Source organism: Gymnogyps californianus, chromosome 5 (assembly GCF_018139145.2).
Source record: "Gymnogyps californianus isolate 813 chromosome 5, ASM1813914v2, whole genome shotgun sequence".
NCBI classification, from domain to species: Eukaryota; Metazoa; Chordata; class Aves; order Accipitriformes; family Cathartidae; genus Gymnogyps; species Gymnogyps californianus.
Window position 1 is genome coordinate 19234107 of NC_059475.1, and position 68359 is coordinate 19302465.

The 68359-nt window shown below is 41.0% G+C and overlaps 1 protein-coding gene across 1 annotated transcript; it reads right to left on the reverse strand.

Moving 5' to 3' along the window:
- Positions 1-9014: 9014 nt before the first annotated feature.
- On the reverse strand, positions 9015-50839 carry LOC127016504 (mucin-5AC-like). Its single transcript, XM_050897029.1, is given in 48 exon segments — positions 9015-9141; positions 12343-12412; positions 12635-12813; positions 13793-13991; positions 14380-14563; positions 15902-16152; positions 16333-16507; positions 17380-17591; positions 17790-18267; positions 18394-20484; positions 20528-21069; positions 21072-21219; positions 21222-21762; positions 21795-21942; positions 21945-22779; positions 22782-24942; positions 24984-27021; positions 27024-27204; positions 27207-27600; positions 27693-29337; positions 30629-30835; positions 30936-30979; positions 32275-32416; positions 32782-32910; positions 33502-33658; positions 34253-34492; positions 34993-35172; positions 35501-35614; positions 35707-35845; positions 36390-36541; positions 36670-36770; positions 37332-37381; positions 37989-38244; positions 38828-38954; positions 39987-40081; positions 40830-40994; positions 41079-41216; positions 42003-42072; positions 42485-42595; positions 44364-44502; positions 45343-45460; positions 46504-46629; positions 46975-47191; positions 47691-47803; positions 48210-48300; positions 48774-48888; positions 49928-50189; positions 50827-50839. Coding segments are annotated over 48 exon segments (16410 nt in total).
- Positions 50840-68359: the final 17520 nt, after the last annotated feature.

Genomic DNA, 68359 nt, shown 5'->3' on the forward strand with positions numbered 1-68359 from the left:
GTCCTATATATACCTTTGATGGTCTTTACACACACACATACACACACACATATATATATAAATAAATATAGAATCTATAACAACGTAATATACATTTACAGTGACTAACAATGTGGTTTTTTTCTTTTATAAAAGCCCAGAGTATATTGGAAATCTGAGAATGGTTTAGGCTGAAAAATTACTTCAGATGGAATCTCAACTGAGATTGAAAGACTGTTTGTTGAAATACTGGTCATTAAAATCCTGTCTAGGATTACCGAGGGGTGGATTATATTGATCCCATAGCTTCCTTGCTAAAGGTAAAGGTTTTTTACATGTCTCTATTAGATCAAGTGTACTGTGACAACTTCTCTATTATGAATGCTATGCCACTGCACCTTGCCATGAGCTATGTGATTCAGTATTGTTTTGCATTATCCTCGGTCAACACAAATTTAGTGCAATTATAATGCTCATTTCCTGTAAAATAGCAGATATCTGAATAATGGACCTGAATTTCCATTAGAATGAGGTCACAAAGCACGAAAGCATTAATAGCAGAGCAAGTGATAGAACTGTATCAGGTAGAATAATCTCATTCTCCAGAATACAGAGCAACCACCAACTAATGTGAATAAGAAAGTTATATCTGCTGTGGCAGGATGTCATTCCATGATGGTGTTTATTATGCCTTTTCCACAGATTCTATATCACCTACTGTCATATTTTGTCTGCCAATTCTCATATTATGCCTGTGTTGCAGCTGGCAGTCATGTGCCTCAGTAGGTGTGACATTGAGCAATGCGATAAAGCTCAGTTTTGGCCTCAAATCTCCCTAGAGATCAGCTAAAGTGGAATGAGAGGTTTTGACTGAGTCCTTGCTGAGTGAGGGAACAGCTGCAGAATCCACATCTGATATTTTCCAAAACTTAGGCCAGTTCCAAATTTGCTTTGGAATCAGGCTCCCCTCAAATATTTCTGGCATTTATTTTTTTGAAGTCAGTGAAAACCAGTAACAGCCACAGGGATATCCTTCCGGTTAGCCTGGTGCAAGTGCAGAAGCAATGATTTAGTTTCAGGATTGGCTACTAGACTCATGCAGTTGTCCGCGGCATTTTGTGAGACCTAATGCATGAGTTGTCTATAACTGCTCATGTTTAATGGCTCCATTTTTGACTGCCTGGACAGCCTTTGCTTTCTTAAAACAGGGTGAGGCAAAAGTGGGATTTTTTTTGCGTGCATGGCTGTAACAGCAGGAGAGGAGTTAGCAGACAGAGTAAGTTTCTGTCTATTTAGAAGATTTTAACTATGTGAATAATTGTTAGTAAGAATAATTATTGTAACAGTGCAAACATTTGCTGGTTCCTTATAACCAAATTGTAGTTATAAATATGAGTTATAATGAATGCTGAAAAAATCTGAGACTCAAGAAGGAAGATAACTTTTGAAATAGTAAGGAGCAAAAGAAAATGTGACAATCATGAGTACTGTATCATTTGCAAAAAAGTACTTTCTGTGCATTTATAATTGTTTTATTCCATTAATAATGTTCAAATAGAACTAGTCTCCTGTTCTATTATAAAACTGTTTTAATTTAACTGGTTGCAACAGAGCTGCTCTTTTTTTGCAATGGTAGAACAAAACCTATTGAACAGGAAGAAAGCTCCCTCCTTTGGGTTGGGTTTTGCTACTATCAAGTGTGGTGTCCATTCTTGAGTTGTCTTTTATCAGCCCTGCTCCTGGGTTGTGCCACAAACAATCCTAAGTCTTTCCATAGCTGTTTTCAGAACGTGATGTGGCTTAAAAGCTGGCTGTCGTGCTTTAACAGTCAAATTAATTACTTGAAGTGGATTCCTAGGTGGTAAATCTGAATAGACATATAATTTCAGGTTATGTTTTATATGTTACTGATAATTACAAAGCATTGTCGAAAAGTGATTTTTAGTGATTTGTTATTTACACTGCAGGGTTTTAAAATGCTCTGTGGAAAAGGGGAAAAAATAAGCTGGTCATGCAGTAGTTAGGCTACGCAACAGGAGTCCTGAGTGGGGAGAAAGTGTACGAATGCCCAAGGAAGAGTGCTGACAGCCAATATTGAAATTAGACCCGAAACCTTTGAATATTTTTTGTACAGCTGGAATAAGTTCTGTCCTAAGTGAATTATTTCTCTGCTGCAATTTATTTGTGTTCTAACAATGATCAGATAAGAAAGGAAAAATAATTGTGACATATAAACAAGTCTTGGTATGTTATGTGGAATGGATGCCTCTAGATTCAAGAGTAAGAGCAGAGCAAAGTTTATCGTAATGATTTGAAAGTAAGGCAATAGTTATTATGTGGCTCACTTCCAAGTGCCTTCAAAGAAACCTTTTTGACAGAAAATCTTTTCATACAGGCTTTGTAAACCGTGAGCCTAGAGCCCTCTAGTGTTAGCGTTGGTGTAATACACATTAATTATCTACACTGGTATAGTTCCGTGTGACCTGCACAGTATTCGGACGTGTCAATAAAGAGCTACCAAGCCAATCACTTTCTTCCACCTAATTGTCTATTGACTTTATTATTCATCTACGGTTTAAAAAATTGGCGATTTATTTTTGAGACATAACTGATCTCATTCATCCCAGTTTTTAGAAAGGTTTACTTTGGAGCTATTAGTCAGTCTGTGTCAGCAATAACTCAGAGCAAAGATAGGTGCTATGCAAAGGAAAATTTAGGAAGCCTGTCTACTACATCCACTGCAGCTCTCTGTTTTTCACTTACTCTGTGCATTGTTTCAGGGAGTCCCTGCAAGTCCTTCCACTTGCTCTTTCATGCCCAAAGCATGTTGTCCACTGTTCTCCTTCTCTTGAATTGAGGGTTCCCATTTCCTCTTTCCCAGCACTGGGACTGTATCTGTGATACAGATCCATCCTTCTCCAAGGCAGGGTCTCCAGTACGTCCTCAGCCACAGGTTCTGTGTGCCTCCATGGTTTGCCTTGGCTTATGTTTCCCTTCCTTGTTTCCTTGCCTCCTTGTCTCCCCATGCTAGGACCAAAGTCTGTCCATTCGTTTGCTTCTCTTTCTTTTTTTTTTTTTTTTTTTTTTGTTATGCCACCAAACTCTAGGTTGGTTTTGGCCTCTGTCAGAGTGGTTCCAAAGAATGGTTATCAATACGGTGATAGGCACTTTATATATATAAATATAAAAATATAAATATAAATCCCTGTCATTATCACCTCTCAGTCTTCCCATGTGCCACACATTACATGTCTTTCATTCCCTTCTTCCTCATCATATTAGTTTTTCCTCTTTCAGTGAGTTGTATGAAGTGGCTGGTGGCACAGACTTAATACACACAGTTTTCCAGGGAAGAGGGTAGCTGCTGGGATGCTGAGATGCAGGCTTTGCATGGAAAAACAACTAATGATCTTGAAGCAACATGCAGGGAATCTGTTACTTCAGGGGGTTAACTGTGGACAAGGAGCTGTTGTGGACCAAAGAAGTGCATAATAATTGATTTTATATTATAGACAATCTCTTTTCCCTTCTGCAGAATGAGTGGGAGAAGAATAATTTCCTAGCTTGCCTGGGAAGGCCAGAGAGTGTCACTCACCAAACTGGTCATGAATTCAGTAGTAGTGCTGCATTGGGAAGCCTGGTGGGTTAGGTGGAAAGGAGGTAACAGAGTAGTATGCCACCTGGGGCCTCATTGGAAAGCAGAAGAGCCTAAGGACTGGAAAAAGCAGACAGTGAAGTAACAATTTGTCAAGAGGAAGCTGGGAGGAGGTAGGGATTTTTGCCAGAAGGAAGTGTGATGTTACTAGTGATCCTCAGGGAGAACTCAGTGCTCACCTCTGAGTGGGGGAGTATACAGGTTGTTATTGTTCTGTGAAAGAAAAACGGGTGAGAAAGCAGGCTAAGCTGCTGCAGGGCACCTGCGAAAAGCCTATGTTGTTACCCTGTTACTCCCTCTACTGAGCTGTCCAAACTGTAGGCTAGGAGAAAGGTCATCACCTTTAATTTTTTTACTGTTCCCCTTACTGATCCTAGAGCAGTTATTTTTAAATTGTGTAAAACATGTTGCTTGGCATTATACAATCTACAGTCAGATCTGTCATGGCTGGTTCAAAGTACAGTGTAACTAAAACTGCATTGTAACCTGTCAAAACTTGTAGATTTACAACAGTGCAATTTCAGGTTTGAGATTTATGTATGTTGTGGTGGGCTCTAAAATATGAGACTAACTGGTTTGGAATACTTCAGATAGATAGTCTCTGTCAGATAAAGAACTTTCAGAGCTACAAAATATGTACAGACTCAAAGATGTGCTTGCTTAGTGGAAGCTCACTAATTGACAGCATCTGAAGTGATGTGCTTGGAACACTTTTAGTATTTGCTTTTGAGTGCCTTTCATTCAAAGCAGTATCAAAACTCTATAGGGGGTTAGGTGCCACAGTCTAGATGATTGACTTTTGACCTGGAGCTATTGAGAAATGGCTGTACTAGGATGGGAAGCACATATTTTACGGGGCCAGCAGCTCTCATGTGAGAGATTCAATGAAAAGTCAAAGGAGACACCCTGTAAAATGCTTAAAATTTATTAATCATCGTTACTTTTTTCATAAGGAACAAAAATAAAACAATATTCCAAAACAAAATAGAAGAAAATATACCACACCCAGATAACATGACTAAGAAATGGGATAACATTAATTCTGAAAGAAATTACCCAATAAATTTACTTTCCAAAAACAAAATAAATAGCAATGGTTCAACTGTTAAAAGCTTCCTAGGAAAGAATTTACATTATTATTATTATTATTATTATTAACTTTTGTTTACAAAAATCCTTCATATGCCCCTGTTGGCAAAAGAAAAAATATATACTTCTCCTGTAAACAGTTAACCACAGACAAAAAAATTCCGTATTTTCATACAGTTACTATGCTGATGGTGTTATGTAAACAAAGAGTAGTGTGCAGCAGCTTCTCATGATAGGATTTCTTTTTTTCTCATGAGAATATATAGGGAAATATGCCCATCATAAATTGTTCAAAATATTGAAGTTTACAGTTTTGAGAAGGTATGGCTTTCTGCAGTCTAAGTTTTCCTTAATGCAAAAGGAAAAATAAAGAAACAGAGAGGTACAGTTTTCCTCGGGTTGGGTTCGTTTGTTTGTTTTCTGGACTTTAGCTTTTGATTTGTCTCAATAAACTGGAATGAAAATGTTATAAAAAAGGTCAGTCTACATCAACGGAAATATTAGATATTGTCAAGGGTCTATATTATGGCACCACAGGCAAGCTTCAGGCCAGAAAAGAATGTTGTTCTCATAACAGACTTTGTGCAAGTGTAAATCCAGCTCTCAGTCTTACGATACAGCACTTCTCAGAAGACAAACAAAGAGAAAATGTCAAAATGACCTTATGCTGTACCTCTTACGGTGTAGAAGAAAAGACATGAAAAACAATGGGATATATATTGGTAATGAAAACTGAAATAATGTAGACATATTGAGTTTGTATGCAGAAAATATCTGTTCATCCAAAATTTTAGCTGCTTTTGACACTTTTGTATTTTTTCAAAGTTTTTTTCTAGTCTTATGTTCAACCCTCGTTTGACTTCTCTCTAGTTCTAATTTTAGACATTCACTTGTTCCTGAGAGGCCTTTATCTGGTTTGTTGCCCGTTGGGTGCTGACTTGGGGAATGCACTCAGTGGTCACACAGCTGCATTTCTCCACATAGGTGTAGAAGTGATCAAGGTAGGTTCCGTCACTGCACGTCAAAGTCACGTTTCTTTGGCTGGTCTTGATTTCCTGACAACACGAGCATTTATGTTCCATTGTGTTCGCCTCTGGAGAATATCTGATTGCAAAACCAACAAAAGAGAAAGATTCAGCAGTTATGTGAGAAATACCACTGCCCCTCCCACCCATTACTAAATATAACCAGAAGTTGTGTGCTTGCATGTGGAACTATTGCTCAATATTACCATTCTTACAGTATTGTGGTGAAATATAAGTAAGTTGCTCCTCATTATAAAAATGGATGGATCTAGCTCTTCACTAAGGCATCGAAAAAGTAAATGAATTAATGAAGATCACATATTAAGCCAGTTCAAAATGAGAGAATAGTGAGAAACAACCTCACTTTTACATGGGCAAAATCAAAACTCGGGTCTATTCACTATGACACTGAACAGGCTGTTAAAACATTGTGAGTCTTGAGGTAATTAAGCTAGTACAGCATCATGTCTGTTAAAAATTCTAGTTAGCACAATGGAAACAGCTGATGACTGGGTGGATGTTCGACAGATTAGAAAATCACTTGCAATTTGCTTTATGTAACTAGTGTAAAGAGTAGAAGACAAGAGACCACAGTTATCTTTTATACCACTTACCGTGAGTAAGCATCACAGCTGCCTTCACAGTATGTCATCTCAACAGGTGCAGGAGATACACATCCATGATATCTGATGACAGTAGTAGTATTGTGCTTCATACAACCTGAGGTTGTCACAAACCAAGGGAAAATAGGTTAAAATATATGTGCATATAAATAGATATCTGTGTATGATAGACAGGCTGTAGTAGAAAACTGAGATGGATGGAGCTGAAATAGGAAATTAGGTCACAGTGCATATCTCTTCTAATTGCTAAGGGCCAAATGATGACTCTTGCTGCTTGTGTTATCAATGAATGAAAAATTCCCTTTTGCTTATGCAACTTCGGTGCACGATGCAGAAATAAAGAGCAGTACTGTGGTAACTGCTCAATGCACGCCCATCTTTCAGGATTGGCTTCCCTTTCTTCCTTAAAGAGAATGTATCTATGGAAGTTGGAGAATAGTCATAATCCTCTACCTCCCACAAAAAGGCTAACATTTAACAGTAGGGGATGGGAAAGTTCACCATATCCATGTTTTCCAAGGCCCTAATGTATGTGCTGGAAATGTTCTGTTCCTTTCTTTTTCCACCTGTTTCCTTTCTCACCCCAGTGTGAGGCAGTGGTCCCAAACTTGGTCTGTTTGCCTCTTCTGTCTATGCATCTACCATGCAAGATGGACGAATATACCTAATAAGGCACATATTATCATTACTTACTCTTCAGTTTTCCTTGGCACTCTTTACAGCAGCCATCATCAGATAGCTTGATGTCATCCTTGAATGGGAAAACAGAAAAAGATAACTCAGATTTCATGTCTTCATACTAAAGCAGAGACTTTCCCTGCTTCCTAAATTTCTCGGGCACCAGAAAGTTTTTTGTATTGACATGGAATCTAATTTCAAGCAAGCCTAAATATTAAGGGCACATAACTACTTTAATTCAATATTAATAAGAGTTTGTTGAAAGCTGACATTGAGGGGGACTGGAACTGCTTTGCTGTCACCAGAGTTCAGTAGTAAAATTTCAGAAATAAAGTTTGTAGCACATGGGGGATATTTTTAGTGACCAAAGTCAGTACAGGTGAAGGATTATGTCAGACAGGGTAACACAATTAATGAAATAACTGACTCCCCAGAGATGTGGGCCCGGTTCTAATCTACCCTGAGCTGTATTAAGTTGAATGAAGTTGTGAACTGAAGTAGCTTATTTTCCTTCACCTTCGCTCTCAATAAGTGAATTCTAAAAGACAATGTATAGTCTTAAATAATTTAGGAATAAAAATCCCATTATTTTTCACTAAGATTCTTGATTCTAGGTCACCTGACACTTTTAGGAATCCAAAACATTACGCTGTACCCTTTTCTGTAGTGCCCAATCCTCATTAAGGATTGATATATCACCCATTTTAATTTTGATTTGCTTTTCTGAAATGAAATTTGACGGGGACCAGATTCAGAGAGGATAAAATGAGAGCTACATCCTGTGTGATGCTTCTGCTAGGTATTTTCCTTGGATACCATGATCCTTCTATCGCTGGTGTTAGCCACTGCAACCTTTTCAAACATGAGAACTGGTAGAAGAGTACTTACTGGATCACAGTCACCAGGGTTAAAGGTAGGACAGTTTTTCTGTAAGACGACTTGAATGAACTGGTCATCATATTTTTCACATGTGTAAGTTGTACAGTTATCACCAGGTGGGTTCCAGAATTCTCCAACCTGAAAGTAGTTAAAATTAAAGTGAATAAAAATGTTCTTACATAAAAATGAAATGAAAAAAACCCCAGTGTCTTATTGTTGCTGCCTACTGTGATTTGATTATTTCGAACAATTTCCTTGAATTCAAGCTGATAGTTACTTGTCATATTATCATACTGCTGTAAGATTTTTTCATTAACCAAGTGAAGAGGCTGTATTATTATCTGGATATGGACATGCTTTTTGTGTGAATAGGATAAGTATGTAGACTCATTTGGAAAGATTAACTTGTGTTTCAATGGTTTTGTCATCAGAATTTATGGGTATGTCCATTCAGATACATGGCAGAATTTCTGCTGGCTTCACTGACTCATCCTGTCCTAAAGCTCTCAGCTAACTTGAGATTGGCTGTTTGGAGCAGAAAACTGCCTCTAGAGATAAAATTATCCTTTGAGCAAAATGGGTGGTATGTTTTCAGAGCTGAAGGCAAATAAGGGCCCATTGCTTTCACCTATGTATTTTTCTATGTTGATTTCTGAAAGCCATTGTTCAGTATCACAGTTGCTTCCAGAAGTCTTAGTAGGAACTGGAGTTTCATGGCTTAGGGTACTGTTCAAGCTGTGTGAGATAGTCCATTCCCTGCCTGAATAAGCATTTGTCTAACATGAGAAAAGATGCAGCAAATAAATGTGACAAAGCCAAGGAGAGGAAAGAGTGAAAAGACTAGCAGAGTTCACCAAAAGTGAACTAAAAGAGGGATAGTTACTTGGAGCACACGTGTAATGTTGTCTCCCACAGTGACTATACAAGCCGCTGCCTTGCACGTGCCACAGCACTGTCCAGGTTTCTTTGTATACTTATAACCCTGTTTTGAAAGAAATAGAGAGGAAATGACATTGAGTCAGGACACTGACCTTAACTGGATATTTGAGCTGAGTGGGGTAGGAATTACTGACAGCAAAGTAGCACTCACCGCTGGGCAGTATGTGTCACAGATAACAGGCTTGCACTTGACAGTAGCGTGGTGAGGGCTTGAGTGAGAAGATTCAGAGCAGGTGCATTCTTCACAGGGGCCTGATGGAATGACAGCTCCAGGCTAGGGGAAGTCAGAAAAAAAAGTTATGATTAGTCAGTAAAAGCAAGTTACTTTGTGTATGTACGTCACAGACAATACAAAGCTGAACTATGTATGGGCTAAACTATCTGTAAATACAATTTTGGTTGTTTTACTTAAGCAGAGTTTCTGTTGTTGGTAATATCCATTTTGGAATTAAATTCTGCTAATGCAGAAAGGAGAGCAGAAAATGCTTTTGCTTGTAGGGCAGGTGTTGATATGCTGACCTCGATTAAATAATTAATAACGTTTTATCTCAGGCCTTTCTGCAAAATATGGTCCATGATAGGAGACTCAAAAACATTTCACTGTGAACCTATGTCAAGGTGTATTTTTATAGTGAGTTACTCTGTGTACTTACTGCATAGTAGGTTTCATTGACTACACATCCGTGTCCTGTAAAGAAGGAAGAAAGATGCTGTCATAGAGATGTAAGTTTTAAGAAGCAGAAGTACGTGAAAAAACTGCTGCTTTGTTGGCCCAATATGATAACACAGGTAATCTGCATCTTTCTCTTTTAAGGTTTTTGTAGTCATAAACTTAGAAAAATATGGCTGTGAATAACACATGAAGAAGGTGCATAGTACTTACTGCATTCAAAGGTAGGACAGCATTTTCCAGGCTGCATTATTGTGACTACTTCCTGTCCTTCTGAGCACTGGGGTGTGACCTCAGGGCAGAGACTAGTGTTGCAGTCTGTTTAATGTAAAAGAATATAGAAAATAATGAACTCAGAACCTTTAAATGAAAGTAAATTTTGTTTTGCATGAACTTCAGAAGTTTCCCATGGGGCAAATATGGTGGTGTTTACACAAGCTGGTTTAATGACTAGTTCAGTATATTTGCCCAGCTATCTTTAAAGTGAATGGGCTTTTCCATAACCTTTATAAAACAAAGCATTGTCTGAGAACAACAGAGTGGTGATACCTGGAAAGAGATACTTCCAAAGAGAAATTTGTACCAATTGGGAAATCTGATGACTCTCAGAGTTTCAGGAACCTTCTTGAGCAATTTTTAAATGTTCAAGACTTTTTTTTTTTAAGACAATTTTTTTTTTTATATTGGTCTTTGAAACAGAAAATGCTTTGAATAGTTTTCGAATATTGTTTCAGGTGAGGCAGCATTAAAGGTTTTCAATGTTAAATTATAGGAGATTTCCAGTTACTTTTCTGTGTCTAACTATGTAAAATCTTTTCATCTTTAAATTTGTTCTCGTCAGGCATCTAGTAAATGCTCTGCAAGAAGGTCCTAAGAAGTGAGATGAGGGAGAAAAACATTATGAAATCAATGCAAAGTATTAAAAAAATGAGAAACTATTGCTGTGGTTCCCCAAAATGAATATAGTATATTCCCCGTGATAAAGAACTAAGACAAGTACTTACAGCACTCAGTCCTGGTACAGCATGGATCTTCTGGCATCTGTATCTGAACAGGCATGTAACCTGGTTCATCACAAAATACTTGCTGTGTCAGAGAACATTTATGTTTTGTACAGTGCACTTCAAGAGTATTTTTGTCACAGACACATTCCTGGCAATCTTTTGTCCATTTTTCTCCTGGCTATATAAAAAAGAAAAAGAAAAAAAAAAGGAAGAAAAAAATTATATAGAAATTCAAATGAAAATAATTGTATTTTTTTCTAGTTGACTTATTCATGGGTACAGTGATACCTGATTACATCAGCCTTTTTATATTTCTAGTATTTTTAGATTTTATTAGAAAGCCTCAAACTGAAGCCAATTAGGGGAAGATACTGGAGGCCACTGAAGGTTCTGAGCGTGTTCACACAGCTATCACTTTGTATTTATTAGTAGTGTTAGTATGAGGGATACAGGAGGTCTAAAGGAGAAGTGATTGAGCTTTGCATGCGTTTTTGAATACGAAATTATACGACATACTCATTTGCACATTAGGTTAGAGAGAAACTTCTATAATTTGTATGCAGCTGAGGAACTAAGAATGCAGACTATCAACATTATCAGCCACAGGTAAACTTTGTTATCCATCTGTCCCTTCATTTCTAGTAACTTTAGTGAGCCAAATTCGTGGAAATAAAAGAAGCACATATGCCAAAGTTCCACTACTACCATCTATCTCTTTTTTTTTTTTTCTTTCTCTCTTTTTTCTTTTTTTCTTCCCCCCCCCGTATGTGAGGTGGTGGTTTTTGAAAGAATATCCCATCACTTACTGTTAAATTTCTCAGGGAGTAATGTGGTTTCTGCTCTGGCACTCATAATTATTTTTAAGACTGAAAGGGAACGAACATTTGAAAAAAAACCCTAAAGTCTCCCCCAACCTAAGCAAAACTTTGTTTTTATGAAACATTAAATATCCTCTTGCTTCATTTGTCTGTGCTTGATAAACCACATTGATTCTGATACTCACCCATCTGGATATTCCATTTGGTTCCCTACAAGCTGGAAAGAAAAAAAACAAATGGAGATTTACACCACTGAAAACTGACATAAAGGAGTAAATTTATGCAGTTTCAAATACAAATACTGTGAAGATAGAACTAGCAAGAAAATGAATATGCAGACTAGTTATTCTGAAATGTAGAATTCTACCATCTTGGTAGGTCTCATGTAAGGAAGGAAGACGGAAAAAAGGTAATGTTGATGATTATTTGATTTTTAGATGGGGAGACTAAAGGAGCTTAAAGAGGCTGATTTGCCCATGATCTGACCATGTAGAAGATGGCAGCAGAACACAGGCCTCCTGACTATCGATCCTGATCTCTATTTATTCCCCAAACTAGCTACAGATTACTTACAGCATTCAGAGACACAGATGTTGCTGTCTTTACTCATGAGTGTCTTTCCTTCAGGACAGAAACATCCTTCGGTTACTCCATAGCCAGGAAGCTCAACAAAGCTAGAGTGGGAGGAATGTATGTATTTGAGTACAACATTTTTGCAGTGAAGCAGGAGAGAGAGCAGCATATGTAGAAGGTCACCATGTCAGATACAAGGGAGACAAAAGAATTTACATTTTCTGAAGTGCGACAGGAAGTGCATGTTCATAGAGCTGATTGATATTTATGAATCTTGAATAAATAATCCAAATTCACAAGACATTTCATTATGAATTAACTCCATTTTCTAAGGAAAGTAGATAGGTAAAAATACAAAAAAAGAAAAATATAAGCAGTTGTTTTGAGGTGGTTTTTTTGTCTTTCTATACCTTGGGTCACAGGTAGCAGGATTAATGGGCCCACATGGCTTGTATACCATGCTTGCTGGACAGTTGTATGCTGTATGGAAAAAGAAAAAAAAAAATAAAAAATTGACAGTAGATGCATTTTTGCAGCAAAAGTGACTACAGCTTTGCCGCCTTCATCTGCAGCTTCTGTGGGTAAGGACATCACTGTATTTTTGTAGGCAGTAGTCAAATGTTAGATGTAAGATATGTTTACTGAATAAAACTCTAATTACTATCACTTCTCACACGTATTTTTGAGTTCTGCCATACTTACGGCATGTATTGTTGGTCCTTCCTCTCCAGTCAATGCAGACACCTCTAGCAGCACACTCTGTAGCATACATCTCCAAACTGGAACACTGCATGGATTCATCAGCTATGCGACATCCATCGAAAACACAGCCTTGGAAAAATGGTTTTGGTGGTATCACGGCATGGCATTCTGCAAAAATCCTGCAGACAGAAAAGAAACCAAACCCCTTTTATGTTAACCAGTCATTATATAAAATCTGTTCATGTCAGACAGCACTTCCCAATTAATGGCACATGACTCTGCTTCAGGAAGGAACGTATTGCGAGAAACAAAATCCTAAGAATGGCCAATAATCTGGGAGATAGATTCAGGAAAGGAAAGGTTAGGAAATTTGAAGCTCCATTTTTTTTCTAAAGAGGTTAATGGTCATAGTGTTTCTGTATGTGTACACAACTTTTCATCAGTCTCACACCAGAAATTTCATGAAAAAGGGAACTGCATCAGATTGAGGAAAAAGGGATGATAAAAGTAGCCAAGAGGTAGAAAATTGCACATACAATAGCTCATAACCTATTAGACACTACAGCAAGCATGTGTAAGAGGGCCTTTGTAAGTGACCAAGCTGAAAAAAATCTTTTGTCAGAGCTCACACAAGTGTAGGAAATACTGCAGGAAACAAGCCTTTGTGCTTTTGGAGCTCCATGATCTACATAAAATGTACAAAGAATGAAGGATGCTTTTTGGCTGAGATGTTTCTGTCTGCTCTATTAACCTGGTTGGTAACCAAATTCTTTATGGTTTGTACTGAAGGCTCACTTCAAGTTTAGAGTTCAGTCTTTACTTAATAGTGTAACTAAAAGTGAGTGAGCATACCCTGGAAAGTAGGGAGGGAGGAAGATAACATAAATCTGTGTGGTTGCAGCCCAGGGAGTATGGATTTTAGTGCTTGCTGCATCCCTGATTTTCTGACTTCACCTATCCTTGCTCAGTTATCTTTGCTATGCAAGTCATTAAAGAGGAGCAGTTTCTTTTGCAAAGACCTTTTACTATATATATCCTGTCATTAAGCTGACATTTTCAGCTATTATCACATGCTAAGGCCATAGTTCTTAATCTTTTTTGTAAGATACCGAGACAGTTTTGTCTAGAAAGAGTGAATTCATTCAGTTTTTTTCTTACTTGCTCAAGATAAGCTTGCAGAGATGAGGCGTTTCACACTGAGGCTTTGGTGAAGGTGTGGTTACAATTGGTGGTATTGGTACTCCATGGCATGACTTGTTGTTATCAACGATCCAGTGATGAGCCATTTGAGGACAGGAAGAAATGATCTTACCACTTGGTAAGCGGCATTCATCTAATTTATTATTTGTACATGTTCCTGGAAGAGAGAAGCTATGTAAGTCTCATAAGCCACATCAGAGATGCACAATATGTTATTGTGCTGATATGTTTAAACGTGATGTACTCATGAAATATATAAAGTGCCTTGCTTCATAGGGAGTGCTTTCTTTACAGTTATATGATCTTTAATTTAGGTTAGGGAAAAACAAACAAACCTAAAACTCCAGCCCCAAAGTAAAAAAACAGGTTGGTGAAATATTGAGCTTTTGATCGTACAGAAGTTGAAGAGCAAAACTGTTTTCATTTCCATTTTACTGCTGTTTAAAAATTTCTGTCAATCATGAGACTGCATAGCCGAAGTGTGTGAGAATAACCACGGTAGGGTGGGGAAAGAGTCCCACGTCCAATTAGTGCATCTGTCTTACCACATTGTCCTTCGGTGTTGTTGCCAAATTTGCTGTATGGGAGTTTCACGGAGAAAATCAGCCCACTAAAGGTGATAGTTGCACCAATCTCTGGTATTTCAACAATCATGTTGATGCCAAGTGTGGAGAAAGAAATGCCATCTTTTTTGAAGCCTGGTTTGACAATCTTTTGGTTGAAGTACATCTGAATGCAGGGTTAAAAAAGCCACAACTTCAGAATAAGCACTGCTTCTGCCTCATTGTTTTAAATAATATATTTTCGAATCTTCATAATCATGCATAACTCCATATTGTTGTGCATCACATCCAATGGCCATTGGCATCGCAATAACAGCATATATATGCATTAATATCTCAGCTTGTATTGCTATATTGCTACAGTGTGATAATAATATAAGTGGCCTCTATGTATCGTGTTTGTGCAGATTGTGTGCTAATACACAGCATTCTAAATCCAAGTATTTTCTTTGTATCCCTCATCATTTTATTTATTGTAAACATTTTTCATATGAAAATGAGTGGTAGTTTTCTTTAACTACAGAAATATTCCTGCCATTATTATGTAATAACTTTGCTGCAAAATCACACTGTTCCTATACTACACGTGGCTTGGCATTGGAAGAGTTGTCTGAATTCAAAATGAAGTCAAATGTCCCTGGTGCTGATTTCATGTAGCGGTTGTATTTATTTGTTAATCTAAGCTGTTCCATTTGCAACCTGTATCTTATATGAGCTAATGAAGGTGGACATATTTGCTTACTAACTTTTTGTCAGGAATTATTCTGCAACTTTCTTCTCATTGAATTGGGATAAAGTAAGACTTAAAACTGTCAGTTACTGTTTTCTTTCACAGGGAATCACTGGACTAATTGTTTCAGCATGCCTTTCTGACTGTAGGTAAGGAGAACTTGGCATGGCTCTGTAGGGGAAGAGTGCATATTGAGACAAACTTTTCCTCCCACCTCTTCGTGTTTTCTAATCAACTAATAAATTCCCTAGTGTAACAGTGGGACTGACTTTTCATTTTTGCTGGCTTGCCAGCACTACTTTAGGATCATAAAGGTGAAGTGACACCCCCAGTCACCCCTTTTCTTCAGCTATACCTCTCTTCCCAGCAGGGAGTTTGAGGGGGAATCATGTCATGGCTCTGTTTGGTGCCTGAAGTTCCCTATGCAGAGGAAGCAGTCCCTAGTCATCCAGCTGATAAGGGGTACATATACCCATCTTCACCATGAGAGAAGAATCACACTTGTGACTTGCATTCGTGCTTCTTCGTAATGTGTTTGTTTACATAAGTGAATGGCACAATGTACTATTTTTCATGAAACCGGAATCTGTTTCTGACATTTTGTTCTTAGAAACTGGTGTAATCTTTTTTTTCCTTAATGATACCCTCTGCCCTCATCACCTCCGTGATATGATATTTCTAACAGACTGTATTTCAATCAGTAGAGAATCAGTAAGGCCTATGGACCTTATTTCTTTTTTGCAAAAATAGAGAAATAAAAAATGTGTATTTTACCACATTGGTCATCACACCATTCATGAGTTTACGGGTCAGCACCACTTCTGCAGATTTGTAGAAAATAATAATGGATTTAGGGCAGGAAAGTCCATCTTCTGCATTGCAGTAATAATTGTCAACGTAAACACGGAAGTTGTCATATTTAGGTACAATCTGTTTCACCAGGACGTAAGTGCAGTTTTCAAGGAAAGTATAGTAGGTTCCATCAAAAGTAATATAATGAGGATCACCCCATCCACTGCACACACCTGGTAGAGAGAAAGTATTTAGAAGATTAACATGAAAATTAATGTAGAAGAGAGACTTTAGAAACTGAAGTGAATATACTACAATTTATAGAGCAACCCTAAGAAAACAAAATGCCCATATAATCTGTGCAAAGTTTTGCTTTTTTCAAAAAAGGTTATTCCTTATCTACTGGTGCTTACATTGACACTCATATTGGTAACAGCAGCCATTTTCATCAGGTACCAGCATTGCCGGATATTTGTTCGCACAGGTGATTTCCTTTACAGGCGGGCAGTGCGTTGGAATTACTTCTACTTTGTGGTCTCCCTTACAGAGGACTTCTGTACAGTTGGATAATTTGTATCTTTGTCCAGGCTGCAAAATGAACAAAAATTGCTGTCACAGGAGTTTGCAAACAGATATGAACTTTACTCATATTTTTATTTTAATGGTATATTGTTTCCAGTAATGGTGATGTTGGAAAGGAAATTAATGTGTTAGTTCTCTTCAATTTGTAGTACTAATGATTTGTAATGTTGACCAGAGGTATTCATAATTCTGAACATGATATGGAGGATGACAAACTGTTTTGTTTTCCAAATCTAAAGCAAAGACTAAAATGAAAATATTCACTGATATTCACAGGTTGTCAATATTCTACACAATTAATTTTTTTATGCTAAAAGGAGGTGGGAACCTTAACTCCAGCTATTTCTTCTGCATAAGGAGCTCTTGTGAGGTTTGAGGGGATAGGTCTTAGGTTAAGGGAACTGATGTCCTTTATACTGGCTACGTATACTGTACTCCACTATCAGCACAGGTCATCACTATCAAAAAAAAAAAAAATGTACAGAAGTACAGGTAAGAGGGCAGGAGAAGAGAAACAGATACAAGCCTCCACAGTAGCTTAAATTTTTCTGTTTAGTGAAGAAACAAAATGCACAGGAAAATTTCCTCTATTGTTTCAGTAAGAAGGTTTGTTATTTATGCAATGCAGTGCATCAGAAAGTGTTTTCCGAGCACTGAAGTAATTAGAAAAGATTATTGTAGCTTGCTTTCTCAGTATGAAAAAAAATTATAAAGAAGGCATATACAAATTTTATGTCATGTACATTGCCCATCACTAACAATACTTGTTCTGGAAATCTGCACATATAAGGTTTAAAGACTGCAAACTGTTCCTTTCAGGTATCAACCTAACATTGATGTTATTTCAACAATCATAACATAACGCAGAAACTACATACGAGTAGAGGAGGGTAAGTAGCAGAAACACAGCCGGGAAAATGAGTGCTAGGCAGAGGAACTGATGTTGTTACGGTAGACCATTCAGGGGAAGTAGTGGTTAGAGGAGTAGTAACATTACAAGGTACAGTGTGTCGTTCAACTGTACATGTTGGACTACAGATGGCGTAAAATCTACATCCATCATTATCCGTTCTGTTGTAAATCAAATCACCTGAAAAAAAAAAAAATGCAGTAAGATACAAAGAAAAAAAAAGATTAAAAAAAAGTTCAAAATTTAGAGACCACCCTACAAAATTTCCAAGTAAAATTTGTGAATATATTGTACATGAAAATTAGGAAAAATGTGAAGAAAACTAAACACAAAGCATTAAATATGAGATAAATAGAATAATAAAAAAGGTAAACTAACCGGGTGAAAAAATAGCATCGCCAATTTTACAAAAACATGGTGTTGATACAGGCGTAGAAGAAGTGGAGATGCAGCATGGTTCAGGTATGGTAGTAATAGTGGTACGGCTGGTGGTGGGCAAGGGGCTGGTGGTTGGGCAGTTGTAGTTAGGGCTGCAGCAGAGGACGCGGATCTTGTAGTTGAGGCACATCTTAAATTTGCCAGTCTGGTCTTCGTTCTTGCACACCAGTCCAAAGTGGACGTCGCACTGCACGACCTGTCCGACGTATTGGATGGAAACCTCGGGGTAGTCCTCCGCCCGGCAGTCGATTTCCTTTGGATGTTGACAGACTTCCTTCCCGGCGGCGCGGATGTGCTGGTAGGTTTCGAAGTCTCCCTGGCTGGGCCCCGAGGAGGGGAAGTCGACGTCGAACCATTCGCTCCAGGAGCACAGTTCGGGTTCGCAGGCGGTAGTGGAGTGGGTGGTGGGTGGTGGAGGTCAGGCTGGTGGAGGATGGGGTAGGTGTCGGCGTGGGGCTGTGGTGCTGGTGGAGGTTTGCGGCGTGGTTTGTGAGGAGGTGGGCCGCGTGGTGGGGGAGTAGGTTGTGGAGGTGGAGGTCGTGACTGTGGTGGAGGGTGGGGCGGTGCTGGCTGATCTGTGGGTGGTGCTGGTGTGGGCTGGTGGTGGGCAAGGGGCTGGTGGTTGGCAGTTGTAGTTAGGGCTGCAGCAGAGGACGCGGATCTTGTAGTTGAGGCACATCTTAAATTTGCCAGTCTGGTCTTCGTTCTTGCACACCAGTCCAAAGTGGACGTCGCACTGCACGACCTGTCCGACGTATTGGATGGAAACCTCGGGGTAGTCCTCCGCCCGGCAGTCGATTTCCTTTGGATGTTGACAGACTTCCTTCCCGGCGGCGCGGATGTGCTGGTAGGTTTCGAAGTCTCCCTGGCTGGGCCCCGAGGAGGGGAAGTCGACGTCGAACCATTCGCTCCAGGAGCACAGTTCGGGTTCGCAGGCGGTAGTGGAGTGGGTGGTGGTGGTGGAGGTCAGGCTGGTGGAGGATGGGGTAGGTGTCGGCGTGGGGCTGGTGGTGCTGGTGGAGGTTTGCGGCGTGGTTTGTGAGGAGGTGGGCCGCGTGGTGGGGGAGTAGGTTGTGGAGGTGGAGGTCGTGACTGTGGTGGAGGGTGGGGCGGTGCTGGCTGATCTGTGGGTGGTGCTGGTGGTGGGGCTGGTGGTGGGCAAGGGGCTGGTGGTTGGGCAGTTGTAGTTAGGGCTGCAGCAGAGGACGCGGATCTTGTAGTTGAGGCACATCTTAAATTTGCCAGTCTGGTCTTCGTTCTTGCACACCAGTCCAAAGTGGACGTCGCACTGCACGACCTGTCCGACGTATTGGATGGAAACCTCGGGGTAGTCCTCCGCCCGGCAGTCGATTTCCTTTGGATGTTGACAGACTTCCTTCCCGGCGGCGCGGATGTGCTGGTAGGTTTCGAAGTCTCCCTGGCTGGGCCCCGAGGAGGGGAAGTCGACGTCGAACCATTCGCTCCAGGAGCACAGTTCGGGTTCGCAGGCGGTAGTGGAGTGGGTGGTGGTGGTGGTGGAGGTCAGGCTGGTGGAGGATGGGGTAGGTGTCGGCGTGGGGCTGGTGGTGCTGGTGGAGGTTTGCGGCGTGGTTTGTGAGGAGGTGGGCCGCGTGGTGGGGGAGTAGGTTGTGGAGGTGGAGGTCGTGACTGTGGTGGAGGGTGGGGCGGTGCTGGCTGATCTGTGGGTGGTGCTGGTGGTGGGGCTGGTGGTGGGCAAGGGGCTGGTGGTTGGGCAGTTGTAGTTAGGGCTGCAGCAGAGGACGCGGATCTTGTAGTTGAGGCACATCTTAAATTTGCCAGTCTGGTCTTCGTTCTTGCACACCAGTCCAAAGTGGACGTCGCACTGCACGACCTGTCCGACGTATTGGATGGAAACCTCGGGGTAGTCCTCCGCCCGGCAGTCGATTTCCTTTGGATGTTGACAGACTTCCTTCCCGGCGGCGCGGATGTGCTGGTAGGTTTCGAAGTCTCCCTGGCTGGGCCCCGAGGAGGGGAAGTCGACGTCGAACCATTCGCTCCAGGAGCACAGTTCGGGTTCGCAGGCGGTAGTGGAGTGGGTGGTGGTGGTGGTGGAGGTCAGGCTGGTGGAGGATGGGGTAGGTGTCGGCGTGGGGCTGGTGGTGCTGGTGGAGGTTTGCGGCGTGGTTTGTGAGGAGGTGGGCCGCGTGGTGGGGGAGTAGGTTGTGGAGGTGGAGGTCGTGACTGTGGTGGAGGGTGGGGCGGTGCTGGCTGATCTGTGGGTGGTGCTGGTGGTGGGGCTGGTGGTGGGCAAGGGGCTGGTGGTTGGGCAGTTGTAGTTAGGGCTGCAGCAGAGGACGCGGATCTTGTAGTTGAGGCACATCTTAAATTTGCCAGTCTGGTCTTCGTTCTTGCACACCAGTCCAAAGTGGACGTCGCACTGCACGACCTGTCCGACGTATTGGATGGAAACCTCGGGTAGTCCTCCGCCCGGCAGTCGATTTCCTTTGGATGTTGACAGACTTCCTTCCCGGCGGCGCGGATGTGCTGGTAGGTTTCGAAGTCTCCCTGGCTGGGCCCCGAGGAGGGGAAGTCGACGTCGAACCATTCGCTCCAGGAGCACAGTTCGGGTTCGCAGGCGGTAGTGGAGTGGGTGGTGGTGGTGGTGGAGGTCAGGCTGGTGGAGGATGGGGTAGGTGTCGGCGTGGGGCTGGTGGTGCTGGTGGAGGTTTGCGGCGTGGTTTGTGAGGAGGTGGGCCGCGTGGTGGGGGAGTAGGTTGTGGAGGTGGAGGTCGTGACTGTGGTGGAGGGTGGGGCGGTGCTGGCTGATCTGTGGGTGGTGCTGGTGGTGGGGCTGGTGGTGGGCAAGGGCTGGTGGTTGGGCAGTTGTAGTTAGGGCTGCAGCAGAGGACGCGGATCTTGTAGTTGAGGCACATCTTAAATTTGCCAGTCTGGTCTTCGTTCTTGCACACCAGTCCAAAGTGGACGTCGCACTGCACGACCTGTCCGACGTATTGGATGGAAACCTCGGGGTAGTCCTCCGCCCGGCAGTCGATTTCCTTTGGATGTTGACAGACTTCCTTCCCGGCGGCGCGGATGTGCTGGTAGGTTTCGAAGTCTCCCTGGCTGGGCCCCGAGGAGGGGAAGTCGACGTCGAACCATTCGCTCCAGGAGCACAGTTCGGGTTCGCAGGCGGTAGTGGAGTGGGTGGTGGTGGTGGAGGTCAGGCTGGTGGAGGATGGGGTAGGTGTCGGCGTGGGCTGGTGGTGCTGGTGGAGGTTTGCGGCGTGGTTTGTGAGGAGGTGGGCCGCGTGGTGGGGGAGTAGGTTGTGGAGGTGGAGGTCGTGACTGTGGTGGAGGGTGGGGCGGTGCTGGCTGATCTGTGGGTGGTGCTGGTGGTGGGGCTGGTGGTGGCAAGGGGCTGGTGGTTGGGCAGTTGTAGTTAGGGCTGCAGCAGAGGACGCGGATCTTGTAGTTGAGGCACATCTTAAATTTGCCAGTCTGGTCTTCGTTCTTGCACACCAGTCCAAAGTGGACGTCGCACTGCACGACCTGTCCGACGTATTGGATGGAAACCTCGGGGTAGTCCTCCGCCCGGCAGTCGATTTCCTTTGGATGTTGACAGACTTCCTTCCCGGCGGCGCGGATGTGCTGGTAGGTTTCGAAGTCTCCCTGGCTGGGCCCCGAGGAGGGGAAGTCGACGTCGAACCATTCGCTCCAGGAGCACAGTTCGGGTTCGCAGGCGGTAGTGGAGTGGGTGGTGGTGGTGGAGGTCAGGCTGGTGGAGGATGGGGTAGGTGTCGGCGTGGGGCTGGTGGTGCTGGTGGAGGTTTGCGGCGTGGTTTGTGAGGAGGTGGGCCGCGTGGTGGGGGAGTAGGTTGTGGAGGTGGAGGTCGTGACTGTGGTGGAGGGTGGGGCGGTGCTGGCTGATCTGTGGGTGGTGCTGGTGGTGGGGCTGGTGGTGGGCAAGGGCTGGTGGTTGGGCAGTTGTAGTTAGGGCTGCAGCAGAGGACGCGGATCTTGTAGTTGAGGCACATCTTAAATTTGCCAGTCTGGTCTTCGTTCTTGCACACCAGTCCAAAGTGGACGTCGCACTGCACGACCTGTCCGACGTATTGGATGGAAACCTCGGGTAGTCCTCCGCCCGGCAGTCGATTTCCTTTGGATGTTGACAGACTTCCTTCCCGGCGGCGCGGATGTGCTGGTAGGTTTCGAAGTCTCCCTGGCTGGGCCCCGAGGAGGGGAAGTCGACGTCGAACCATTCGCTCCAGGAGCACAGTTCGGGTTCGCAGGCGGTAGTGGAGTGGGTGGTGGTGGTGGAGGTCAGGCTGGTGGAGGATGGGGTAGGTGTCGGCGTGGGGCTGGTGGTGCTGGTGGAGGTTTGCGGCGTGGTTTGTGAGGAGGTGGGCCGCGTGGTGGGGGAGTAGGTTGTGGAGGTGGAGGTCGTGACTGTGGTGGAGGGTGGGGCGGTGCTGGCTGATCTGTGGGTGGTGCTGGTGGTGGGGCTGGTGGTGGGCAAGGGGCTGGTGGTTGGGCAGTTGTAGTTAGGGCTGCAGCAGAGGACGCGGATCTTGTAGTTGAGGCACATCTTAAATTTGCCAGTCTGGTCTTCGTTCTTGCACACCAGTCCAAAGTGGACGTCGCACTGCACGACCTGTCCGACGTATTGGATGGAAACCTCGGGGTAGTCCTCCGCCCGGCAGTCGATTTCCTTTGGATGTTGACAGACTTCCTTCCCGGCGGCGCGGATGTGCTGGTAGGTTTCGAAGTCTCCCTGGCTGGGCCCCGAGGAGGGGAAGTCGACGTCGAACCATTCGCTCCAGGAGCACAGTTCGGGTTCGCAGGCGGTAGTGGAGTGGGTGGTGGTGGTGGAGGTCAGGCTGGTGGAGGATGGGGTAGGTGTCGGCGTGGGGCTGGTGGTGCTGGTGGAGGTTTGCTGCGTGGTTTGTGAGGAGGTGGGCCGCGTGGTGGGGAGTAGGTTGTGGAGGTGGAGGTCGTGACTGTGGTGGAGGGTGGGGCGGTGCTGGCTGATCTGTGGGTGGTGCTGGTGGTGGGGCTGGTGGTGGGCAAGGGGCTGGTGGTTGGGCAGTTGTAGTTAGGGCTGCAGCAGAGGACGCGGATCTTGTAGTTGAGGCACATCTTAAATTTGCCAGTCTGGTCTTCGTTCTTGCACACCAGTCCAAAGTGGACGTCGCACTGCACGACCTGTCCGACGTATTGGATGGAAACCTCGGGGTAGTCCTCCGCCCGGCAGTCGATTTCCTTTGGATGTTGACAGACTTCCTTCCCGGCGGCGCGGATGTGCTGGTAGGTTTCGAAGTCTCCCTGGCTGGGCCCCGAGGAGGGGAAGTCGACGTCGAACCATTCGCTCCAGGAGCACAGTTCGGGTTCGCAGGCGGTAGTGGAGTGGGTGGTGGTGGTGGAGGTCAGGCTGGTGGAGGATGGGGTAGGTGTCGGCGTGGGGCTGGTGGTGCTGGTGGAGGTTTGCGGCGTGGTTTGTGAGGAGGTGGGCCGCGTGGTGGGGGAGTAGGTTGTGGAGGTGGAGGTCGTGACTGTGGTGGAGGGTGGGGCGGTGCTGGCTGATCTGTGGGTGGTGCTGGTGGTGGGGCTGGTGGTGGGCAAGGGGCTGGTGGTTGGGCAGTTGTAGTTAGGGCTGCAGCAGAGGACGCGGATCTTGTAGTTGAGGCACATCTTAAATTTGCCAGTCTGGTCTTCGTTCTTGCACACCAGTCCAAAGTGGACGTCGCACTGCACGACCTGTCCGACGTATTGGATGGAAACCTCGGGGTAGTCCTCCGCCCGGCAGTCGATTTCCTTTGGATGTTGACAGACTTCCTTCCCGGCGGCGCGGATGTGCTGGTAGGTTTCGAAGTCTCCCTGGCTGGGCCCCGAGGAGGGGAAGTCGACGTCGAACCATTCGCTCCAGGAGCACAGTTCGGGTTCGCAGGCGGTAGTGGAGTGGGTGGTGGTGGTGGTGGAGGTCAGGCTGGTGGAGGATGGGGTAGGTGTCGGCGTGGGGCTGGTGGTGCTGGTGGAGGTTTGCGGCGTGGTTTGTGAGGAGGTGGGCCGCGTGGTGGGGGAGTAGGTTGTGGAGGTGGAGGTCGTGACTGTGGTGGAGGGTGGGGCGGTGCTGGCTGATCTGTGGGTGGTGCTGGTGGTGGGGCTGGTGGTGGGCAAGGGGCTGGTGGTTGGGCAGTTGTAGTTAGGGCTGCAGCAGAGGACGCGGATCTTGTAGTTGAGGCACATCTTAAATTTGCCAGTCTGGTCTTCGTTCTTGCACACCAGTCCAAAGTGGACGTCGCACTGCACGACCTGTCCGACGTATTGGATGGAAACCTCGGGGTAGTCCTCCGCCCGGCAGTCGATTTCCTTTGGATGTTGACAGACTTCCTTCCCGGCGGCGCGGATGTGCTGGTAGGTTTCGAAGTCTCCCTGGCTGGGCCCCGAGGAGGGGAAGTCGACGTCGAACCATTCGCTCCAGGAGCACAGTTCGGGTTCGCAGGCGGTAGTGGAGTGGGTGGTGGTGGTGGTGGAGGTCAGGCTGGTGGAGGATGGGGTAGGTGTCGGCGTGGGGCTGGTGGTGCTGGTGGAGGTTTGCGGCGTGGTTTGTGAGGAGGTGGGCCGCGTGGTGGGGGAGTAGGTTGTGGAGGTGGAGGTCGTGACTGTGGTGGAGGGTGGGGCGGTGCTGGCTGATCTGTGGGTGGTGCTGGTGGTGGGGCTGGTGGTGGGCAAGGGGCTGGTGGTTGGGCAGTTGTAGTTAGGGCTGCAGCAGAGGACGCGGATCTTGTAGTTGAGGCACATCTTAAATTTGCCAGTCTGGTCTTCGTTCTTGCACACCAGTCCAAAGTGGACGTCGCACTGCACGACCTGTCCGACGTATTGGATGGAAACCTCGGGGTAGTCCTCCGCCCGGCAGTCGATTTCCTTTGGATGTTGACAGACTTCCTTCCCGGCGGCGCGGATGTGCTGGTAGGTTTCGAAGTCTCCCTGGCTGGGCCCCGAGGAGGGGAAGTCGACGTCGAACCATTCGCTCCAGGAGCACAGTTCGGGTTCGCAGGCGGTAGTGGAGTGGGTGGTGGTGGTGGAGGTCAGGCTGGTGGAGGATGGGGTAGGTGTCGGCGTGGGGCTGGTGGTGCTGGTGGAGGTTTGCGCGTGGTTTGTGAGGAGGTGGGCCGCGTGGTGGGGGAGTAGGTTGTGGAGGTGGAGGTCGTGACTGTGGTGGAGGGTGGGGCGGTGCTGGCTGATCTGTGGGTGGTGCTGGTGGTGGGGCTGGTGGTGGGCAAGGGGCTGGTGGTTGGGCAGTTGTAGTTAGGGCTGCAGCAGAGGACGCGGATCTTGTAGTTGAGGCACATCTTAAATTTGCCAGTCTGGTCTTCGTTCTTGCACACCAGTCCAAAGTGGACGTCGCACTGCACGACCTGTCCGACGTATTGGATGGAAACCTCGGGGTAGTCCTCCGCCCGGCAGTCGATTTCCTTTGGATGTTGACAGACTTCCTTCCCGGCGGCGCGGATGTGCTGGTAGGTTTCGAAGTCTCCCTGGCTGGGCCCCGAGGAGGGGAAGTCGACGTCGAACCATTCGCTCCAGGAGCACAGTTCGGGTTCGCAGGCGGTAGTGGAGTGGGTGGTGGTGGTGGTGGAGGTCAGGCTGGTGGAGGATGGGGTAGGTGTCGGCGTGGGGCTGGTGGTGCTGGTGGAGGTTTGCGGCGTGGTTTGTGAGGAGGTGGGCCGCGTGGTGGGGGAGTAGGTTGTGGAGGTGGAGGTCGTGACTGTGGTGGAGGGTGGGGCGGTGCTGGCTGATCTGTGGGTGGTGCTGGTGGTGGGGCTGGTGGTGGGCAAGGGGCTGGTGGTTGGGCAGTTGTAGTTAGGGCTGCAGCAGAGGACGCGGATCTTGTAGTTGAGGCACATCTTAAATTTGCCAGTCTGGTCTTCGTTCTTGCACACCAGTCCAAAGTGGACGTCGCACTGCACGACCTGTCCGACGTATTGGATGGAAACCTCGGGGTAGTCCTCCGCCCGGCAGTCGATTTCCTTTGGATGTTGACAGACTTCCTTCCCGGCGGCGCGGATGTGCTGGTAGGTTTCGAAGTCTCCCTGGCTGGGCCCCGAGGAGGGGAAGTCGACGTCGAACCATTCGCTCCAGGAGCACAGTTCGGGTTCGCAGGCGGTAGTGGAGTGGGTGGTGGTGGTGGAGGTCAGGCTGGTGGAGGATGGGGTAGGTGTCGGCGTGGGGCTGGTGGTGCTGGTGGAGGTTTGCGGCGTGGTTTGTGAGGAGGTGGGCCGCGTGGTGGGGGAGTAGGTTGTGGAGGTGGAGGTCGTGACTGTGGTGGAGGGTGGGGCGGTGCTGGCTGATCTGTGGGTGGTGCTGGTGGTGGGGCTGGTGGTGGGCAAGGGGCTGGTGGTTGGGCAGTTGTAGTTAGGGCTGCAGCAGAGGACGCGGATCTTGTAGTTGAGGCACATCTTAAATTTGCCAGTCTGGTCTTCGTTCTTGCACACCAGTCCAAAGTGGACGTCGCACTGCACGACCTGTCCGACGTATTGGATGGAAACCTCGGGGTAGTCCTCCGCCCGGCAGTCGATTTCCTTTGGATGTTGACAGACTTCCTTCCCGGCGGCGCGGATGTGCTGGTAGGTTTCGAAGTCTCCCTGGCTGGGCCCCGAGGAGGGGAAGTCGACGTCGAACCATTCGCTCCAGGAGCACAGTTCGGGTTCGCAGGCGGTAGTGGAGTGGGTGGTGGTGGTGGTGGAGGTCAGGCTGGTGGAGGATGGGGTAGGTGTCGGCGTGGGGCTGGTGGTGCTGGTGGAGGTTTGCGGCGTGGTTTGTGAGGAGGTGGGCCGCGTGGTGGGGGAGTAGGTTGTGGAGGTGGAGGTCGTGACTGTGGTGGAGGGTGGGGCGGTGCTGGCTGATCTGTGGGTGGTGCTGGTGGTGGGGCTGGTGGTGGGCAAGGGGCTGGTGGTTGGGCAGTTGTAGTTAGGGCTGCAGCAGAGGACGCGGATCTTGTAGTTGAGGCACATCTTAAATTTGCCAGTCTGGTCTTCGTTCTTGCACACCAGTCCAAAGTGGACGTCGCACTGCACGACCTGTCCGACGTATTGGATGGAAACCTCGGGGTAGTCCTCCGCCCGGCAGTCGATTTCCTTTGGATGTTGACAGACTTCCTTCCCGGCGGCGCGGATGTGCTGGTAGGTTTCGAAGTCTCCCTGGCTGGGCCCGAGGAGGGGAAGTCGACGTCGAACCATTCGCTCCAGGAGCACAGTTCGGGTTCGCAGGCGGTAGTGGAGTGGGTGGTGGTGGTGGAGGTCAGGCTGGTGGAGGATGGGGTAGGTGTCGGCGTGGGGCTGGTGGTGCTGGTGGAGGTTTGCGGCGTGGTTTGTGAGGAGGTGGGCCGCGTGGTGGGGAGTAGGTTGTGGAGGTGGAGGTCGTGACTGTGGTGGAGGGTGGGGCGGTGCTGGCTGATCTGTGGGTGGTGCTGGTGGTGGGGCTGGTGGTGGGCAAGGGGCTGGTGGTTGGGCAGTTGTAGTTAGGGCTGCAGCAGAGGACGCGGATCTTGTAGTTGAGGCACATCTTAAATTTGCCAGTCTGGTCTTCGTTCTTGCACACCAGTCCAAAGTGGACGTCGCACTGCACGACCTGTCCGACGTATTGGATGGAAACCTCGGGGTAGTCCTCCGCCCGGCAGTCGATTTCCTTTGGATGTTGACAGACTTCCTTCCCGGCGGCGCGGATGTGCTGGTAGGTTTCGAAGTCTCCCTGGCTGGGCCCCGAGGAGGGGAAGTCGACGTCGAACCATTCGCTCCAGGAGCACAGTTCGGGTTCGCAGGCGGTAGTGGAGTGGGTGGTGGTGGTGGTGGAGGTCAGGCTGGTGGAGGATGGGTAGGTGTCGGCGTGGGGCTGGTGGTGCTGGTGGAGGTTTGCGGCGTGGTTTGTGAGGAGGTGGGCCGCGTGGTGGGGGAGTAGGTTGTGGAGGTGGAGGTCGTGACTGTGGTGGAGGGTGGGGCGGTGCTGGCTGATCTGTGGGTGGTGCTGGTGGTGGGGCTGGTGGTGGGCAAGGGGCTGGTGGTTGGGCAGTTGTAGTTAGGGCTGCAGCAGAGGACGCGGATCTTGTAGTTGAGGCACATCTTAAATTTGCCAGTCTGGTCTTCGTTCTTGCACACCAGTCCAAAGTGGACGTCGCACTGCACGACCTGTCTGACGTATTGGATGGAAACCTCGGGGTAGTCCTCCGCCCGGCAGTCGATTTCCTTTGGATGTTGACAGACTTCCTTCCCGGCGGCGCGGATGTGCTGGTAGGTTTCGAAGTCTCCCTGGCTGGGCCCCGAGGAGGGGAAGTCGACGTCGAACCATTCGCTCCAGGAGCACAGTTCGGGTTCGCAGGCGGTAGTGGAGTGGGTGGTGGTGGTGGAGGTCAGGCTGGTGGAGGATGGGGTAGGTGTTGGCGTGGTGGGACTTGATGCTGTTGTGGTCTTTGTTTCATTTCTGGTTGTTGTCATTGGTTGTGATGTAATTCTGGTATGAATAGGTTCTGTTTCTGCTGTGGCCGTTGATATTGTAGTTGTCTTATATTTGGTTTCTAAGTGTGGTGTTGTGAATACTTTTGTGGATGATGTCCTTAGCGTTGTTGAAAAAATTGGGGTTGGTTTTGATGTTTGTGTATTTGTATACGGCGCTGTTGTTGGGTGACACGGTACTATTATATTTGTACAGCATTTAAATCTTAGTTCATAGTTGTAGCAGATGGGCGGTAGTTGGTCTTTATTGTAGCATTTCAACCCTTCTTCTGTGTTACATGTTATGTGTTGCTCCAGGAGGCGATATGGTGTATTAGGGAACCTTACTGCTCTGCATTCAACAGCCTTTCTGTTATCACAGACTTTGTATCCCTTATTTTTAATGTTCTGAATTGTATCAAAATCTCCATCATCGTATCCAGAACCTGGATAACTGACATCATACCACATTGACCAGTAACATTCTTCTTTAATGCAAGGATGAGTTGTTGAAGGAGGAGTGGTGACAGGTGTTGTCATTTCGGTTGTGCTTGTGATTGTTTCTTTAGTTGCTGAAGGTGTGAATGGTACACTTTCAGAAGTTGTAGTAACTGGTGATGTTGTAGTGGTTGAAAATGATGTTTCTTCAGTTGGACTTGATGCTTCTGTGCTCTTAGCTGTAGTTGTGATCGGTGTTGATGTGCTGAAATATGTTGTGGAAGAGCATGGTACAAAAACACAACATAAGATTCTGATTTCATAATTGCTGCACATTGTTGAAATTTGATCTTTGTTGTAACATATAAGCCCAGCTTCTGTACTGCATTCTACTTTTTCACCAAGGTCTTTCAGTGGTATATTAGGGAATTTCTCTGCTCTGCATTGAATAGCCCGTGGAGATTTACAGACTTCATAACCTTTAGCTCTCAAATTATCAAAGGTTTCAAAATCTCCACCATCGTAGCCAGGAGTTTGCAGACTCCCATCATACCATTCTGACCACTCACAGACTTCATGAACACATACTGATGTAGTTGATGACACTGTGAAAGAGAAAAAGAAGAGACCATGAAACTTAGAATAAATTCCTGTAGACATTTTCTTTTTTATTATATTAAATGGGTTGAAAATTTTCCTAAGGTCATTTGCTTGCATTGCGAGCCTGTAGTGCATAAGTTTAGTGTACTTATAATTTAATACGAAATAGAACAGAAAATCCATCACCCAGCAATTTAATGTACTGATGTGCTTGGAACTGTCACTTCCCAAGAGAATGCTAATTATCTTTTACAAAGTGCTGAAATAAGTCTCGGGCATAATTTATACACATTGGGGAAAAAAAAAAATCTCACATTTTTTTGCATTTGATTCAGTGTAATTGCTTGGTTTATACCTTTCTTCAATATTTACTAGTCTCTCTGGAATGTCAAAGCCTGATTCAAATCCAGTGGAAAGAATAATATTTAGTCTATGCATCAAGATTCATAGGTACTTTTTTCTTCCAAATGAGTTGACTCCTCATGTAATATGCTGCATTGTCTTTGCTCCTCCATTTGAAGTAAAAGATGTCTAATGCAGCATTATTAACACCCCTACACTTTGTACTTTAGCTGTGGTTTTATGAAATGATTTATTGATTGGAAAGCACTCCATAAGCTTTTGCAGGTGAATTCTCATTGTGAAACGGCTGGAAAATGACTAATGAATTCCAGCAGTGCTGATGGTTTCTGTGATTTCAAAACTTGTAGTTCTAAATTTTATACTGAATACTTATTTCATTAAACAACAAGTGCCCATAGTAATTAGAGATTACCAACCTGAAGAATGCTGAACAGGAATTCTAGAAATGAAAATTTCAGTATCTCAGTGCCAGTATCTGAGCAATCCACTTAGTACTGTAATTATAAATACCATGTACCCTACCAGGAATTTTACAGAAAGTAATCATTCTGTAATTTAATAGGAAAAATAATGAATTATTCGTTCAGTAAAGATTATTCCAGGTATAGAAATAGTTACAATTACAGATAATAAATCTGATACTGTTTTTTTGTTGTTCACTATGAAGATAAGCAAAATAATAGTATCAAACCGGTGTGCAGTGGTTTCCATTTTGGTGTTTCAGAAGTGGTTTTATTTTCTATCTTTATTTCCTTGTATTAGTTTGGTTACCAAATACTGACTGAAACCAAATGCTAATAACAAATGAGACTTACTGTCATTTATTTTGAGGTTGTATTAATTCATTTATGTTGTGAGTGTGGGCATGGTTTTGTAGCTATATTTTCCTCACTAATGAACAGAATACGCTCTTATGGGCTACAAAGGATGTACCTGTGGAAGTAGTGGCAGGTGGCGTAGTGCTGAAGTGAAACGTTGTTCCTGTTGTGGGTGATGATGAGGTTGGACAGTCATACACAACCCTTTGAAGCGTTCCATTGGGACCACAGATTGCGACCATACACCCTCCTGTGCCATCTGTAGTATTGTAGATCACGTCTTTATAGTTGTATTTCTGTCCCTCATAAATGCAGACACATTCTGTAAATCAAAAGACAGTATTATTCCTTGGTATCTGAAAACACAGAGCAGAGTACTTCAAATGCATCCTATTCAGATAAAACCAACTTTTTCAACATACCATATTCATCATATTTGCATTTTTTGCCATGATTTGTGCATTCACTGGAAAAGAGAAAAAAGGAGATGATGAATATGAATATATTGATTCATGACATCATTTTACGTTTCAATTTTTTCTATTGATCCTTTGCTATTCATCGTGTGTTTAAATGTAGAAAGACCCTGTCTTCTCTGAGTTAGATATTCAGTTCTGCTGCACAAATTCAGGTTAGGTAGGATCACTCTCTTTTCTGGCAAGAAAGGCAACTCTTCTATGCCAGCATACTAAACATGTAGTATCCTTATCGGTGCTTTTGGGGCCTGGGCAAAGATGCGGGGAGGGGTGATTTGAAATGTTCTTATCTCCCTGATAGGTATACTTATTTTTTGGAGGGGAAAGTGCAGTAAATGTATCATTTGAGAAAGGATCACTGTATCGTGGATGTTGAGGTTGTCTACCCAGCAAAATTTCCATTAGACTTCCAAAAGATGCAAGAAAGCATTCTGGTTTTAAAGGGAATTTATCTATTATCTGTTAAGAACTGAATCTTGATATATCTATTTACAGTGACTAAGGGCATCTGTACACTAAATAAACTTAAGTAAATATAGATATGTATTTAACAAGTTAGGTTTAGTGCTGTTAACAACGTAGATGATGCAGGCAAAGGTGTCTATGAACTGCAAAACATGCCATGAAAGTTGGGTTAGCTCAGATGGGCTTCAGGCTAAGCTCTTTGCCATTCTGACTGCACTGCTTACAGTATTCAAGTGTAGCTACTTTAAAGGTATCTTGGGATAGGTGTTAAGTGCTTCACAACTGGTTCTGCTAACTTTGTGCTATTTGATAGAAGGCTTAGCAGCAGTTGTCCCAACATGTCATCAATTCTGACAGAATGTGTGGGAATACTTGCTGACTGTTGCAAATATGCAAGTACCAATAACAAAACAAGCTATGCAAGTAGCAATAACAAAAACAAGCTCAAAACAATGAAGATTAGTTGCCTACTAACTTCTAAATAATTTCACGTAACGATTTTAGGGATATCTTAATAAAAATTCTCAGACTATTGCCGTAACTATTATTATTTTAGTTTGTTTTTACTTAATTTAATAATGATAATAATAATAATTTAAAGGTACTTTAATAAGAATACAGAATAAGTAGTGATTTAATCTCTCTATGGTAAAATGTTTCACCATGTCATCACTTAAGTTCCTGGGAATGGAAGAAAATTAGACATTATTCAGCAGCCTCTGATTGGCCTGGTTCCTGTTGGCAAACAAAAAACTTAATGCATGATGAATTATGTTCCACAACTTTAAACTCAACGTTTAAAAATCTTTACTAATCCTACCATGATTGACAATTCTGCTTTGAAGGCATCTGCAGTCCTGGTTTGTAATTTTTCCCATTTTCATAACAACCACAATTAGAAACACAAGTCATGGTTTCTTCATCAAAATAGGGCTTATTCTTTGGACAGTGTGGATAGCAGCCTGCAATAAAAAATGAGAGTTATGTTGACACTAGGTCTTTCACAAGTAGAAGTAACTCTATAGTCTGCTTATATCTGCTTTCCCCAAATTATCCCATATGGTAAGTGGAATTTCAGACTCTGTTACTGCTGTTCCTTTGATTGTACATTAAGCTTTGGAGCATTTTGTCCTCGTCTTCACTCCAAACAAGGTCATGATCCATTAGGGAGTAAGATACTAATTAGAAAATCTCTTCTTATAATTTCTAACATAAACATGTCATAATCTAACATAAACATGTCATAAACTGAATAATATAAATTTTGTTAATCATATTGTATTTTAGCTTCTTATAAGTAGAATGAGATATGCATAATTATGTTTACCTTCCAAACCTCTCAACTCATGAAGGCAGTTCCCGCTTGGATTATTGCAGGTCTTCATACAAGGGGCTCCGCATGGCTTGTAGTGCCACTCACATTCCCCTTGTGGATTGTAGTAATCACAGAACAGAGCTAGAGGAAGGAGAAATGACAGAAAAAGACCTTTGATCTTTTTGCTTTACAGTCTTTCAGTTTTGCTGGGTAAAAATCCCACGTGATCAGCATAATCACATAGGTGGTGAACAGTATATTGTCTTATTTCTAATTTAATACAATTGTTACACTTCTACCACCTTTTGACACCAATAAAGTTATAAAGCATAGAACAGAGTTACACATTAAGCATGAAAAATCAATTAATTGAATCACTGATTTTAGCTAGTGTGCACTAATACTTATTTACACTGAGCCGGATGTAGACAGGTGGGGGAGTAATATAATGCTATAGTTCACCAGTTGTGTATCATACCAGACAAGTAAAACAGATACTAATGACACCACTGGTAAAGTTACTATCAATGATTTCATTTTAAGAAGATAGATTGGCTTCCAGTGATTTACCCAACTTGCTTTGTGGTTTTTTTGCTGTTTTTAGAATACAGCGGTGCCTCTTAAAAATACAATTTTATCCTTCTTTCTTTCTTCGTTCTACTTTTTTTTCTTTTTTTCTTCTCTGTTTTCTTTCCCTCGGACCCCTTGAACAAGTAGTAGGGTGACACTCACGACAAATGGATGGGGTTCTCCATGAAATGCAGATGTCCAGTTCATTGCATGCTTCAGCATAGGCGGCTACTGCTGTACAGAAACATTCACAGTCTCCTCCAGTGTCACAGGCACAAGCATCATCCACGCATGCTTGATAATATTCATTTGGTTCAATCTGTTGGAGAAAACATTTGAGTTTTCATGCACTTGTTCTCTTTGAAAAGGCATTCACTGTCCTAAAAAAGCTGAATAAAATATCTGAAACTGACAAGTCTGTATGTGTGAGAAAGATAAGAAAGGAAGAAACCATGAGAATGCTTTGAAAAATCAAGAGGAAAATTGCTATTAGAGGAATAAAGCTATTAGTAATAAGCTGTAATGCTAAGAACTATTTGATGTTGAAGATACATTTGCAGAAGGAATACTGTTATATTACTACAATCTAGCACACAGTCATATATATCAAGTGGCTGATATTTATATTAGTAGAAAATGATGCCATTAGAAAATAAACATATGCTGAGATTTATCTGTGGTTGTCCCTTTTATTAAAAGAAAACGAGTATCAATTTCTTTAATGTACTAGTTCAAGGCACAAGCTGAGAAAATGAAAGTGAAAATACTTTCTATGCAGTCTCCCTGGAACTTGGTCTGACTTCACTTTATCAAGCATGACAAAGTGTATTTTAGCGTATTTTTCAGCTATCCCACATAAAAATTAATGTAATCTCTGGCTCAAGAGAATTTAAGACTGAAGTTTGTGTCATACCTGGGTGTGACACTTCGCAAACACTTCACTGGTAATGATGCTGCATTGCTTCTGTGCCCAGGCTTTCCTGTATGGGTTCGCAGTGCATGGATCCTTGGTGCGATTGGCATTTGGGCAACTAGAAGACACTTTCCAGCTATTGGCAAACTCCAGCACATTTCCTACCACAGACTGACTGCGAGTAGTGAAGTCATTATTTCCATTGCCATCATAGTTTCCGCAAAGTCCGCAGACATGTCCCTGCATAGGGATAAACACAAAATGACAAGGATCACTAAGGTACAGTTTCTCAGTATCTGCGAGTAACAGACCTCAGGATGAATCTTATTTAAGATTATCTGAGCCTCTTCAGTAATAGTCTTGGACATTTTCATAAAATACCTTTCAAGAAGAGATGTCTCTAACTTGTTGTTAGGAAAGATAAGGATAGAAAGCAGAGTAGACTCATGTTTTTTGTTCTTAGTATTGAGCTAATTAGTTTTATCTAATCCTGAATGTACTTCTTCAGTGAGGGCTTTTCATGAAGAAAGCTACTGATGTAGTTGCTGTCATGCCATTGCTGAATAATGTAATTTAAGGAAAATGTGTAGTACACAATCTAAGTCAACACTACAAGGATAATAATATGCAATTGCTGCTCTTTCAGTCTTCCAGTTACAGCCTAAATTTCCATTTTTTTCATTTTTCAGTTTTCATATTTCAGGAATCATTTTGTCCAGGTTTTGGATTTTAAAATGTACCTGAAAGCTGGGACTAAGTTTGATGAATATACTGGTTTTCTTGTCCCACATGAGTATCAGGCCAACAGTAGTGTCAACCACCAGGTAGATGCCCATGGAACGGATTTGGAATGGCATTTTTCCTCCAGGTGTCCTCTGGATGACATCAGAGTGTCCATCACTGAGTACCAGCTCATAGTTCTAGGACAGGAAAAGAAAAAGTTAGAGGCCAATTAAAAAAGTCACCTATTGGGTACAGTTTTATATATTGCCAGTAATTGTTACTGAAATAATAACTCTATTATCAAAATGATTCTATTCAACAACCTCATGTTAAGCAATTTCTCTTTAGAATTCCCTCCTTTGCTTTCTCTAGCAGAGAGCAGAATCATTAGCAGTGAGCAAAGATGTGTAGTAACATTTTCATTGTCCTGGAGGACACTTCTATGATGCAGTCTATCTGGGGCAACTCGTTCCGTCCTTCTGGCACATTAGGCCTGGGGTACAAATTATTAAAGAAAATACTTACCCCCAGGAAAACTTTAATAGACTTAGAGCAGGTGGTTCCTGTAGTGCCACATGGAATATTCTCAGTGATGACTCTGAAGGTTCCCTGATTCATACCTTGTTGACCACAGTAGTTCTGAAACAGGGGAATGATATTCAGTGTTAACTATGCTACATGGTCATATGTAAAATGCAAGGTAGTGCAAAGTCTGGGAAGGACTCTATTACCTGGACCAGAACATATTCACAGTCTCCTTCAAAATCAAAACGTTTGCCATCAAAAGTGGTGTAATGCCCATCTCCATAAACAGAACAGGTTTCCAGGCAAGATTCCTCGGAGCAGTGCCATTTTCTGTTTCTACATGTGCTACATAAGACGAAAAGCACTCCAAATGTAAAAACCAGACATACACATGATATAGCTATATGTACATTCCTCCATGTACATCAATCTGATTTTAAAATGTGTTAAGCCTATAATGAAAAAATAAAGTTTGCTTATTCTCAGAAATGCAGCATAGCTCAAGAGCCTTTGGGATTTACCCAAAGACTGTGTTACTTCATGATGTCATGAATAATTTGGGTTAGAAAATACTTTAAATCTCTCATTTCCGAATCTTGTTAGATGTATTGAAATGTAGGGATTGCCTGCGAGGAAAAAAGCTTTGTTAACTTGAATGAATACAAAAACATCCAAACCATATTGTTCTTCTGACCACTTGCAATTTCTGTGCTGTGTGCCATTGCAAAAAACAGACAGAGCTTGCTTTTTAGGTCCTAAGTGGGTCATCTTTTGTAGGATTCCTTCCTATAAATCTTGATACTGCTAGAGTAAAATGCTGTAATTCATGTAGAGCTTAAACTGTTCCCTTTCAGATGCTTGAAAATAATATTTTTCAATATACTCTTACCAGTTGTTACAACCAACTCTGATTGATTCTCCTGGACTGTAGGAATTCCCATTGTGAACACATGGACAGTCTTCTGGAGCTGTACAGCCACCTTTGCCATCTAACACTTGATTAGGAGGACATACACAGCCAGAGACACAGTGGGTTCTATACTGTAAGGATCATATAGAAAACATGACTTGGAACGTTTCCCTGATAGAAGAGTCCAGCTGCAGCTGGCAGTTGTAAAAGAGATCTAGTTTAATATGCTTTCAACTCGATATAAAGAGTCTATACTTACACATTCCATATCTAGAGTCTGACAGCTCTTCTGGCATCCTGCTCCTACCATATCTGCAGTGGCATTGCCACAGTCAATGTAGATCATGGGAGGTACACAGACTGAAAGAGAGAAAAGCCATGAGAAATGTGAGATCAACCATGTATTTATATCTTTGTGTTTCCTTAATGCAGACTGAAGAAAAAAAAAAAAGACTCCTTTGTGAGATACGTGTACCTTAATATAATGCATTTGACCAGAAAGAGAAACTGAATATTGTTTTGAAGTCATGCTCATCTGGGTTTTGTGCTCATGCTTGGACTACTCATGGAAATTAACCTTTAGTTAGCTTCCTGAAACACTTCCTTTCAGAAAAAAAAAAAAATTTAGTACTTTTATTTTATTTAAAATGTGGACAGTTTTCTCCTTGGGTTCAGTGAGGTGACCAACTATTCTTTTCCCCTGGGTAACCCAGGAGGTTATAACTTGTTTCAGCCATCTGAAAGGTAAGACAGTGTTTCTTTATATTTTGGGAATATCCTCTACATTACAGAAGTCATCATTTCATTTTCTTGTTTGATTTCAGACTTGTACAATTTGCATCATTGTAATAAAAAAAGAGAGAACTGAATAGGATGAAGATGGAAAAGCAGAATTAAAGAAAATCTTAAGTGATATGTTACCTGGTTCAGGTTTCTGTCCAATGCAACTCAGCTTTCCATAGGTGCAAGTGCTATAAAAAAAAGAGAATGGATAAGTTTTTGCTTCTCCTTGTTAAGTTTCAGCTTGTTTCCTAATGAATTTGAAATTATGAAAAATTACTGTGTGATAAAACAGAGAAAAAGTGTCCTTTATCAGAATAGTTTGTACTATTAAAAAATATTTTATATTAGAGCAGACCAAAACACAAGTATATTCTATATAAAGACAGGTTTGCTCTGTCCATTTGCCTTGTTAAAAACTGTCCTTCAGAATAGTTTAGATTCCATTCATAATGAGAATAATCTGTAATGGGATTATCAAGCATCTTTCGCCATGGAACAGGTCTTTTACAGTCATGGATAAGAAAAGTATGTGTGGTGGGGAGTGAGTGACTGAGTGGGAGTTTGGCTGTTAACCAAGGCTAACCCACCACAGTACGGTTTGTTGAATTCCGGTAGTAGTCTTAAGTACAATCTTCTAAACATGGATAGCCCTAACAATTTTTAAGGATCTGTGATTTTTTTGTATTGAAATTATTAGGGAGAGAAATGCATTTGATTTGAATAGATTGCATAATGTATATATGGTTTCATGATTGCCTATATCCAATCTCATTCTTTTGTTTACAAATCTCTTACCAGACAACACCATTATCATGAATAACTTCTCCAGAAGACAGAGGCATTCCTTTGTAGTAACAAGGACAGCTAGAAGCAGGCACACATTCGCCACTTTCATCCATGTAGTTTCCATTTATGCAGGTGCAGCCATCAACTGGGACAAACTTGATGCTGCATGTGACATCAGGCTCACTCTGAGACCGGCAGGTGGGTTGACAGGAATCGACATTGTAAGTGTACTTCAAGGATTTCGGACACAAGGTGGTGTATTTTGCTTGAGAGTAAAAAAGTGAGTTACATTTGTAGTTCATTTAAGAATCAATGTAGGTACAAATGCAGGTTTTTTTACTTTGAGGTAAAGTATATATGATAAACATGGCAATGCATGTACATGTGCTTTACTGATATCCTCGATAATGTAATTTTTTTTTTTTGTACTGCTAGAGCAGAATTTTCCCCTATAAATGTGTCAAGAATACAAATGTTTTGTCCAGGTTGAAAAAAGGAAAAAGTTGAATTATATTAATGCATAATGTGTTTTTTCTTCATTGCTATTTTTATTTTTTTCGTCAAAGTAAATTGAGAAACACCCCACTTATTTTATTCCTATTGCAAGGATATTGAGGTCCACATTGCTTCTGCTGGTTCTGAGCAAGTAATCTAATAAAGCCTCTTTTTTATATTTCTCCCTGCTTACTGCTTGTCTTTTATAGTATTCCCTTCCTCCTCAAATTCTTGAAAGTCAATGCTATACTTAAAACACAATTTAACATAATTTACTGTGGGAATCCCTGAGAGCTGCTGTGTGGGGCCTTCTGAATGATCATTTTCAAGAGGCAAAGGCATGTAGAACTTACTGCAGGCTTTGTTCCTCCATCCAGTGAGGAGAACTCCTTTAGCGGCACAGGCCCTGACATAGCTGGAAAGGGCAGCACACATGCAGTCCTCACTCTTCTCACAGTTACACGTGTCAAACATGCAGTTCTAGGAACAGAGGATGACATATGATCATCAGATTGTCATGTCAAAGCCATGGCGCTTTATTTTAGAGTGTCTTGTTCGTTAGAGCTAAAAGTGAGTGTAATGCATATGCATAAGTAAACATATGTCTGTTTTTCATTTGAAGATTTCATTGCGCACTTTCAAAAAAGATTGTTTGCAAGGAGAGAGAGTAATTAGAGGCCCACAATTTTAAACTGTTTTTTCTTTTTCTTGTTCTTTTTTAATTTTTCAGGTGTTGGTAGGTTTCCCAACTACTTCCAGTTTGTAGCCACTGTGCCATATATACTGAGAACGAGTAGAGGGTTTTTGATGCCACCCAACTTCTAGGGCTTGGGCTTAGGCTTAGCAGCTTGGGCTCTCTGCATCAGAGGAACGAAGAAAACAAGAAGTCATTTAATGTATTGCTATGCTGGGCAAGGTGACTATAATGTTTTCATTCCAGACTGTGTTTGTTGAACATAATCTTACAGATTTCCAATAACAGGGAGACTTTGTAAAGTCCCCAGGCAGTCTGTTCCAGAGCTTCATCACCTTGAATTCCTGGAACATTTTTGTTCATGTTTTATCTAAATCTCTTTGCTGCTTCTTACACACATTTCTTGCCTTGTCCTTGGATATATGCAAAAGCCTTCTGAGAGCAGTTCGAAGCAACTAAGCGAAGTGCTAGTTAAGATTCTGACTAAAGCTTTCCTTATATCTCAGGAGGGATGGTTTTTGTCCTTTGACCTGATAAAGGAGTCCAGAGTGTCCAAGCTCCTAGCTTAGGCATTTAGGTTAGTACCTAAAAATACAGGCAGCAGGAATATGCCTGTAAGTTTTTCCTCCTGGGAATGGAAAGAAAGATACCTTTACAGAGGAGTAATTATTATGATGTGTAGATAAAAATGAACCCTTGGCTTGAAAAGAACTATCATGAATGTATCTCCTCCCAACTGGCAAGTTATTCTCTCAGGTGTTAGTATCAGAAATCTGAGTCTTTTTCTTTTAATTGGGAAAAAGTCAAGAGCCAAGTACCTTCTGGTAAACTTCTGGATTCACTGTTGAATGACATTCAGCAAAAGGTCCCATGGTATCAGAGAGCAGTCCGCACCAGTGCTGAGCATACTGGTCTGTGAATTGAAAGCATGATAAGAATTTCTATTGCACTTGATTGTCTAAACTCTTGTCTCAATATAACTATACTTCCTGCAGGGAAATTGCAGCAGCTTAACTTTACAATAGAATTCAGCTCTGCTTTTGCTGAAACACAAACAGTCTTTCACTTCCTCTATGCAGAAATATGAACACTTCATAAACTGAATGCTCTTAATTCATGGTAGTTGTCATGGAATAAACTAAGACATCCTTAGCTGAATTTTGAAGAAGAAGGTTCACATTGTGAATTAAAAATATGCTGGTTCATCTCAGAAAACAGAAGAGTGGCTTGTGAATGCTCAAAAATTACGTATTTCATTGGCTGAAATGGAGCCTGAGAGCTATGAAGCTCTGAATTCTAAGTCAGGTTCTCAGTCTAACTGTGGAAGGGCCACACTGAGTCCAACCTTCAGTAGGGCTATGCACAGCTTTTTTCCTATATGACAATCAGGGATGGATCCTTGATACACTGTGTGGTTCCAGTTTCCTTTAAGTAAATTGACAAAAACACTTGCTTTCTTTATCCAAAGGAATATTTTTGAAGATCCAAAGTATTATCCTAGTTATTATTTATTAATTGAAGACTTCTACTGTCAACTGAGGAAAATAGTGTGTGTGCAAATGGCCCACTGTTATTTTGACTAAATGCTTGGTGGTTGATCAGCTTATTCCTTCTTTCCATCTTAAAAGAGAATAGAAGAGGCTACTATATACTGAGCTTACCATTTTGTATGCTGACAGTACAGGGGTTCTCAAAGGTATTTTTGGCATCAGGACAATCAGCCCGAGTTTTCCAAGTGTTGCCAAAGGCAGCTGAAGTACCCTCTATTACACCACTGGTAGTTTTGAAATCATCTGTCTGCATGTCATTGAAGTTTCCACAGAGACCTAAAAGGAAGCAGATGGGCTGTGAAAGTCTCCTACCAAATGAAGCGTACTGATGAAGGCAGTTGTTACAATAAGATCACTTACCACAGGTCTGCCCTTTATGTGATGGGTCTAGGTCTATAAAAAGTTGCATGAGAGGCACGAGCTGAATCTCTAGCTGAAGGCCAAAGGTTGTTTGCAGAATGATGAAGAAAGATGATGGTCTGAAGATGGTGACATTCGCTAGGGACATAAGAACATAAGAGTTATAATTTCATATGAGATGAGCAGTTGAAATAACTGTTCATTATATAGAGGGATTTTACAGCTGTGTTTGATATGATCCTAATTTCTGAAGAACTGGGGAAAAATGATCCATATAGGATTTCAAATCCAGCACGAAAACAGGCTATCTTTATCCTAAACAACAAGTGTATAAAAACCCTCCGCTTTCTGTCAGGTGTTTTAAAATAAGGGGAAGAACACACTTCTGTTGCTGTTTAAAAGACCACCTTCGCTTGATGAAAATGATATAGCATGATTTAGTGGTAGACTCCAACCTGGACCTACTCTGTCCTTTCATGGTTTGCTTTCTGTTCAGGTGCAGTAGTATCTGAGAAGAACTGGCGTGAGAGAAACTCTCCAGTGATGCAGGTGCACCAAGCAAAGGGACAGAGGGAACACAGGGAACTAAATGACTTGAGATATTGGAGTCCTGTTGCATATCAGAATTTTTCTTTCCTCTCTTATGGCAATGTTTGGATCTGGAAGTGTGCAATGATACTATTTGCTTGAATTGAATCTCCATTTAATTAGATATTGCTAAAATTAGACCATAATTTTGCTAAAATTATAAGAGTTGAATAGGCAAGCCCTATTACTTTAAAAATGAGAGACTATGCTCTATTGGAGTACCTTGGGTTTGCTGCAGTATAACCAAAGGTAGAATTTGGCTTTAGATTAACTGATGTAATAACATTTTAAAGTAAAAAATGAGAAACATTACAGAAGTCTTCCAGAGGAACTTACCCGCAGAGAATGGCAGCTGTGTGTAGATCATATTCACAAATACACTGCCGGAAGACTGGATCACAATGTTCTGTCCACAAGAAAAGGCAATGATTATCAAGCATATTTAGGAAAGGTAAAACACTTTCCAAGTATCTTCTATCTAGTATTGTTCAGGATAAAGGAAAAAAACTGGGGGGAGACTGTGATGACGTTCTGATTCCTGTACTATTTCTTTAATCTGTATTGCTGTGGTCCATTGACTGTCAAAACAAACAAACAAAAGCCCACAGATAACTAAATGACAGAAAACTACTAGGATCTTGACTTCCAATGTACCTACTTTATTCTTAATTTTTCTTTGAATAATGTTCAAATGAGATACAACAAAAAATCAGTGCAGATTTCCTGTCTGTGCGGTTATGTGTCATTTGCAAACTACTTGTCTATTAAGCTTTGAAAACATCCCTGCAGAATGTTAGGTGTCTACATTTGCTACTTACAGTTTGTCCTCCACTTAGGCTGACGGCTATACCCTTGAGGCATGTCTCAGTGTCAGTCAGGCCACACTTGTGGATATCTCCCAGAACAGTGAATTCATTGCTGTCACAGAGCTAGAGGAAGAAAACAAAACATATAGTTAACAGGATTTGTTATATTAAAATATTGTTATGTTTAAAAAGTTCACACTCAAATAGCATTCTTAGTAAAGTGAGTTTTTAAAAATTTTCTTCCTGCTCATATGTTCTTACATATATGTATACAGTCACCAAGTAAGCTGGCATTCATGCAGTCTGCACAGTGGAAACTATCCATTACTTCTGACATTCAAGGGCAAGTTAGACGTATTAAGCTGAACATTAAAACTTCCTAATGTTTAGGTAATACTAGTTCCTAATGTTTAGGTAATACTAGTTTAATATGCTAGAGAAGAAGAAGGAAGTGTGCCTTTCTTGCCTATTGGTTATGATGTTTACCTGGGAGAGGAGAGAAATTGTTTCCAGTCCCTTCTGCACTGAACAGATTATCAAAGACCCTGGTGATTTGGACATTCTTTTAACAGGTAGGAAATATGCATTTAAATATCCTCTCATAGGAGAAAATTAAGCTAAAATCACTATTCACTAAGCTACTGAATAAAGGTAAAATTCAGTTTTTCTCTTGGTTCTGATTTTCATTGGACTGTGTTTGGTGAGCTATATTGAAAGTGTGCCTAATGGCCAAGATGTTACAGGGAAACATGCAGAAGGCTGTGATTCTGAACACGTCTTGTCATTTTCTCGGCATAATGAAGATTAAATCGAGGACAGCTGAGATGCAGAATTACAGCCATCTGGAAAGTTAATGTTAAAATTGTGGGCTTTTTGACATTTTGTGTCCAAGTTTAGGGTTTTTCTGCACCTCCAGAGCCTCTGAGAATCTAATTTTACATGTTGGTGACAAAAGGGGTGTTTAACATGTAAGTCTGATCTATGCTCCCGGTGTGGATCGAGCCCAGTGCTTGTGAATCTCATTTAAAAGTTTCATTGATTTAGTCTAATCTATTTCTAAATTACCTCATTCTAGCTCATTTCTAAGTTTTTATGGTTCTCTTTCTTGGTAAAATTAATTTTGAGCTTTTTGAGAACAGATTTTATTTAATATGAAGTCTTTATGAAAATTGTTTACATCACTCATCCAATACAAATAAACAACAAATATACCTAGGATTCTGAAATCTGCAAATCTGTAGTCATTATTTTAGATATATCTACTCAGAATTCAGTCCCTACTAATCTAAAAACTCCAGTAAATCTTAGGTATTTTTGTAAGTCATCAATTTCTAATTCAGGTTTTAGAATATATATATGACTTCTTAGCTTTATGCTTTTAAACTCTAGAGTCTTCTGTGTTTACTGGGAAAGACTGTTTGGAAGGTTGATCATCTTAATGAAGTAACTCCTCTCACATGAATTCTGTATAATAATAATTCCATTATGAATACTGTTAATCAAATAAGCCATTGAACTATATTAACTGTGACAAAAAGGTCAGTAACAATGGACATAATAAACACATTGCTCAGAAAGAAGTTGTTATAAAACACCAGACAGGCAATATGTAATTAAAAAATTAATGGGAAGCATGGAGATTGTTTCATGAAACCTAAAAACTCAGTGTAATTCTTAAACAATGATCAAAGAACACAAAACTACTATAATATGTTTATTTAGTATAACCCTAACAGAAAGCCCCCTGAAATTCATTTAAGGCTCCATGTTGACCCTCTAAGTTTCAGAAAGTTAATGTGATTGCCAGTAGTTTTAATTAAACAACATTATGTATAATAAAAATGTTTTCCTTTAGCATATTGCTTTAGCAAGGATTGTGAATCATTTTTACCTTGGTTAGGACATAGCTACAGTCTCCGAAGAAGGAATAATATTTCTCATCAAATGTTGAAATATGGGAGCCTCCTGCAATACTGCAAGTCCCGGGGCATGACTGGGTGATACAAGACCATTCACCTCCAGCACAGTTACTGAAATGAAGAAGGCATTCAGTAACCTTGGGTAACACAAGTGTAAATGAAATAAGAGAAAATAAGGGCAGTTGATGCCTTAATTTTCTTCTTGAAGCATTGATCGTACTGTCAAAGAAACCATCATTGCTTTGAAATCTCAGAATAAGTATGGGGCAAGCACATTTATATTAGTGATAATTTTTTATATATTGCTGTTCATTTCCAGTCTTTGGACAGAATTCATTCCTGGTGAACCTGGCATCCATTCTGCTGCATATGAAGGATCGCCCCTTATCTCCATTAGCATGGCTCAAGCTTCAAATATGTTAAGTATTTCTTGGAAAATAACATGAATGTTTGTGGTTCTTGTATTCATAGATAGGTGCATTTGCATACACTTATGCAATAATACTTCAGTAATTATAGTGATATTGAAAAAATATGTATCTGTCAAACACGCCTCTCAAATGTGATCTCCCACTCTGTCTAACGCAACACGTCGCTAAATGTCACGTCCTCCATACTATTTACATGAGCATCCTGATATACACTGTAGTACTTCAAAGGACATAATACAGTAATTCACATTTTTAAACACCTCTGGTATTTGAATTTGATTGTCTCCTTTAATTTATTGGTCCTGAAGTTGGAGTACCTATATCTAAACTCAAATTTTTTCTTCCAAGTGTGAGGAGAAAACAGAGATGTAAGTATCCTCTAAAAAAGTGTAATCAAGGAATTTCAGTTGGTAAGTAGTTCCTCATTTCTTTTTAAGGGGAAATTAGTAATTTTTCCCTGTCTTCAAAATGTTCTGGTAATGCACCTAAAAAAAGTAGTATGAGAAAGGGTGTATGTTACCATGATCTGCATTTAGATGAGAAGGAGGCACCAGGAGCATAAGTTTCACCTTCATAGGTACAGTGGCATTCTTTACGGGGAATGCAGCCAGCACCGTTAATGTCATCAAATACCATTCCTAGGGAAAGAAATGGTCTGTTAATCATTCTGTGCACTGCAGAACCTGCTTTTGTACACATACGTGGCAGATGCCTGAAAGCATGTACCGTTTCTTCTGTATTACACAGAAAATGAATAGAAAGTACTTTAAAATAATAGCATGCCAGCTATGTAGGGATTGGAGGGCTATATTCCATTGAAGCCTATCTAAAATCTTAGGGTGATCAAAAGAGACCTCTAGGGAAATTCCTTTCTGTTATGGACTTCATTAGAATGGAATTAGGATTAAAATTACTAGATAATGAGGTGGAATAGATGAACCATTTGTAAGGCTGCCCAGGGACACATTTGTACAGCAAATATTTTTATACCCAAAGGCAGTGGATTATCTAAGAGAAGTCAATGCTATTATACAAACAAGTGATGGTGAATTCTGTGAGACATCATGGAGGATGGGCAGAAGAGCTGCAAGGGGTGAAGATCCTACCATGCAGTTACTCACAACAGCAACAATTCTCGGCCCCAGAAGTAAGTATGCACAAAGAGAACACATTTGCACTGTTTATCAGGTACTGATATTCAGTTCTCGTGCGTAATTCTCTGAAGTGCCAGATTTTACACACTGCCCAGTGCTCTCTCAGCTCCTTGTTTAGACATGCAGCACTGGACAGGAAGGGTTTGGTAATTTGGGGAACCAGACGTACCTTTGCAAACACCAAGAGTTATTGTGGGCAAAATGTGATTAAACATTACATACTTTCTGTGAACTGAATATGGATGCTGAGAATAGAAGACTTCCCATTATTGCTAGGAGCGAAGTATCTTATTCTCAGTTCAGTCATTATTTATGTGTCTCAGGCACGTTTGTTGTTTAAAAGTGCATTTTTAGTAATCTGAATAGAAATGATGCATGTGTATCAAGGAAGAAATGTAGTTATTACTTTGATGATAGTAACAGCGATGATGTGATCAGAATGATACAGAGCAGGAAAGTTGTTAAATGTGTACAGGTAAGTGTTCTAGCAGTTTTGGCTATGAGAAAAGGGCAGGAAATAAGCTTGCCTGGAGGACAGACACAGCCATCTGTACAATGATCTTCACAAAGTGCAGATCGTTCCGGGTTGCTGCATGTGTCAGAGCAGGGGGAGCCACACTCCTGGTATTGCATGTTGAAAGGACATAATTTGGCTGAAAGTAGAAAGAGTATTATAATGCTGACTTTTCCTTTGAAATGTTGAGAAAACAGTATTTGAAATTTAGAATGTTTTTTGTCAAGATATAATGAGGAATCCTGATCCAAGGGAGGCTGCAACATTTTAGATTTTCTGATATATATTGAAAAACCTTAGAAATGCAAAATCCTCTAAACTTCCGTATTCCCAAAGTCTTGAGTATGCTCAGGTTAAAACTGATTTCATGAAAATTACATGCACCTTTAAATGGCTGTCTTCCTCAGGAAAAAAAATCACATATTTGAAGTTTACTAGATATAGGTACTAAGCACAGGTGAAAGTCCCTTCCCGAGATACTTACGACACAGTTCAGAGGTTCTCCAGTTCAGAGGCTGTCCACCTGCATGAGCGCACTGCCGGGAGTATTCAGCAAAGGTGTTGCACATGCAGAAGTCAGCCAAAGAGCTATCACAGTGGCATAGGTCTTGTATGCAAGTTTCAATGTAGTCCTGAACATTCACAAGTGTATTACAGCTTGTAAATGCTTTACTGGTTAATACCGTCTCACAGATAGAAGCCTAGGAGGGAAAATACAGAAGGTAAAACAAGTGTTTAGAAAATATGAAACTAATAATTTAAGGCATGTAGCAGAACAAACCAAAGGTCTGTCTGGTCCGGAAACCTGTCCAACAGTAGCCATAAGCAGATGTTTAGGGAAAAATATAACAAGGGCAAGCAGACATGGAACTCCTTTGATTAACTGCTGTATCTTCCCACATCTTGAGTTACTTTCAGCTCAGGTGACTTCCCAAGCATTATACAGTTTCTTTGTATTAAGACATCCTCAGTGAATTTCTCTTTCATGAAAATATCCAGTCTTCTCTTGGAAGGGGAATGCAACTTTTTACCATTCACTTCAGCAAAGAATAAAAAATTAAATTTAGAAAAGTTTTCTTTCCAGACCTACAGTTAAGTCATATTCATGCTATATTTTTTCCAATTCTAGTAGATTTTCTCCAAAGACAGGGAGAATGTATGTTACACTGAGAAAACAAATTTTGAGAGAGAGGTTCTTACAAATTCAGCTGAGCAGTTCACCAGAACAGCAGGAGAAATAGGATCAGCACACTGCTCTGTGGGTCCATCCATCTTCTGCTTATTCCCAAACTGTATGGGAGTCAGTTTTGTCTCTGCAAAAAGCAGTCCAAATATTAGAATAATATTTACTGGTTTACCAGCTTTTGCATGGAGATATTTTCTTTTGTGACAGTACCTGCTATGACATGAACAGTGATTACCAAATAATATCACTATAATATGAAAGGCAAAACGAGATGAAGGTATACAAGGAACGGGATCCTAACTATTGAAAACAAGTAGAAAGTTGCGTGTGGCAGATCTTAAAAGATCTAACAGTGATGGAAGCAGCCTAATACATCTCAAAGCCCTGACTTTATACATAACTGACATCATAGAAATACATAAAGAAGTATCACCAGTTTTGCAGTTAATACAACCCACAACCTATGTTACAGTATACTGCTAAAAGAAAGCAAAACAAAGCGCCAATACTTAATAATGTTTTTTATTACTTACTCTCTGAAATAAATTCATTGCTAATTGGAATTCCATTGAAGTCCCCACAAAGTCCGCAAGTTTGATTGGCATATTTCTTATCTAGTTCCACCTAAATGAAATGAGGAAAGAGAGCTTAGGTTCATAGTAATGTCAGCCTTGATGGTTAGGAACACAGCCTACATCAATATTGCTTATGTACTCAAAATTTGACATATGTATGCTGTACAGACTGTGTCATGTGGTAACAAGATAGACACTATTGGGAAGGTCAGTGACCACCAAGAAAAACTTGGTCTTATTCTAGCCCTGGGGCTGTGAACATCAGCGCATTGCCAGGTCTGGAATCTGAGGAGTACTTCACTGTGACATAGGAACGTTATAATTGGCGATCTATTGATCCTGAGCTGAGCTTGGTGGAAAAAAAGGGGAAATTGGGAGAAGACTGGAAGACAGAACAATACACTAAAAATGGATACAAATCCAAAAGTAACTAATGCCTGCATAGCTGATTAAGACTGCAAAGATGTAAACAGACTATTTTCAAGATACAGGCTTTCTGCCATGTTTTGGATGTTTTCTTACCAGGAGGGCATCCTCTTCATTCCAAAGGAAAGTCAGTCCTAACTTGGCAGAAACTTTCAAATAGCTGTTACTTCTCTCTATCAAGACTCCCATATGGCTGTAGGGCATCTGAACCCTGGGGAAAGATCACCATAATTCAGCGGGGGAAGGGACAGAATATCCATTGAATGTCCACACTGATACCCTTTCTCATTCTCTTTGAGAAGCTTCAACACGCATAGGTGAGGAAATTAGTCAGAGGAGTAACTAAATACAGACAACACAGGTTTGTAACATTTTGGCTGTTTCCTATGCAATTGCTTCTCATTGTGCAAATGGATCAGCCTTGCTTTCCCTGCTGTTCCTTTTGGCTATCCCTGTTAATGGTGTTTTGCTAGGTAAAATGTTGGCATGTGTCTTTGGTTATATTGTTCAAAAAAGTGCTGGGAGGTTCTGTTTTGCAGGCAGTATGCTTCAGGATATTGCTATTTACTCCTTAAAGCCCTTGATAATAAAGGGATAGACTCTTCAGGCTTTCTGTGACATGAGTGCCATTCACAAAGGTATACCCAAGATAACCTTTAGACTAGCTTGCTCCTCATAGGCTGCTATAATACATAACTCACTGTGGGATAGCTGCCCAAATATTTACCCAGCCTTTTGGACAGGTTTCACACCCTGTGCCAAAGTCAGTGCTACCATTGCTACGGAGACAGCAAGTTTCCAGACTAGCTCATTTTACATGAGTGCAGGTACAAGCTGCAGTCACTGCTCAACTGCATACTGTTCAGTGCAAGGACAAAAGCCGTCAAAGATTCCTCTCAAGGATCCTGTTCTGGTAAAATGAACGGAAAGTAGAAACTTAAAGGGTGTAAAAACCTAACACTTTGGCTGAATCCAGCTTATAGACTCAATTGTATATATACATACACAATTGTAGCAGTGGGGCATCATCTGGGATATAGCTCATCTGAACAAAATGGACACAGGCATAATCTGCAGAAGTGGCACTTAGCTCACTGTCAGGCCCTCTTATTTTTGTTGATACTTCAGGAAGGACCTGAGCCCTCCAGCTGCTTGGGAGCAATGCGAGATCAGATGAGGGAAAGGGATGCTTGCTCAAAGAGACCACTGGGAGCAAGAGCAGTGATGGCAGTTCCAAGTTATGAACATACAATTTGCCATCAAGCAGGACAGAGCCGCGGGTCAGTTCAATCACTGCTCCTTCCAGCTTCATGATGACATGAGTGATCACAGTAGCATTTTCCACCATTGTACGCCTAATCTGGATGTTGAAGTCCTCATAGGGAGATTTGCAGTTGGATGCAAAGATGTAATTGCAGACCCCAGGGAAGTAAAAGATGTCCCCGTCAAAGGTCTTGAAGTGGAAGTTACCCCATGTGCTGCACACACGGCCATTGTGAGAGGGGTTGCCAGCTGTGGATTCAAAATAAGCAGTAAGAATTTTCTGTAATTTGCTGTAGATGCCCTCCCTTTAGTTGCTTTTCCCCTTTTATTTCTTTCACTAGCCTCTGTCCAAAAATCCCATCTTCTGTTTTCCTTCTTGTCAAGCTATTTGTTTATTGATCTGTTATTTATTTAGTTCAGTTATCTTTTGTGTTTAGTCTGTTTTGCACAGGGATATAGGGCCTAGGATCAGAAGAGACCTCCTGGGTCACTATGTCCAATGCTCTGGTTCTGCTGCAAGCCATATTCTATAAATGCTTTCCTAAATGTATGAAGCTCTAAAGTTTCACTATAAAACCAGTTTACAGTTAGTTTAAAACTAGCTGGTACTCCTACTAGGGAAGGCCACTCATAGCTGCACCCTTTGAATGGCTGGAAGACTTTTGCCAGCATCTTCCAAAACATATTCCTGTCTCATGTATGCCTGGTTGTTCTTGTGCTAGTATTACACTTCACCTTGAAGGGGTTCCACCTCCCTGCTTCTCCCCCCACCCACTATAGAAATCACTTATCTCTTTTCAGTCTTCATTTCCTTACAAGCAGGCTCTCCTATCTCCCTGATTATCCTCACAGTCCCTCTCTGCATCTCTTCCAGATTTACACTCACCTTCCTTGAACATGGCTAGTCAGAATTGTACCCTATACCCTAGACAAGGTGTCTCACCAATGCTTTGAACGCATTAATATTTCCCTCTCTTTACTGGAAATATTATGCATGATTTATCCCAGTGTTTTTATATATATATATATATATAAAAATATAATTTTTTTTTTTCACCTGCATCATATTAACAAAATGCAGGCTGAGTACTGGAGTCACATTTAGATTATCCTTGTTACCTGATGAACTGACTACTTTTCTTGTTCATTTTTTATTTTATGATGCTAAAGGTTCTTACACAACTTATTAATCTCTTTAGTCACTCCATGCTCTACCTGTGTGATCAACAAGAACACAGATATCTGAGCCATGACATTTGTTCAACTTACCCTTTACTTTCAGTGTGTTTTGAAAAGGTGGAATGATTTTCACTTGTTGGGATATTGAAGCTGGTGGAAAATCTAAAGGGGAAAATACGATCAAGTTTAATCTTATTAGAAGTCCTAAAAAATGGATAGAGATTGCCTAGTCTCTTTAGTGATTAACATTTTCTACTACTAGTTACACTCTAGGGGGAAGTTTCCACAAGATTTTATTGGTGGTTTTCACACAGTGCTTTCTGTTCTGTCTTTCTATATATTTCACTAACAACTAAATCCCAAAGACCGTGCTCTTTGGCTGTAGTACTTTCTTCCATTATTTGTTCAAGACTCCCATCTGATGCTGGCCCTGATGTTCTGAACTCAAAAGCAGCGATCTGATCCTTAGAGCACAATGTTGTAATAGCCATGCAGAAAAAGCAGTGCTAATGTCTGCCTTTGCCTCTCAGTACACTTAGAAGCAGAAAGTTACTGAAGAATATTAGAAGCTGAGGATGAGAAACAGGAGATGTTTTTTTTCTGAAGCTCATTTCTTTCTTTGTGCTGAGACATGCACTTTTGCACAACCAACTCTAAGCAGATTTTTTTAAAAAGCAGTTTAAGTTCTGTGAAACATTAATCACGTGCTTTTCATGCAAAGACTTCTATTGGTAGGATCCAGCCCTAAATTTTCCATGTCCAAATCCAATGTTTTCTCTTTGGATCCAGCAATGAAAGGGATAGAATACTTAGAGAACCTGCAATATGATTTTCTTAACATGAAGTCTGAGAATTGATGCAGTTTCTCCCTTGAAAGTGTCCAAATCTTAGAATTTGATCACTTCCAAACTGTAGATTGTGCAATATCAGCCATTGACTTCTGCATTTAGACCAAAAAATATCACTAAGACAACTATGTGTTTTAGAAAGACAATCTTATTTAGTCTTGATGTAAGGATTTTAAGGGAAAGCACACATATTACCTTCCTTGACAATCTGTTCCAGTAATTAAATGCACTCACTATTATTAACTGTTTTGTGGTACACTTCCATTTTGGATTTATCACTATTTTAATTGCCAGCTAGTGAACTCACAAACTGCAGATTGCAGGGCAGGCTTAATGATTAATTGTTTCAGCCTGTCATCACTAATGTACTAGTCAGCGTTGTATCCTTCCACTCTTATTTTGCTTGTACAGTTATGGTGTTTGCTCTGTACAGTTATGTGTCATGCATGATCTTGTAGTGCTTAATTATTCTAATGTTTAAGGTAGTTACAGTTTTCTTATTCTCTTGTGAGTGATGCAGTCATCTTGACACAGCATAAAAAAAATGTATCTTTTATTACCTACTATCAAGTACGTTGGTGATATGTATACACACACCTCTTCTGAAAATACACTTTTAGATAGAAGGTATGTAACTTTCATGAAGGTAAAGATTAGATAACTGTATCGTATCAGTAGAGCAGATCCACTGGGCCAAATCTCCAAGGAAGTTCTCCAGTTTAGAGCAGTCAGAGATTGGCTGGAATTGGATATGTCGTACAGAGGATTTAGCACTCTCTCTTTTTTTTTTTTTTTTTTAGCGGGGGGAAGGGAAAGTATGTTCTAGCTAGAAATAAGAAGATTCTAGTAATCTTATTATTTATCAATTTAATTTGGGACAAAATCTTAGAAATAGATCAGCATAAAACTACTTACATTTTTGTCGCTGCAGGATGGATGGAGAAACATAGTTTGATTTTGTCTGTTGTTCATCATCCTGGGCTTGAACTGCATCAAAAAGTGGAGGAAAATGTTAGTGTCTAATTCTCTTGAGTTCCCTCGTAATTTCTCAATTATATCTGTTTAAACATGCAACAATCAGTATATCAAAAATCAGCAAAGCTACGTTCAAGTACAGGAGGTCAGATTTGCATCAGGACCTGTGCTACATGCAACCATGATGGCCATATACCACTCCTTCAGCTTTTTTTTTTTTTTCCTAATAAATTACCGCAAGGAAGCCATCAAAAACATGCCTGTGATAATTTGAGCAGATCCTTATTCTGTTATTGTCACAGTACCCCTGGATGCCCTTATAAGCTTTTCAGATAAAGGACTTCATTTTCTTAGTTTTTATGATCACTGTGTGCTTTAAGCATCAGTCAAACCCTTTGCCTAGCCAGAGGGCTTTAAAAATAGGTCCCTTTTTTACAGGAAGAATTCATTTTAGAGTTAGAGGACTGATCTCTGTCCTCTCTTACTGAAAGCCAAAGTTACTCTGTATTTTACAGTTTCAAGCACTTTTTGTAAGAAGCAGCAGAAGGAAAATAAACGCACAAGCCACACAGAAAGAAATAGGGCTTTCTAATAGATGTATTCGTGACTGTTGATTTTGCCCCAAAGCAAAACTTTCTGTTTCCAGCAAAGAAACCATTTTTCATTCCATTCCACTGCGGCATCAGAATAGGAATACACACAAAATCTGCATTGGCCAGAAGTGCTTTTAACGCACCGCTTAGTGAGAGTTCATCAGAGGGCAGGTTGCAGGGGAAGCTATGCTGGCCAGAGAAAACCGAAAAGGCAGGCTCACCCTTTGCTGCATCCCACAACAAGGGCAGTCTGTGGGTAGCACCGCTAGAGGGGCTAATGCTGAAATCAGAGCTGCAGGGAGCTCCGTAAATCCCTTCTTTTTTGCACCAGCTGGGGGTCTGCAGCTGGTGTTGGAAGGACACTTTGTGCCCGTTTTAAGCTGTGAACCGTTCAGTGCTTCTGGGCTCCTCTTCTCCACTGCCTAGCCTCAGAGAGCTTTTTTTTCTCTCTCCATGCACTGTATGGCTCCAACACTCTGCCTCATGCCATATGCATTGCAGATTGCTGTTTCCATTGTATGGTGTGGTAATGCTACAGCTAGTCTTTTGATGGGCTATTCTTTGACACTACCACTTTTTAACATAGGTTAGTGTGGAATTACCTGGAGGTAGGAAAAAGTAAAATAATACAATAGGATCTGCATCTGAGATCAAAATGCACTAAAAACTAACATTGTTGTTACCTTAAACTTTAAGGGAAATTAACAGGTGAAGTATATGTAAAAAAGATTTCCACTCATCTGTGAGTATTAAGTGCCCTCTTAGAATATTTAAGGCAACTCCATTTGTTTTCAACCCATCAAAAACCAACCCTGTGCTCTAAGCTTTTATGCAACCTCATGTGCAAGAATAGATGAACTTTTAAAATCTGTTGTCCAATGTTTTTCAAGCAAAATCCCTCCTTTTTTCAATACTGTATCATCAGCTGATAAAACGAACAAAATCTTTAATAATGCATGCAGACAGATTCCACTGTTTTGTTCCTTCCTAAAGCCACTTTTGCACCTTTTGGTTTGTGCATTTAGAAATGCTGTACCACCTTGAAGTGGACATCAAAAGCTAAATGCAAATCTTGAGGCATTTTGGTAGAAATGTGAGTTCCAAGTGAGTTCCACTGAATTCAGTGGAGCTATTCCAAATTTTGACTGGAGAAAATAGGATGAAAGCATGGACTACAATACAAATTTTCAAGACAGTTAATTTCCTCTTCTTAGGAAGCAAAGTAATTGTAACAGAAAAGAAAATCTTGCATAAAGCTAACAGGTTCATTAGCTTCACAAAGCCAAGGAAAAAAAGTTTCAAACTCTGAAGCACGTTATAAATTCTTTAAAACAGTAAAAACACCAAGCAAGTGAATCTTCCTACCTGTGATCTGTATGAAGGCAAGTGCTAGTATTGATATCCATAGTGGTATTCGCATCCCACCACCTGTGCCCATCCTCTGGAAGTCCAGTAGAAACTACCGAACAACCTGCCTCTGAGGAAACACCTGTCTGCTTCCGAGTCTTATATAGTGAGAGAGTAGGTTTTGGCTCAGTTCCCAGATTGTTTCACAAGGTTCTTAAAAGGTGGGGCTTCAGACATTTTAGTTTTCCTTTGCAGTTGCACAGGTAAATAGAGGATGCTCTGACTTTCCCTCAGGTATTTGCACTCTAGGAGGAGTCTTCTTTCTAGAGGTCTTTTTGATGAAATGTCAAGAAGTGAGCAGGAAGAATTTTTGCTCAGGCTTAGTCTTCCCAAATTGTTATATATTATGGGATAAATACAATTTAAGGGACTTCTGAGTGACTTTTGAGCAGGAGCTTGGAATGAATTACTTCACTCTTTTATTTTCCTCCTTATGGTAAATGATGGCAACTTAACTTCTCAAAAAACCCAAAGAAGTTCCATCTGACACAGATTTTTTTTTTTTTTTTTTAAATGAGTTTGCACCTGTCTATGTAGCTACTTGGCCTGTGAAAATGGAGAAATCAAATGCCGTCTAAGGTCAGCATTTATCCACAGGCCAGGCACAACACAGGACTACGCAGTGAAAATCCTTGAGCATTGGAGAGTCAGTAATATTATGGACCTTTCCTTGAGGGATTCTTCTTCTCACATGGGCAGTTTTAGTGCTGCATCAGCTGTTTCTCTTCTGAGTAAACATGATTTCACCATAACAAATTAGATTGATTCTACCTACAATAAAAAAGTTAATATAGATTTTCTTGGTGATTGCTGTTCCTAGAGACACAAAAAGACTGATTTGCAAGAATGTCCTTTGGAATGTTCCTTATCTTAGGAACAATGAGAAAGTCAACAATGTTTTGTGAATATGTTAATATATTTATTTACAGCTCTATTACTTTGGTGAATTAACCTTTTATAGTGTTTTACCCTGGGGTGTAGAGAAACACAATCTTTCAGTAGGAGGACGGATCCCATAATCCCACATGGGATCAAACAGTTCCTGCAAAGAAGAAGGTACTGCGATGGTCTCAGTATTCTCTGGCAAGAGGACAAGACATAATTAGGTTTAAAACTGGGAATGAAGTTTAGGTTAGACATTGGGGAGAAAATTTCTTTTTGGAAGGATGGTGAAGTACTCATAGGTTGCAAGATGACTGTTGAATTTCCATCACTAGTGGTTTTTATGAACAGGTTAGAAAAACACCTACCTGAGAATGGTGTAAGTGCTGTTGATAGTGCCCTGGGGCAGAAGAATAGACTAAATGGCCATTTCAGATTCCTTCAAACATGATTTTCTATGATTTTTTTCTGAAAAATAGTATGTATTCTCTCTGTTGGAGCAGTTATATTTGAGGAAGTAACTTCAACATTAAGAGAGAAATAAAAGGCACATTTTTTTCCCTAAGCAGTAAACAGAAGCAAGAAAAGATGCTGTCTTTCCTGAACATTTTAAAAATACAACTGGTTATTAATATTTAAATAAAAGTGACATACCTAAATAAAATTGGAAGTGTTGAGGAAAATAATTGGTCCATTTCAGTCATGAGTTATACCTCTGGCAACTTCATTGATGTGTAAGTCTGTGGAATTTACCTTAGTGTTATTTAATAAGGAAAAGAAGATGACTACAAGGTACTTGTATATACAGAAATACATGCAGTGAAAATTTAAGGGAAATTGCTTACCACTGAAAAATCAATTCATATCAGCAGTTTTTATGCTGTGGTTTCACACACACAGGTTAACATTTCCTGTGTGTTCAGGGAAGTACTATGACCTCTCAGAGATCCCAGTTTGGTCACTACTGATGATTCCCTTTGTATGGCCATTACAAATTAGGCTGAAACTGCTTTACAGTTAAATTTAACTTTAAGCTTTAAGGCACCACCAAAAGTGGTTCCCTATATCTGCATTTTTGACTGAAAGTCTCAAATCTCTTATATGTCATGGATCACATTATCCTCACACTCCTAAGTGGTTGCTTCATTGATTAATCCTCTTGCCATGTTAACTTCCATTATCTTGTACTGGTTCTTTTTGGAAAGTATTATAAAATGTGTCAAAATATGAGACTTGCAAAAATAACTTCCAAATATTTATGATAAATTAATTTAGTAGTATTACTAATTATTCAATGTAATAATTCCTCTTCAAATTGTATTTTACCTCCATTCACTCAATAGACCTACACAGGTGACATGGGAGAGTATTTTTTTAAGATTGGTTTGGAGTAACATGTCCAGATTTGTGCAATTGTTTATGATCAAATCAGTGTACAGTTGACTGCATAAGCAGAAGTAGTAATATATTAGAAAAAATTATTGATATATATATTTTTTATTTTTTTTAACAGAAAAGAAAATAGCTTCTGACATTGCATTTGATGTGAAAACCCTAACACTTCTTTCTATAGCTTCTCTTTCTTTTTCATGGGATCATATTCCTACTCTCTGCATCTGCAATATTAAATTAAATGAAACATTTCAGTAAAAGAGTTGTTAGCAGTTTCAGATCCATTCTTTTTAATACTACATGATCAAATGCTCCATGGTGATGATGTTATTCACACATCTTACTCATGATTTCTAAATCTGGTTCTTCGTAAGAAAAAATGAGACCTTCATATCTTATTTTCATATATCCTCTCTGTAGAATGCAAATAAAATGTCATGCAAATTTGGTTAGCTTTCAGATGCAGTAATGGTTGAAATCAGTGTCTCCATTTATATTTCTAAGAGATAGAATGATGGACTCATAGAGACATGCAGAAGGTGTCTAGTCCACCTAGTGCTATATTGGAGTAGTTTCATTTTGAGGGAGGGATAAACGCATTTGTAATTGATAGAAACTATGGCATTTCCTCTGTGCCAGCACTAAAATACAGGTTAACAAGGATCTGTCTGCTGGCCTTTTCTCTGGGTGGTCATTTGCCCACTTCTGAGGCCAAGTTTAAGCTCCAGAATTGGTTCTGGGACGTTAGACTTTGCATTCAGCTGAAGTACCATTCTGATTGTCCCTAATTTTTGATCTGTGCAAATTCAAACCCATGTTTTTTATCTGAAAGTTTCTATGGAAAAGTGATGCAACTGATCAGTTTCTACTCAAAAGGTATTCATTAACATTATAGGTGTTCTCTTAATTATGTGAAAATGAACTACATTTCAAACAGTTGCAGTAGGTATTTTATCGTATGATATGATATAGTCTATCTAAAGTAAAGCTATAGTTAAAGACTGAAATAGGGATACAACTCTTTTTATGTCCTTTACTAGATCTTAGTCAAACATGGTGCCATTGATCCATTCCTTTACTTCCAAATGCTTAGATAGAACTCATTGATTGAAAATCAAATCACATTAATACCTGAGATTTGAAACCTGTTTAATTAACATGAGTAGTTCTCCTGCTGTCTTTTAGTGTGTACATTGTAGAGGACCAAGTACATAATGCTCTGATCTCCATTGCAGCCTCTATGCTTTACTGTAAAACAGGTAATGTGTAATATGGTTAGGAACTATTTCTGGTTTTATTTCTATTATCTGTTCATTTCAAAGGTTGCAGTGTCATTTCAAAGAACCCAAGCAAAGCATAACAAGTTAAATCAGGCATTGGAAGCTGTCTAGCTGCAACATAAGAGGCCAGTTTACACCAATATGACTGGGAAGTAAAATATATTGAGTATAGTATCTCTCATTTTGTGTAACAGTTTTCCTTTGGGAAGAAATTCAGTCACAGAACATCTTAGAGTCCTGCATTAAGACATTCCACCTATGCAAAGTTAGTAAAGAGACCTCAGTTTATAAGTATTGCATGTCAAATATACCCATGCTTTTATGTTAACCAATTTCCTTTTCCTAGGAAAGATCTGAAATATAGTGTGGACTGGGTCAGGTGGACAATAGCATTAGCACAATAATGTGAGATTACCACGAGTTCCCAGAGTAACCCTGCACTGGTATGAGGTGTTTTCCCTGTAATAAAACATTCAGAGGTTGAACAGCATTGTTTTAGCCTATGCCTTCCTTCACATCTTTTCTGCAACTCCAGTGCCAAATTTCAGGTTGTCATTCCCAGGATTTTTGCATACAGAATAACCCTTCTCATGACTGGCTGCTTCTGACATCTGTATCATTACTGTTTCTTTGCTTCAGATCTACCTGCAATCAATGCTGCTCTGCATTCTTCTCTTCCTCTTCTTCCTCCAGTGTCCTTTATCTTCTTCTTGATGTACCCAGTTGAAGACAACTTGGGATCTGTTTTTTTTTTCAGAGTATTTGGTGTTACATACAATGCTATGTGTTCAGAGTATGGCTTCCATTGGTTTCAGCAGTAACTGAATGCTCAGCACTTCTGCACGTTCAGTCTCAGTGTTTCAAGCTGATTGTCCAGAAAATGAAGAATGCACAGTTAAAAACCACAATTATAATTTGATATAAATCTTTTAACTGGCATCACAAATGAACTTTGTGGCATTCAAGCAGCTTGATGATACTGTCCTTGCTCTTTTCAGCGTTTCCCTCATTCAGTCACTTCAAATTTAAGTTCTGCAACAAACAAACAAATAAACAAACAAAACAGGAAATCTTAAAGACAATTTTACCAGAAAGATCCCTGCAATGCTCTGAGTAAGAGAAGGTTCTGCAGAAAAATATAATGTCCATCCTGTACCACGAGGAGTATGAACATAGGGGCCAGAGTAAGGTTTCCATGTTGACTGAACACGTCCAGGATATCTCTGTGTGTAAAGGGGATAAACACTTAAGCCTCTTTATAGCTTGTAAACACAGACACTGCAACTGTGCATACTAATATTTGCAATTGGTATTGTAGACTAAAAAATTGATGTACACACATACTTGAGGACATATTTATGTTGTGCAGTGGTGCATGTTGCAGAGATCCCTCTGCTAGCAACAGCCAAGGTAAATTTATAATAGGAAATAGTGTTACTACATTGATATGAAGTTGCAGCTAAGAGAATTTGCCTTTCTCTGAGGCACTGACACTGCAACATTGTGTTTGGGACCTAAGCTGATATCTCTACCCAGGGCTGTACTGTGCCGTATGGTCATAGCAGCACTGCCTAAAGCCAGCTGAAAGTTGGACTCTGTTATGTAGTGCAATAGTGCCCCAAAAGAAAAAGTTAGTCTTTAGAAACAATTGGTAAGTGTTCGAAGGCTCAGAGAAATAAATCGTACAACTACTAAAAAAATGGGTGAAACGGAGTGCTGAGCTGAGCAGTATATCTAAACCCTCAAACGGACCTATTAGTGACGCACAACCTCAAAAAAGTCTACATGTTAGAATACTCTGGTGGACATCATTCTGCTGAATGACACTCAGATACATTTGTAATAATATAAACAACGGACTGTGTAAGAAGTGGATAAATACATACTATTACCACTAGCGAGTTTTGTCAGAAGTCCTATAATTAATGGAAGTCATACAGTTCTTCCTCCACTGGACCTTTCCAAATATACCCTTAGTTTAAATCTGTAGCAGACTTTCTTTATCCAAGAAGTGCATGGAAGATATATCAAATGAATGCAAACAAAGACCAACATGGAGAAGGAAACAAAATCCTTTAGTCCATGTATGATTGAAGACTCTGAAAAATTAATTAAGTTTATAGCTGTGTTATAAAAGTTAGAAGAGACCTCTTTAGTATTTCAATTCAAATATTGCCATTCATTTTAATAATTAAATTTTCTGTTATGTCATCCTCCTTGAGGGGAAAATATATTGCATGGGGTGGGTGTGTGTCTGTGTGTGTGTTGAATCCCTGTTGTAAAATAACTTCTAAAAGTTCCTTTTCTGTATTTAGCATGTCAGTTTACGAATTTAGATAATAGTACAGCAGAAAGACTTAAACTAATGGAAGATTAGTTGGACAAAATACAGGGAGGTACAAATTGACCACAAATTAATTTCACTTGGAAATTTGGATAAGGTTTGTAAGCGTCAAACAATTGCCATCAGTTCTGCAAGACCTTATTGCAGTAGCAGGGATCAGGACCATAAGTACTTTGAAGACAATCCTGATGTTCACTCATGTGGTTATTGGTATGATGCTTTATATTAACATTGTCTTCATCCATTGTTTTATTTTTAGTTTAGTAAATTTTATGCAAAGCTTCTATTTATTTTTATAAAATATTATTAAGTTTGCAAGGTCAAAGCACTGGGAGGTTTTGGTGTTAAGACCATCAGTGCAGTTTCATGAGATCGATAGTTTTAAATTACATGAGTGAAATATTATGTTTCTTAGAGAGTTCTTGCTTTTTTTAGATAGAGCTTAGATAATGAGTATCTCTTCAGTCATTTGTTTAATTATTTTTAACTATGTGTCCTAAGACTTTGTTACTGTGTGTTATTCAAACCTTACTCTGAGTATAGACTCATCAATTTTCTCGGTTACTTTTCTGTGATGCCCATCACTGGAGTACCTGAGAAGTTAATCAATAGTAATGTATTGCTTTTGAAAATATGTTTGGAAATACTTGGGGTTTATTATCTTTGTTTTATGTATTGCTAGACGAGGCATAGGAAAGTTATGGGTATCCAGTAATTTTAGGTGAACAGTCTAACACTCCTAGGATTGATTTTTGAAAGTACTGAGCTTTATTTTGGTAGTGTGCATGTTTAGAGTGTAGACTTCAGGTAGAACTGTGAAGGTCCCACAGTTCTGCAGCTGAGATGCTGAAGTGTTCAGCACGGCATCCAGAAGAAAACAAATCACTGACTGAAAATTTCAGTTTAAACAGATATGTGCAGCATCGTGAAAGAACTATTCAAATTGCAGGAGAAATTGAATCCATTTCAACATGGTGACATCTCTGTGCCACATTCACTCTGCAACAGCCAAATTCTCCAGGCAATGAGAAAGAGAACTGTAGACAACCATCACACTCACAACATGCCCTCATTCAACCTCGAATCCGGGTTCACCCTCCCTACAGCAGGTGCTTGATGTGCACCCAGTGAAATAGAAACCCAGTGGAGAACAGCAGGATCCAATCATATACTTAGAGATTGTGTAATACTGCATACGCACAAAGATGGCACTTTACAACTTCAGATAGCTTGCACTCATTACTCATGTAAGTAATCCTTCCTCATTGAGACTGAGCGGGTAGAGGAGAACTTCTCATGAGAAATTCTCATTTCTCTGGGCTCTATGTTGTAAGTTATCATAGAGCATGGTTTTTAGATATATTCTCTAAATATGCATCATGGAGGTGACTAATAGGTCTGCACGGTTTGCTAAGCTGAGCTGTCAGCCTCCTTATCATTTTGGAATGCCAAAGTATGATATAAAACAAGAATGCTGTCAAACTTGAGCACCTAGACTTGTACTGTATCAAACATTCAATACGTCAGTGGACGAATTGTCCGCTGACCTCTTTTATAGTCAGTTTTTGGCTTTCTTGATCTGAAAACTATGAAAATCCTTATCTGCTTTGATCCGTTGCTGCAAGTGACTGAAAACTGGTGTTGCATGTTCATGTTTTGTACATAAGAACTCTATTGACTGAAATTTCTTCCCTTGACCTGAAATGACTGCCAGAGTTATGGATGAGTAGAAGATGATTCTGCTGCTTTCTATTGTTATAATCAGGCAAACTTTATCAATGGCAGTTCGACTGTCAAACAGTTCAGTAGGAGTATGACGTTGTAAGCTGGTAGTGATTGCCGTAGCCATTGTCTAATTTTAACAGAGTACATCTTCTAACTCTGCAGCTCCTTCAAGTGCTAACAATATTTCTGACTGAATAAAGGCAAAGTCTGCATCATTAGTAATAAAGTGAACAGAGAGAATCCCACATAGACTTCAGATCTGAAGCAGATTTTGGTGAGTTGCTGATTAAGAAAGTAAGACTAAATTATAAACTGTTTCTAGTCACCCTAGAAATCCTAATGACATTTCTAGATTTCCTGGACAGTGTCAAATTCACCTAGTTTTCATAATAGAAATGGTATTCAAGTACTTAATTTCTAGAGGATAGATTTGGCTTTTCATTTGCTTCCCTAGGTTTTCAAACACTTGGTCTTCTTCTGTATCTCATCTCTCTCTTGATACAGTGGCCATTGTGGTAAGGTGGAATATGTGGAAATTTTTTGTGAAATTTTATCTTCCTGATACTTTTGTCCTTACTTTTGTCCTACATTATGTTGTCTTAAGACTTATTCTGTGTGTGGTTAGTTCTGATACATGCTTGTGGGCTGAAGCCATTATACAGGTACAGAGCAGAAGAGCTATGATTCCTTTTGCATGACACAACAAAGCACGTTTATCTCTTGCTTATATTGCCCCACAACTAGCTTTAGGGAAACACCCCTCTGTCAGTTCTTCATGTGCCTTCTGTACTTTTTTCCCTTCTTTTGAGAATACGGTATGTGATAGAACAAGAGTATTTGTGCTAGAATGTATTGAACTTATTGGCTGCAATATATTATTTGTGTATGTTTCAATTTCGTAACTGAAAAAATAGTAGATCCTGCTTATTGGTGAAAACACTAAGCCCTGTTGTTGAGTAAGTTCAAGCAATTTTGTGGAAAGCAAGCTTTTGACTGTTGACTCAAGCTAAGCTCAACACTGTTATCCATTCCCCTCTTAATAAAATAGGAATGTTGTTACTGTTTCTGGAAAGTGTTTTGGACACTACAGATAGAAAACTCTGCATTACAGCAAATAAGATACGCAATAATGAATGCATCAAATGTGGATCTGAACTGACAATCTTACAATCTCTATGCAGTGGATGCTGAAGAGATCTGAAGAAAGCTTGTCCATTGTAGAATTAATTACATGATCATGGAAATGGCTGCAAAACATATTTCTGTAAAAGGCTGACTTTTGTGGAAATTGAAAGTGAAGTAGTTTTTCTTACTGAAGTTTATCTCAGATTAATATTGACACAAAGGGTTGTCTTCCGTTATTAGCCTTATCAATGCAATAACATTTTTGATAGAGAAAATGTTGTCATGAAATGAGGAGACATTTTTTCTGTCTTTACAAGAAGGAACAAATAAATTAGTCTACTACAATCCTTAGAAAGAAAAAGAAAAATTTGATGTTTCACAGCAGACAGTGAGCTCTTAAGCTTTCTGAAACAAGCATAATCCAGAAGGCTGTCCATCTCCATTTTCTGTTTCTGTCGAACAAGAAGAGAAACAGGAAAAGTAAGTTTGCTTTTATGGTGTGGATCCTGCAGTTTTGGAACTCCTTTGTATGCTCATTTGTTCTCTCTGAATCATTCTTGCAAACAGGTGGGGAGCGCTTTCTTTTCTTACAGGTTTTGGATTGAATTCAAGACTCCAGGAAACTCAAGTCTCTCATGCTGGTATACTTTCAAAGTAGTTCAGCATAACTCAGTTGAGCTGCGCATAAGTAAACCTGCATGTGAATTCCATGCTTTTCCAAGATACTCCAAACAACTTCTAGTACATTTCAAGACTCAAAGATTTAAAGCCATGAGAGAGCATTGTGATCATTTTTGTTGAACCAGACCTCCTCTGTAACCCAGACTACACTCTCATACACTTTTTATCCTGTACTTTTTTCATGTAAGTTACCAATTTACATTTGATTGAGGGCAAATCATTTAGGCAAACATCCCTTCTTGGCTCAGAGATTACAAAGACAGCGAATTGACTGCATCTGTTGATAAGCTGTTCTAGTTGTTATATACTCAACATTGCTAAATGACAGTCTTATTTTTCTAAGGGAAGAGTCGAGGAGAGGAAGCATACATACATCAGCAGCTGAAGCATTGCCCAGCTGAGCACTAAGTCAGTTTGCTGAAAGATTGATGTTAAAATTTGACTAAAATAGGTTTGACTGCCTTGTTTTTCATGGAGAGTTTCAGCTCCCAGGAACTCAGTCCATTTTTATCCCACGTCAAGTGAAGGTGGATCAGACCAAGACAAAATACTGCCTGTAGGTGAAAAAAGAGAGAGAACCCATTCACTGTGTTAGGAATCATTTGAGTTGCATGTAACCAGAGGTGTTCTGACCACATTGGAGCTGTACAATGGTCACTTCAGTTTACTCTTTTAGGCTTTGTGGTGTATTTCAACTTTGCTGTAAGTGCTGCGTATCAAAATGCTTAAATGATTTTGTGTTTTGTCTTACAATTTGTATAATGCTTAGTGACTACTGAGTTATTTATGCACGTTATGGCTTGAAGCTCCATCAAGCTAGACCTCCATTTGAACGAGCTTGTCATGACTCACATGAATTCATTGAGTTTACACTGATTAAGCTAGCTGAGGAAATACAAGATGTTTTCTTACTACAATCACTTTCCCCTCTAGTGGTTCCAAGCTGAATTTATAAGTATTACTAAGAGTTCATAATGCAAATTTTGTACATTTTCTCTCATGCAACATTATAATAGCCTAGATTTTTAAGTAGTAGAAACAGGATTCAGTGTATCTGACCTATAAAATCTTCTGATATTCAATTAAACTTTGTCCACTGAAGGATTCCTTTGCAGATACTCACTTACTATGCTGTTCTCAAAGCCAAAAGCAAAACCTTTGCTCAGCTTGCCCTCAAGCCTACAGGAAGTAATGATTATTTCTGTGTTGTGCAATCCATTAAATTCAGTGGTCCTGGGAGATGATCTACCTTGATAAGCAATCTACTTTGACAATCTACTTTTCCACTAGAGAAGCTACAGGAAAATTCCATGGGCTTGGAATATAAGTCTTTTTAACTTCTAAACTGCAAAAGGTGGGGATTTTTTGTGTGGTAAGTAAAAATACATATGCACAGTTGGCTTCTAGCTTAGAAGTTTAAAAATTAGAGGCGTTGAAGGGATGGTGATTTGTGCTGGTTCCCACCTTAGTAAATAAAGGGATAGGGTAGAAATGCCTGAAAAACCTGGTCAGAGCCAGAATTGTAAATGAATAGGTAAATAAATGGATCTAAGGACACTTTCCCTGTGTAAAGAGCAATGACTGTTTTAAACTGTATAGTTCCAACATATAAGATTAGCCAGGACAAATCCCATTAAAATCTTAAATACACAACAAGCCTAGCCACTGTCTGTGGCATTGTAGAACAAAGCTCAGGATTTAATAACACAGGATGGCAGGCTAAGTGCTAAGAAAGGGTGGAGGCCAGAGCTATGGCATTGATGATGATGATTTTAAGTGCCCACACTCTGGGTGCACGAGCTAAATCACTCTTCCCTGAAAACAAGGCACTTAAAACTGAGAGCCACATTTCATAGTGTGAAACAGTATTTGTTGAAATACTGGAAGTCTGAAACAATGCTTTTCTTGGCAGCCTTCTTGACATGGGCCTATTCAAACCAGGGAAGAAATGGTGTGATACACAGTATTGGAGAAACAGCTACAGATAAAGATCTCCTCTGCATTGCTTTTTCTCTTCATTCCAATAACCACAAAGAATACAACTATCCTTGATGGAAGTGCTGCCACAGAATGTGCCCCAGCAGGCATGCAGAGAATTTTCTTGTGTCCCTTTCATGGGAATTTTGGGAGATAAAGGAGGAAAAGTGGAAGGAATGATAGTTGTTAGTAGTATCTAGTAGAATGGTAATGTCACGTCTTAAGCTCTGGCCACAGTCACGAAAGAGATTTGCTTACAGCACAGTTTCTTGAAGGTATTGCAACACTGGTTAAGGTGAGCTAAAAGAGCACCTTCTGGAAATGCAATTGAAAGGGGCTGAGCTGAACTGAAGGTGTTATGAACAGACTTCTTCCTTCATGTGTCACTACCATAATCTGCAAGTAACATCTTTGAGCTTAAAGAGAAGGTTTACCCTTACAATGAATAATGAATTTAGAGAGTTATGCAGCTATCCAGTTTACTGGCAATTGCTCCTCATGTCCCCAGCACTTTGGGTCTCCTTAGTATATCCTTTACTGCTTTATTTGAGAATAGCCATAAGTCTGATGGTGATTCCTGATGCTCTACTATTGCTAACAGGAAATGTAATTATTGTAAGAACCACTGGTAGTTACAGATTGAAGTCTGATTTGAGAATTTCTGTAATAAGGATGATGCAGTATAAATTCCTGGTAGCTTGCGTACATAAGATTGTGCAGCAGTGCTCTGGAAGTATGAGTTTACAACTTACTCAATGGCAAACAGAATAACTGAATGGAAGTAATATGATGCTATTTTACTAACATGCTAACAGGCAGTTATAGCAAACTGTATGCCACTTTCCTGGCTGGCTTTTGGCACCTAATTCCCTCCGCAATTCCCAAATTTCTTTTGCCAAACCAAAATCAACTTCTCAAATACCAGTTTTTATATTCTGGTCTTAATTTTAGATATTTTTCCAGTTTATCTGGATAATTTTGATGCCAATTCTTTTTTCCAGAGTACTTGTTGGCCATCCAAGGTTGGTATCATCAAGAAATGCTATTATCCAAACCATGAATGAAACACTGAATGGAACTATGTCCAGAACAGATACTAATTTACATGTTCATACAAAGAACTAGAATGATTTGTGATATTAGTATAACATATAATAATAATTTGCTATATTAGTTTAAAAAATTATTAATTTATAGAATTCCTGTCATAGCAATTTCCCATTCTGTTAGTTATTAGTGCAAAATCTGTGCTGTTTGATTATGTCAGTATTTTTTATTGGAGTGAAGAGCAGATTCTTATCATAACGGTATTTTTAAACAAAATATTTAGCAAGTACACAGCCTTAGAGAATGCACAGCACTGCCAAAAAGTTGTTCTCTCTGGTACAAAACACTAAATGAACAACTTCGAGCCAAGCATCTGTGAAAACAAAGACTAGCCTGTTCAAACCATTATCTAGGACAACAAGAACAATAGCAAAGAATACCATCTGTTGGCTGGTTTCCACCCAGAAATGTATGTTTAATACTTAGGTGTGCTGTGCAGACAGGTATCTGAAAGGAAATTTCTCATGTTCAGTAAGAACAAAGTACAGAACTCCCACTTCATTTTATCCCAGATAAATACCAGGCTTTCTCTTGATAGTACCCATACAGCCCATAACCATACAGGTGCCAAATTTGGAATTCTTGTTCAGTCAAAATTTCACATGTCAAGCACTACAAGGTTAAATCTGTTTGTTTCTGCAATGACTGCAAAAAACAAAATTGCAGTTTTACCTGAAGGGGTCTCCTGGTCAATCTAATGTAAATAGAAGGATCATTTATTCCTGGTGGGTGTTGTGGTGCAGTAAGGAGTTTAAATATACTGAACTGAATACCACACTCAGCAAGCATATACGCTAAGCATGCCAGTTTACATGTGGCTTCTGGGGGTGTCAGATGGCATCTTTTACACAATAGAAGAGACAGATGTTACTGTATCTGTCGCAGGTCCTTGGAAATGACCTGA